The 68718-nt window shown below is 43.1% G+C and overlaps 16 non-coding genes across 16 annotated transcripts; all 16 read left to right on the forward strand.

Annotated features, from left to right (window-relative positions):
• Positions 1–533: 533 nt before the first annotated feature.
• On the forward strand, positions 534–605 carry trnag-ucc (transfer RNA glycine (anticodon UCC)). Its single transcript has one exon. It is a non-coding gene; the product is annotated as a tRNA-Gly (tRNA).
• A 2404-nt stretch (positions 606–3009) lies between these two features.
• Positions 3010–3081, forward strand: trnag-ucc (transfer RNA glycine (anticodon UCC)). The gene has a single exon. It is a non-coding gene; the product is annotated as a tRNA-Gly (tRNA).
• Positions 3082–12912: 9831 nt separating this feature from the next.
• trnag-ucc (transfer RNA glycine (anticodon UCC)) lies at positions 12913–12984 on the forward strand. Its single transcript has one exon. It is a non-coding gene; the product is annotated as a tRNA-Gly (tRNA).
• Positions 12985–15385: 2401 nt separating this feature from the next.
• trnag-ucc (transfer RNA glycine (anticodon UCC)) lies at positions 15386–15457 on the forward strand. Its single transcript has one exon. It is a non-coding gene; the product is annotated as a tRNA-Gly (tRNA).
• A 2403-nt stretch (positions 15458–17860) lies between these two features.
• trnag-ucc (transfer RNA glycine (anticodon UCC)) lies at positions 17861–17932 on the forward strand. Its single transcript has one exon. It is a non-coding gene; the product is annotated as a tRNA-Gly (tRNA).
• Positions 17933–20336: 2404 nt separating this feature from the next.
• trnag-ucc (transfer RNA glycine (anticodon UCC)) lies at positions 20337–20408 on the forward strand. The gene has a single exon. It is a non-coding gene; the product is annotated as a tRNA-Gly (tRNA).
• Positions 20409–22812: 2404 nt separating this feature from the next.
• trnag-ucc (transfer RNA glycine (anticodon UCC)) lies at positions 22813–22884 on the forward strand. Its single transcript has one exon. It is a non-coding gene; the product is annotated as a tRNA-Gly (tRNA).
• Positions 22885–25288: 2404 nt separating this feature from the next.
• trnag-ucc (transfer RNA glycine (anticodon UCC)) lies at positions 25289–25360 on the forward strand. The gene has a single exon. It is a non-coding gene; the product is annotated as a tRNA-Gly (tRNA).
• Positions 25361–27764: 2404 nt separating this feature from the next.
• trnag-ucc (transfer RNA glycine (anticodon UCC)) lies at positions 27765–27836 on the forward strand. The gene has a single exon. It is a non-coding gene; the product is annotated as a tRNA-Gly (tRNA).
• Positions 27837–30240: 2404 nt separating this feature from the next.
• On the forward strand, positions 30241–30312 carry trnag-ucc (transfer RNA glycine (anticodon UCC)). The gene has a single exon. It is a non-coding gene; the product is annotated as a tRNA-Gly (tRNA).
• Positions 30313–32716: 2404 nt separating this feature from the next.
• trnag-ucc (transfer RNA glycine (anticodon UCC)) lies at positions 32717–32788 on the forward strand. The gene has a single exon. It is a non-coding gene; the product is annotated as a tRNA-Gly (tRNA).
• Positions 32789–35192: 2404 nt separating this feature from the next.
• trnag-ucc (transfer RNA glycine (anticodon UCC)) lies at positions 35193–35264 on the forward strand. Its single transcript has one exon. It is a non-coding gene; the product is annotated as a tRNA-Gly (tRNA).
• A 2403-nt stretch (positions 35265–37667) lies between these two features.
• trnag-ucc (transfer RNA glycine (anticodon UCC)) lies at positions 37668–37739 on the forward strand. Its single transcript has one exon. It is a non-coding gene; the product is annotated as a tRNA-Gly (tRNA).
• A 2403-nt stretch (positions 37740–40142) lies between these two features.
• trnag-ucc (transfer RNA glycine (anticodon UCC)) lies at positions 40143–40214 on the forward strand. The gene has a single exon. It is a non-coding gene; the product is annotated as a tRNA-Gly (tRNA).
• A 2404-nt stretch (positions 40215–42618) lies between these two features.
• trnag-ucc (transfer RNA glycine (anticodon UCC)) lies at positions 42619–42690 on the forward strand. The gene has a single exon. It is a non-coding gene; the product is annotated as a tRNA-Gly (tRNA).
• A 7359-nt stretch (positions 42691–50049) lies between these two features.
• On the forward strand, positions 50050–50121 carry trnag-ucc (transfer RNA glycine (anticodon UCC)). The gene has a single exon. It is a non-coding gene; the product is annotated as a tRNA-Gly (tRNA).
• Positions 50122–68718: the final 18597 nt, after the last annotated feature.

Consider the following 68718-nt stretch of genomic DNA (forward strand, 5'->3'; position numbering starts at 1 on the left):
CAGTCTAACAGTTCCTTCTTTTTGCCTTTTTGTTTGTGGAAAACCCTTCAGAAATGTTAAAAGCGGAAAGTAGTACAGATGCGGTAAATCAGAAAGAAAAAGCAAAGTTGGTGGGAAAAGTGTATGAAGAGAAAGGCGAAAGTGGGTACTGCCACTGGTGGAGATGAGAGTGGTGGTGGAAAAGCAGAGCAGGTCAGACAGCATCCGAGGAGCAGGAGAATGGATGTTTGGGGCAAAAGCGTTTGTGAGAAGTTGACAAGTTTTGATTGTGTGACAGATCCCGGGTTGCGGTGAGATTTTGTTGATATTTTAGCTGTGGATTTATCTGAGATGATGATAAATGCTGGTTTGTGTGCATGAGAAAGTGTGAATGAAAAGGTATAATGAGAAGTATGGAACGAGTAAAAGTCAGTCTTTTATTAGTGGTGAATTGCAATATTTCAGCGTAAAATTTGCAAGAAGACTGAAATTTCGAATGAAGAACTATTGGTCGAATTGCACATTAGCTGATGTGTGGAGGACATGTCCCAGTTGCGATGGTGGTATAGTGGTGAGCATAGCTGCCTTCCAAGCAGTTGACCCGGGTTCGATTCCCGGCCATCGCATGCTGCGGCTTTTAAACCGCTCAACACCAAAAAGACCACTTTCCGCAGTGGGAATGAAACACTTCGATATGCACAGAAGCTTGAGTCAGCCACACGAACGGCGCCAAACCTCTGCAGTGCGGTTTCCCACCACTTTGAAATTGAGGAGGGACCCTAGAAGATTAAGGAGTCAGGGCGATACCCGTTTCAAATAAACTGGCGTCTTGACAGAAATCCTGAGTTTTTCATTTTATTTCTAGATTTCCCTCCTTTCAACATTACTCGCAGTGTTTTTGTGAAATACAGCCTAATATCAAGTGAAAACTGTCTGGGCAGTCCATTGTTTATGGGCACAGCATTACTTATGATATCAGGTCGGTTATTTTATTTTTGAATCGAAATGTACACCAATCTGATTGTGTCGTGCACAGACAGAATCTGTTTGCTGACTTCATTCACCCTGACAGACTCTTGAGTATTTCTGCGGGTTGGTTGCAATTCCCACTTGTGGTCAGTAGCGGTCACTAACTTGTGCAACAATGAAGTTCCCAGATCAGAGAGAATAAGAAAACAGACAATAATTGTTGCCCTTGTGTTGGACGGTGCAGGTCAGAAATAGGAGGAGTGGAGACCAGCTGCTTTTATATTTCCATTAATGAGCAAATGACTCGGTAAAACTCTGAGAGATGATAGAAATAACCACACGGTGAGTGAAAGTTCAATCCAAGATGAAGCTGAAAAGGAATCACACATTGTTACCTGATGAAGGAGCAGCTATTGCTTCCAAATAAAGCTGTTGGACTATACGCTGGTGTTATGTGGTTTTTAACATTGTCCACTCCAGTCCAACACCGGCTCCTCCACGTCATCATCCAAGATAGTCATCATGGAATTGTTAAGGGAAGATAGTGTCGGATGAACTTGACTGATTTGCTTTAAAGGATAAAGAAGAAGGAAGTGTTTGTGATGTAGACCAACCTGATGATAAGAAGAATACTGCATGTGTTTTGAAATAGTTGAGTTCCTCAAGGTTCAGAAACTGAACAGAAATTGCCGGAGAATCTGAGCAGTGTTGCACCTTCAGTGGGGAGAAAGCAGTGTTGCCATTTTGGGTTTGGTATGTCCCCATTTGATGAAGTTTCGCAATTCTTTGATTTTTTCCCAGGCTTCAGTATTAGTCACCTGTTTGTCTGGTGTATCTATCACTGATGTGGAATTGGTGTCGGATATCAAATTTGCAGATGATAAAACATTAGTCATTGGTTTTGGGGAAGCTGTCTGCAGACTGTGGAATGCAATTCCCAGTTTGTTTAAATGGACCATTGATTTATTAGTGAGGGACTGGGGGAGGTACTTATTGTGAAAAGCATTGAGATGGATCTTTGATTTACTGTTGCGTGGACAGGGGGATTATGGATTTAAAAGGAAATGAGGGACAATTTTTTTACACATCGAGTGCTTGGTGCGTGCAATGAACTGTCAGAGAAAGTGGTGGACGCAGGTACAGTTACAACGTTGAAAAGACGCTTGGATAAGTTCACGAATAGGAAAGGTTTAGAGAGATATGACCAAATGCTCGCAAATGGGAAATGTTCAATTGCATGCAGGTGGTTACAGTTGTGTTTGGGGAAATGGTCAGCATAAACTGGCTGGACCTAAGGATCTGTTTCCATGCTGTATGACACTCTGATTCTAAAACTTTGAAAATCAGCCTGGTTTCTCTCCCTCCCAGCTGCGACTCCACCCTCCCCCTCTTCTACAATGTAACAGAGAAAACTACAAATCGATCAAGAGAATGGAAGTGCGGATTAATACAGATTTCTCGAGAGATTTCTGCTTCGTGAACTGTTACCAGGAGTTTCCTCTTCTCCAGAATTACTGCAGCATGTACTCAGTCTAAGAGTTCCTTCTTTTTGCCTTTTTGTTTGTGGAAAACCCTTCAGAAATGTTAAAAGCGGAAAGTAGTACAGATGCGGTAAATCAGAAAGAAAAAGCAAAGTTGGTGGGAAAAGTGTATGAAGAGAAAGGCGAAAGTGGGTACTGCCACTGGTGGAGATGAGAGTGGTGGTGGAAAAGCAGAGCAGGTCAGACAGCATCCGAGGAGCAGGAGAATGGATGTTTGGGGCAAAAGCGTTTGTGAGAAGTTGACAAGTTTTGATTGTGTGACAGATCCCGGGTTGCGGTGAGATTTTGTTGATATTTTAGCTGTGGATTTATCTGAGATGATGATAAATGCTGGTTTGTGTGCATGAGAAAGTGTGAATGAAAAGGTATAATGAGAAGTATGGAACGAGTAAAAGTCAGTCTTTTATTAGTGGTGAATTGCAATATTTCAGCGTAAAATTTGCAAGAAGACTGAAATTTCGAATGAAGAACTATTGGTCGAATTGCACATTAGCTGATGTGTGGAGGACATGTCCCAGTTGCGATGGTGGTATAGTGGTGAGCATAGCTGCCTTCCAAGCAGTTGACCCGGGTTCGATTCCCGGCCATCGCATGCGGTGGCTTTTAAACCGCTCAACACCAAAAAGACCACTTTCCGCAGTGGGAATGAAACACTTCGATATGCACAGAAGCTTGAGTCAGCCACACGAACGGCGCCAAACCTCTGCAGTGCGGTTTCCCACCACTTTGAAATTGAGGAGGGACCCTAGAAGATTAAGGAGTCAGGGCGATACCCGTTTCAAATAAACTGGCGTCTTGACAGAAATCCTGAGTTTTTCATTTTATTTCTAGATTTCCCTCCTTTCAACATTACTCGCAGTGTTTTTGTGAAATACAGCCTAATATCAAGTGAAAACTGTCTGGGCAGTCCATTGTTTATGGGCACAGCATTACTTATGATATCAGGTCGGTTATTTTATTTTTGAATCGAAATGTACACCAATCTGATTGTGTCGTGCACAGACAGAATCTGTTTGCTGACTTCATTCACCCTGACAGACTCTTGAGTATTTCTGCGGGTTGGTTGCAATTCCCACTTGTGGTCAGTAGCGGTCACTAACTTGTGCAACAATGAAGTTCCCAGATCAGAGAGAATAAGAAAACAGACAATAATTGTTGCCCTTGTGTTGGACGGTGCAGGTCAGAAATAGGAGGAGTGGAGACCAGCTGCTTTTATATTTCCATTAATGAGCAAATGACTCGGTCAAACTCTGAGAGATGATAGAAATAACCACACGGTGAGTGAAAGTTCAATCCAAGATGAAGCTGAAAAGGAATCACACATTGTTACCTGATGAAGGAGCAGCTATTGCTTCCAAATAAAGCTGTTGGACTATACGCTGGTGTTATGTGGTTTTTAACATTGTCCACTCCAGTCCAACACCGGCTCCTCCACGTCATCATCCAAGATAGTCATCATGGAATTGTTAAGGGAAGATAGTGTCGGATGAACTTGACTGATTTGCTTTAAAGGATAAAGAAGAAGGAAGTGTTTGTGATGTAGACCAACCTGATGATAAGAAGAATACTGCATGTGTTTTGAAATAGTTGAGTTCCTCAAGGTTCAGAAACTGAACAGAAATTGCCGGAGAATCTGAGCAGTGTTGCACCTTCAGTGGGGAGAAAGCAGTGTTGCCATTTTGGGTTTGGTATGTCCCCATTTGATGAAGTTTCGCAATTCTTTGATTTTCCCCAGGCTTCAGTATTAGTCACCTGTTTGTCTGGTGTATCTATCACTGATGTGGAATTGGTGTCGGATATCAAATTTGCAGATGATAAAACATTAGTCATTGGTTTTGGGGAAGCTGTCTGCAGACTGTGGAATGCAATTCCCAGTTTGTTTAAATGGACCATTGATTTATTAGTGAGGGACTGGGGGAGGTACTTATTGTGAAAAGCATTGAGATGGATCTTTGATTTACTGTTGCGTGGACAGGGGGATTATGGATTTAAAAGGAAATGAGGGACAATTTTTTTACACATCGAGTGCTTGGTGCGTGCAATGAACTGTCAGAGAAAGTGGTGGACGCAGGTACAGTTACAACGTTGAAAAGACGCTTGGATAAGTTCACGAATAGGAAAGGTTTAGAGAGATATGACCAAATGCTAGCAAATGGGAAATGTTCAATTGCATGCAGGTGGTTACAGTTGTGTTTGGGGAAATGGTCAGCATAAACTGGCTGGACCTAAGGATCTGTTTCCATGCTGTATGACACTCTGATTCTAAAACTTTGAAAATCAGCCTGGTTTCTCTCCCTCCCAGCTGCGACTCCACCCTCCCCCTCTTCTACAATGTAACAGAGAAAACTACAAATCGATCAAGAGAATGGAAGTGCGGATTAATACAGATTTCTCGAGAGATTTCTGCTTCGTGAACTGTTACCAGGAGTTTCCTCTTCTCCAGAATTACTGCAGCATGTACTCAGTCTAACAGTTCCTTCTTTTTGCCTTTTTGTTTGTGGAAAACCCTTCAGAAATGTTAAAAGCGGAAAGTAGTACAGATGCGGTAAATCAGAAAGAAAAAGCAAAGTTGGTGGGAAAAGTGTATGAAGAGAAAGGCGAAAGTGGGTAGTGCCACTGGTGGAGATGAGAGTGGTGGTGGAAAAGCAGAGCAGGTCAGACAGCATCCGAGGAGCAGGAGAATGGATGTTTGGGGCAAAAGCGTTTGTGAGAAGTTGACAAGTTTTGATTGTGCGACAGATCCCGGGTTGCGGTGAGATTTTGTTGATATTTTAGCTGTGGATTTATCTGAGATGATGATAAATGCTGGTTTGTGTGCATGAGAAAGTGTGAATGAAAAGGTATAATGAGAAGTATGGAACGAGTAAAAGTCAGTCTTTTATTAGTGGTGAATTGCAATATTTCAGCGTAAAATTTGCAAGAAGACTGAAATTTCGAGTGAAGAACTATTGGTCGAATTGCACATTAGCTGATGTGTGGAGGACATGTCCCAGTTGCGATGGTGGTATAGTGGTGAGCATATCTGACTTCCAAGCCGTTGACCCGGGTTCGATTCCCGGCCATCGCATGCGGCGGCTTTTAAACCGCTCAACACCAAAAAGACCACTTTCCGCAGTGGGAATGAAACACTTCGATATGCACAGAAGCTTGAGTCAGCCACACGAACGGCGCCAAACCTCTGCAGTGCGGTTTCCCACCACTTTGAAATTGAGGAGGGACCCTAGAAGATTAAGGAGTCAGGGCGATACCCGTTTCAAATAAACTGGCGTCTTGACAGAAATCCTGAGTTTTTCATTTTATTTCTAGATTTCCCTCCTTTCAACATTACTCGCAGTGTTTTTGTGAAATACAGCCTAATATCAAGTGAAAACTGTCTGGGCAGTCAATTGTTTATGGGCACAGCATTACTTATGATATCAGGTCGGTTATTTTATTTTTGAATCGAAATGTACACCAATCTGATTGTGTCGTGCACAGACAGAATCTGTTTGCTGACTTCATTCACCCTGACAGACTCTTGAGTATTTCTGCGGGTTGGTTGCAATTCCCACTTGTGGTCAGTAGCGGTCACTAACTGTGCAACAATGAAGTTCCCAGATCAGAGAGAATAAGAAAACAGACAATAATTGTTGCCCTTGTGTTGGACGGTGCAGGTCAGAAATAGGAGGAGTGGAGACCAGCTGCTTTTATATTTCCATTAATGAGCAAATGACTCGGTCAAACTCTGAGAGATGATAGAAATAACCACACGGTGAGTGAAAGTTCAATCCAAGATGAAGCTGAAAAGGAATCACACATTGTTACCTGATGAAGGAGCAGCTATTGCTTCCAAATAAAGCTGTTGGACTATACGCTGGTGTTATGTGGTTTTTAACATTGTCCACTCCAGTCCAACACCGGCCTCTCCACGTCATCATCCAAGATAGTCATCATGGAATTGTTAAGGGAAGATAGTGTCGGATGAACTTGACTGATTTGCTTTAAAGGATAAAGAAGAAGGAAGTGTTTGTGATGTAGACCAACCTGATGATAAGAAGAATACTGCATGTGTTTTGAAATAGTTGAGTTCCTCAAGGTTCAGAAACTGAACAGAAATTGCCGGAGAATCTGAGCAGTGTTGCACCTTCAGTGGGGAGAAAGCAGTGTTGCCATTTTGGGTTTGGTATGTCCCCATTTGATGAAGTTTCGCAATTCTTTGATTTTTCCCCAGGCTTCAGTATTAGTCACCTGTTTGTCTGGTGTATCTATCACTGATGTGGAATTGGTGTCGGATATCAAATTTGCAGATGATAAAACATTAGTCATTGGTTTTGGGGAAGCTGTCTGCAGACTGTGGAATGCAATTCCCAGTTTGTTTAAATGGACCATTGATTTATTAGTGAGGGACTGGGGGAGGTACTTATTGTGAAAAGCATTGAGATGGATCTTTGATTTACTGTTGCGTGGACAGGGGGATTATGGATTTAAAAAGGAAATGAGGGACAATTTTTTTACACATCGAGTGCTTGGTGCGTGCAATGAACTGTCAGAGAAAGTGGTGGACGCAGGTACAGTTACAACGTTGAAAAGACGCTTGGATAAGTTCACGAATAGGAAAGGTTTAGAGAGATATGACCAAATGCTAGCAAATGGGAAATGTTCAATTGCATGCAGGTGGTTACAGTTGTGTTTGGGGAAATGGTCAGCATAAACTGGCTGGACCTAAGGATCTGTTTCCATGCTGTATGACACTCTGATTCTAAAACTTTGAAAATCAGCCTGGTTTCTCTCCCTCCCAGCTGCGACTCCAACCTCCCCCTCTTCTACAATGTAACAGAGAAAACTACAAATCGATCAAGAGAATGGAAGTGCGGATTAATACAGATTTCTCGAGAGATTTCTGCTTCGTGAACTGTTACCAGGAGTTTCCTCTTCTCCAGAATTACTGCAGCATGTACTCAGTCTAAGAGTTCCTTCTTTTTGCCTTTTTGTTTGTGGAAAACCCTTCAGAAATGTTAAAAGCGGAAAGTAGTACAGATGCGGTAAATCAGAAAGAAAAAGCAAAGTTGGTGGGAAAAGTGTATGAAGAGAAAGGCGAAAGTGGGTAGTGCCACTGGTGGAGATGAGAGTGGTGGTGGAAAAGCAGAGCAGGTCAGACAGCATCCGAGGAGCAGGAGAATGGATGTTTGGGGCAAAAGCGTTTGTGAGAAGTTGACAAGTTTTGATTGTGCGACAGATCCCGGGTTGCGGTGAGATTTTGTTGATATTTTAGCTGTGGATTTATCTGAGATGATGATAAATGCTGGTTTGTGTGCATGAGAAAGTGTGAATGAAAAGGTATAATGAGAAGTATGGAACGAGTAAAAGTCAGTCTTTTATTAGTGGTGAATTGCAATATTTCAGCGTAAAATTTGCAAGAAGACTGAAATTTCGAGTGAAGAACTATTGGTCGAATTGCACATTAGCTGATGTGTGGAGGACATGTCCCAGTTGCGATGGTGGTATAGTGGTGAGCATATCTGACTTCCAAGCCGTTGACCCGGGTTCGATTCCCGGCCATCGCATGCGGCGGCTTTTAAACCGCTCAACACCAAAAAGACCACTTTCCGCAGTGGGAATGAAACACTTCGATATGCACAGAAGCTTGAGTCAGCCACACGAACGGCGCCAAACCTCTGCAGTGCGGTTTCCCACCACTTTGAAATTGAGGAGGGACCCTAGAAGATTAAGGAGTCAGGGCGATACCCGTTTCAAATAAACTGGCGTCTTGACAGAAATCCTGAGTTTTTCATTTTATTTCTAGATTTCCCTCCTTTCAACATTACTCGCAGTGTTTTTGTGAAATACAGCCTAATATCAAGTGAAAACTGTCTGGGCAGTCAATTGTTTATGGGCACAGCATTACTTATGATATCAGGTCGGTTATTTTATTTTTGAATCGAAATGTACACCAATCTGATTGTGTCGTGCACAGACAGAATCTGTTTGCTGACTTCATTCACCCTGACAGACTCTTGAGTATTTCTGCGGGTTGGTTGCAATTCCCACTTGTGGTCAGTAGCGGTCACTAACTTGTGCAACAATGAAGTTCCCAGATCAGAGAGAATAAGAAAACAGACAATAATTGTTGCCCTTGTGTTGGACGGTGCAGGTCAGAAATAGGAGGAGTGGAGACCAGCTGCTTTTATATTTCCATTAATGAGCAAATGACTCGGTAAAACTCTGAGAGATGATAGAAATAACCACACGGTGAGTGAAAGTTCAATCCAAGATGAAGCTGAAAAGGAATCACACATTGTTACCTGATGAAGGAGCAGCTATTGCTTCCAAATAAAGCTGTTGGACTATACGCTGGTGTTATGTGGTTTTTAACATTGTCCACTCCAGTCCAACACCGGCTCCTCCACGTCATCATCCAAGATAGTCATCATGGAATTGTTAAGGGAAGATAGTGTCGGATGAACTTGACTGATTTGCTTTAAAGGATAAAGAAGAAGGAAGTGTTTGTGATGTAGACCAACCTGATGATAAGAAGAATACTGCATGTGTTTTGAAATAGTTGAGTTCCTCAAGGTTCAGAAACTGAACAGAAATTGCCGGAGAATCTGAGCAGTGTTGCACCTTCAGTGGGGAGAAAGCAGTGTTGCCATTTTGGGTTTGGTATGCCCCATTTGATGAAGTTTCGCAATTCTTTGATTTTTCCCCAGGCTTCAGTATTAGTCACCTGTTTGTCTGGTGTATCTATCACTGATGTGGAATTGGTGTCGGATATCAAATTTGCAGATGATAAAACATTAGTCATTGGTTTTGGGGAAGCTGTCTGCAGACTGTGGAATGCAATTCCCAGTTTGTTTAAATGTACCATTGATTTATTAGTGAGGGACTGGGGGAGGTACTTATTGTGAAAAGCATTGAGATGGATCTTTGATTTACTGTTGCGTGGACAGGGGGATTATGGATTTATAAAGGAAATGAGGGACAATTGTTTTACACATCGAGTGCTTGGTGCGTGCAATGAACTGTCAGAGAAAGTGGTGGACGCAGGTACAGTTACAACGTTGAAAAGACGCTTGGATAAGTTCACGAATAGGAAAGGTTTAGAGAGATATGACCAAATGCTCGCAAATGGGAAATGTTCAATTGCATGCAGGTGGTTACAGTTGTGTTTGGGGAAATGGTCAGCATAAACTGGCTGGACCTAAGGATCTGTTTCCATGCTGTATGACACTCTGATTCTAAAACTTTGAAAATCAGCCTGGTTTCTCTCCCTCCCAGCTGCGACTCCACCCTCCCCCTCTTCTACAATGTAACAGAGAAAACTACAAATCGATCAAGAGAATGGAAGTGCGGATTAATACAGATTTCTCGAGAGATTTCTGCTTCGTGAACTGTTACCAGGAGTTTCCTCTTCTCCAGAATTACTGCAGCATGTACTCAGTCTAAGAGTTCCTTCTTTTTGCCTTTTTGTTTGTGGAAAACCCTTCAGAAATGTTAAAAGCGGAAAGTAGTACAGATGCGGTAAATCAGAAAGAAAAAGCAAAGTTGGTGGGAAAAGTGTATGAAGAGAAAGGCGAAAGTGGGTAGTGCCACTGGTGGAGATGAGAGTGGTGGTGGAAAAGCAGAGCAGGTCAGACAGCATCCGAGGAGCAGGAGAATGGATGTTTGGGGCAAAAGCGTTTGTGAGAAGTTGACAAGTTTTGATTGTGTGACAGATCCCGGGTTGCGGTGAGATTTTGTTGATATTTTAGCTGTGGATTTATCTGAGATGATGATAAATGCTGGTTTGTGTGCATGAGAAAGTGTGAACGAAAAGGTATAATGAGAAGTATGGAACGAGTAAAAGTCAGTCTTTTATTAGTGGTGAATTGCAATATTTCAGCGTAAAATTTGCAAGAAGACTGAAATTTCGAATGAAGAACTATTGGTCGAATTGCACATTAGCTGATGTGTGGAGGACATGTCCCAGTTGCGATGGTGGTATAGTGGTGAGCATATCTGACTTCCAAGCCGTTGACCCGGGTTCGATTCCCGGCCATCGCATGCGGCGGCTTTTAAACCGCTCAACACCAAAAAGACCACTTTCCGCAGTGGGAATGAAACACTTCGATATGCACAGAAGCTTGAGTCAGCCACACGAACGGCGCCAAACCTCTGCAGTGCGGTTTCCCACCACTTTGAAATTGAGGAGGGACCCTAGAAGATTAAGGAGTCAGGGCGATACCCGTTTCAAATAAACTGGCGTCTTGACAGAAATCCTGAGTTTTTCATTTTATTTCTAGATTTCCCTCCTTTCAACATTACTCCCAGTGTTTTTGTGAAATACAGCCTAATATCAAGTGAAAACTGTCTGGGCAGTCAATTGTTTATGGGCACAGCATTACTTATGATATCAGGTCGGTTATTTTATTTTTGAATCGAAATGTACACCAATCTGATTGTGTCGTGCACAGACAGAATCTGTTTGCTGACTTCATTCACCCTGACAGACTCTTGAGTATTTCTGCGGGTTGGTTGCAATTCCCACTTGTGGTCAGTAGCGGTCACTAACTTGTGCAACAATGAAGTTCCCAGATCAGAGAGAATAAGAAAACAGACAATAATTGTTGCCCTTGTGTTGGACGGTGCAGGTCAGAAATAGGAGGAGTGGAGACCAGCTGCTTTTATATTTCCATTAATGAGCAAATGACTCGGTAAAACTCTGAGAGATGATAGAAATAACCACACGGTGAGTGAAAGTTCAATCCAAGATGAAGCTGAAAAGGAATCACACGTTGTTACCTGATGAAGGAGCAGCTATTGCTTCCAAATAAAGCTGTTGGACTATACGCTGGTGTTATGTGGTTTTTAACATTGTCCACTCCAGTCCAACACCGGCTCCTCCACGTCATCATCCAAGATAGTCATCATGGAATTGTTAAGGGAAGATAGTGTCGGATGAACTTGACTGATTTGCTTTAAAGGATAAAGAAGAAGGAAGTGTTTGTGATGTAGACCAACCTGATGATAAGAAGAATACTGCATGTGTTTTGAAATAGTTGAGTTCCTCAAGGTTCAGAAACTGAACAGAAATTGCCGGAGAATCTGAGCAGTGTTGCACCTTCAGTGGGGAGAAAGCAGTGTTGCCATTTTGGGTTTGGTATGCCCCATTTGATGAAGTTTCGCAATTCTTTGATTTTACCCCAGGCTTCAGTATTAGTCACCTGTTTGTCTGGTGTATCTATCACTGATGTGGAATTGGTGTCGGATATCAAATTTGCAGATGATAAAACATTAGTCATTGGTTTTGGGGAAGCTGTCTGCAGACTGTGGAATGCAATTCCCAGTTTGTTTAAATGGACCATTGATTTATTAGTGAGGGACTGGGGGAGGTACTTATTGTGAAAAGCATTGAGATGGATCTTTGATTTACTGTTGCGTGGACAGGGGGATTATGGATTTAAAAAGGAAATGAGGGACAATTTTTTTACACATCGAGTGCTTGGTGCGTGCAATGAACTGTCAGAGAAAGTGGTGGACGCAGGTACAGTTACAACGTTGAAAAGACGCTTGGATAAGTTCACGAATAGGAAAGGTTTAGAGAGATATGACCAAATGCTCGCAAATGGGAAATGTTCAATTGCATGCAGGTGGTTACAGTTGTGTTTGGGGAAATGGTCAGCATAAACTGGCTGGACCTAAGGATCTGTTTCCATGCTGTATGACACTCTGATTGTAAAACTTTGAAAATCAGCCTGGTTTCTCTCCCTCCCAGCTGCGACTCCACCCTCCCCCTCTTCTACAATGTAACAGAGAAAACTACAAATCGATCAAGAGAATGGAAGTGCGGATTAATACAGATTTCTCGAGAGATTTCTGCTTCGTGAACTGTTACCAGGAGTTTCCTCTTCTCCAGAATTACTGCAGCATGTACTCAGTCTAAGAGTTCCTTCTTTTTGCCTTTTTGTTTGTGGAAAACCCTTCAGAAATGTTAAAAGCGGAAAGTAGTACAGATGCGGTAAATCAGAAAGAAAAAGCAAAGTTGGTGGGAAAAGTGTATGAAGAGAAAGGCGAAAGTGGGTAGTGCCACTGGTGGAGATGAGAGTGGTGGTGGAAAAGCAGAGCAGGTCAGACAGCATCCGAGGAGCAGGAGAATGGATGTTTGGGGCAAAAGCGTTTGTGAGAAGTTGACAAGTTTTGATTGTGTGACAGATCCCGGGTTGCGGTGAGATTTTGTTGATATTTTAGCTGTGGATTTATCTGAGATGATGATAAATGCTGGTTTGTGTGCATGAGAAAGTGTGAATGAAAAGGCATAATGAGAAGTATGGAAGGAGTAAAAGTCAGTCTTTTATTAGTGGTGAATTGCAATATTTCAGCGTAAAATTTGCAAGAAGACTGAAATTTCGAATGAAGAACTATTGGTCGAATTGCACATTAGCTGATGTGTGGAGGACATGTCGCAGTTGCGATGGTGGTGTAGTGGTGAGCATAGCTGCCTTCCAAGCAGTTGACCCGGGTTCGATTCCCGGCCATCGCATGCGGCGGCTTTTAAACCGCTCAACACCAAAAAGACCACTTTCCACAGTGGAACTGAAACACTTCAATAAGCACAGAAGCTTGAGTCAGCCACACGAACGGCGCCAAACCTCTGCAGTGCGGTTTCCCACCACTTTGAAATTGAGGAGGGACCCTAGAAGATTAAGGAGTCAGGGCGATACCCGTTTCAAATAAACTGGCGTCTTGACAGAAATCCTGAGTTTTTCATTTTATTTCTAGATTTCCCTCCTTTCAACATTACTCGCAGTGTTTTTGTGAAATACAGCCTAATATCAAGTGAAAACTGTCTGGGCAGTCCATTGTTTATGGGCACAGCATTACTTATGATATCAGGTCGGTTATTTTATTTTTGAATCGAAATGTACACCAATCTGATTGTGTCGTGCACAGACAGAATCTGTTTGCTGACTTCATTCACCCTGACAGACTCTTGAGTATTTCTGCGGGTTGGTTGCAATTCCCACTTGTGGTCAGTAGCGGTCACTAACTTGTGCAACAATGAAGTTCCCAGATCAGAGAGAATAAGAAAACAGACAATAATTGTTGCCCTTGTGTTGGACGGTGCAGGTCAGAAATAGGAGGAGTGGAGACCAGCTGCTTTTATATTTCCATTAATGAGCAAATGACTCGGTAAAACTCTGAGAGATGATAGAAATAACCACACGGTGAGTGAAAGTTCAATCCAAGGTGAAGCTGAAAAGGAATCACACATTGTTACCTGATGAAGGAGCAGCTATTGCTTCCAAATAAAGCTGTTGGACTATACGCTGGTGTTATGTGGTTTTTAACATTGTCCACTCCAGTCCAACACCGGCTCCTCCACGTCATCATCCAAGATAGTCATCATGGAATTGTTAAGGGAAGATAGTGTCGGATGAACTTGACTGATTTGCTTTAAAGGATAAAGAAGAAGGAAGTGTTTGTGATGTAGACCAACCTGATGATAAGAAGAATACTGCATGTGTTTTGAAATAGTTGAGTTCCTCAAGGTTCAGAAACTGAACAGAAATTGCCGGAGAATCTGAGCAGTGTTGCACCTTCAGTGGGGAGAAAGCAGTGTTGCCATTTTGGGTTTGGTATGTCCCCATTTGATGAAGTTTCGCAATTCTTTGATTTTACCCCAGGCTTCAGTATTAGTCACCTGTTTGGTGTATCTATCACTGATGTGGAATTGGTGTCGGATATCAAATTTGCAGATGATAAAACATTAGTCATTGGTTTTGGGGAAGCTGTCTGCAGACTGTGGAATGCAATTCCCAGTTTGTTTAAATGGACCATTGATTTATTAGTGAGGGACTGGGGGAGGTACTTATTGTGAAAAGCATTGAGATGGATCTTTGATTTACTGTTGCGTGGACAGGGGGATTATGGATTTAAAAAGGAAATGAGGGACAATTTTTTTACACATCGAGTGCTTGGTGCGTGCAATGAACTGTCAGAGAAAGTGGTGGACGCAGGTACAGTTACAACGTTGAAAAGACGCTTGGATAAGTTCACGAATAGGAAAGGTTTAGAGAGATATGACCAAATGCTAGCAAATGGGAAATGTTCAATTGCATGCAGGTGGTTACAGTTGTGTTTGGGGAAATGGTCAGCATAAACTGGCTGGACCTAAGGATCTGTTTCCATGCTGTATGACACTCTGATTCTAAAACTTTGAAAATCAGCCTGGTTTCTCTCCCTCCCAGCTGCGACTCCACCCTCCCCCTCTTCTACAATGTAACAGAGAAAACTACAAATCGATCAAGAGAATGGAAGTGCGGATTAATACAGATTTCTCGAGAGATTTCTGCTTCGTGAACTGTTACCAGGAGTTTCCTCTTCTCCAGAATTACTGCAGCATGTACTCAGTCTAAGAGTTCCTTCTTTTTGCCTTTTTGTTTGTGGAAAACCCTTCAGAAATGTTAAAAGCGGAAAGTAGTACAGATGCGGTAAATCAGAAAGAAAAAGCAAAGTTGGTGGGAAAAGTGTATGAAGAGAAAGGCGAAAGTGGGTAGTGCCACTGGTGGAGATGAGAGTGGTGGTGGAAAAGCAGAGCAGGTCAGACAGCATCCGAGGAGCAGGAGAATGGATGTTTGGGGCAAAAGCGTTTGTGAGAAGTTGACAAGTTTTGATTGTGTGAGAGATCCCGGGTTGCGGTGAGATTTTGTTGATATTTTAGCTGTGGATTTATCTGAGATGATGATAAATGCTGGTTTGTGTGCATGAGAAAGTGTGAATGAAAAGGTATAATGAGAAGTATGGAACGAGTAAAAGTCAGTCTTTTATTAGTGGTGAATTGCAATATTTCAGCGTAAAATTAGCAAGAAGACTGAAATTTCGAATGAAGAACTATTGGTCGAATTGCACATTAGCTGATGTGTGGAGGACATGTCCCAGTTGCGATGGTGGTATAGTGGTGAGCATAGCTGCCTTCCAAGCCGTTGACCCGGGTTCGATTCCCGGCCATCGCATGCGGCGGCTTTTAAACCGCTCAACACCAAAAAGACCACTTTCCGCAGTGGGAATGAAACACTTCGATATGCACAGAAGCTTGAGTCAGCCACACGAACGGCGCCAAACCTCTGCAGTGCGGTTTCCCACCACTTTGAAATTGAGGAGGGACCCTAGAAGATTAAGGAGTCAGGGCGATACCCGTTTCAAATAAACTGGCGTCTTGACAGAAATCCTGAGTTTTTCATTTTATTTCTAGATTTCCCTCCTTTCAACATTACTCGCAGTGTTTTTGTGAAATACAGCCTAATATCAAGTGAAAACTGTCTGGGCAGTCCATTGTTTATGGGCACAGCATTACTTATGATATCAGGTCGGTTATTTTATTTTTGAATCGAAATGTACACCAATCTGATTGTGTCGTGCACAGACAGAATCTGTTTGCTGACTTCATTCACCCTGACAGACTCTTGAGTATTTCTGCGGGTTGGTTGCAATTCCCACTTGTGGTCAGTAGCGGTCACTAACTTGTGCAACAATGAAGTTCCCAGATCAGAGAGAATAAGAAAACAGACAATAATTGTTGCCCTTGTGTTGGACGGTGCAGGTCAGAAATAGGAGGAGTGGAGACCAGCTGCTTTTATATTTCCATTAATGAGCAAATGACTCGGTAAAACTCTGAGAGATGATAGAAATAACCACACGGTGAGTGAAAGTTCAATCCAAGATGAAGCTGAAAAGGAATCACACATTGTTACCTGATGAAGGAGCAGCTATTGCTTCCAAATAAAGCTGTTGGACTATACGCTGGTGTTATGTGGTTTTTAACATTGTCCACTCCAGTCCAACACCGGCTCCTCCACGTCATCATCCAAGATAGTCATCATGGAATTGTTAAGGGAAGATAGTGTCGGATGAACTTGACTGATTTGCTTTAAAGGATAAAGAAGAAGGAAGTGTTTGTGATGTAGACCAACCTGATGATAAGAAGAATACTGCATGTGTTTTGAAATAGTTGAGTTCCTCAAGGTTCAGAAACTGAACAGAAATTGCCGGAGAATCTGAGCAGTGTTGCACCTTCAGTGGGGAGAAAGCAGTGTTGCCATTTTGGGTTTGGTATGCCCCATTTGATGAAGTTTCGCAATTCTTTGATTTTCCCCAGGCTTCAGTATTAGTCACCTGTTTGTCTGGTGTATCTATCACTGATGTGGAATTGGTGTCGGATATCAAATTTGCAGATGATAAAACATTAGTCATTGGTTTTGGGGAAGCTGTCTGCAGACTGTGGAATGCAATTCCCAGTTTGTTTAAATGGACCATTGATTTATTAGTGAGGGACTGGGGGAGGTACTTATTGTGAAAAGCATTGAGATGGATCTTTGATTTACTGTTGCGTGGACAGGGGGATTATGGATTTAAAAAGGAAATGAGGGACAATTTTTTTACACATCGAGTGCTTGGTGCGTGCAATGAACTGTCAGAGAAAGTGGTGGACGCAGGTACAGTTACAACGTTGAAAAGACGCTTGGATAAGTTCACGAATAGGAAAGGTTTAGAGAGATATGACCAAATGCTAGCAAATGGGAAATGTTCAATTGCATGCAGGTGGTTACAGTTGTGTTTGGGGAAATGGTCAGCATAAACTGGCTGGACCTAAGGATCTGTTTCCATGCTGTATGACACTCTGATTCTAAAACTTTGAAAATCAGCCTGGTTTCTCTCCCTCCCAGCTGCGACTCCACCCTCCCCCTCTTCTACAATGTAACAGAGAAAACTACAAATCGATCAAGAGAATGGAAGTGCGGATTAATACAGATTTCTCGAGAGATTTCTGCTTCGTGAACTGTTACCAGGAGTTTCCTCTTCTCCAGAATTACTGCAGCATGTACTCAGTCTAAGAGTTCCTTCTTTTTGCCTTTTTGTTTGTGGAAAACCCTTCAGAAATGTTAAAAGCGGAAAGTAGTACAGATGCGGTAAATCAGAAAGAAAAAGCAAAGTTGGTGGGAAAAGTGTATGAAGAGAAAGGCGAAAGTGGGTAGTGCCACTGGTGGAGATGAGAGTGGTGGTGGAAAAGCAGAGCAGGTCAGACAGCATCCGAGGAGCAGGAGAATGGATGTTTGGGGCAAAAGCGTTTGTGAGAAGTTGACAAGTTTTGATTGTGTGACAGATCCCGGGTTGCGGTGAGATTTTGTTGATATTTTAGCTGTGGATTTATCTGAGATGATGATAAATGCTGGTTTGTGTGCATGAGAAAGTGTGAATGAAAAGGTATAATGAGAAGTATGGAAGGAGTAAAAGTCAGTCTTTTATTAGTGGTGAATTGCAATATTTCAGCGTAAAATTTGCAAGAAGACTGAAATTTCGAGTGAAGAACTATTGGTCGAATTGCACATTAGCTGATGTGTGGAGGACATGTCCCAGTTGCGATGGTGGTATAGTGGTGAGCATAGCTGCCTTCCAAGCAGTTGACCCGGGTTCGATTCCCGGCCATCGCATGCTGCGGCTTTTAAACCGCTCAACACCAAAAAGACCACTTTCCGCAGTGGGAATGAAACACTTCGATATGCACAGAAGCTTGAGTCAGCCACACGAACGGCGCCAAACCTCTGCAGTGCGGTTTCCCACCACTTTGAAATTGAGGAGGGACCCTAGAAGATTAAGGAGTCAGGGCGATACCCGTTTCAAATAAACTGGCGTCTTGACAGAAATCCTGAGTTTTTCATTTTATTTCTAGATTTCCCTCCTTTCAACATTACTCGCAGTGTTTTTGTGAAATACAGCCTAATATCAAGTGAAAACTGTCTGGGCAGTCCATTGTTTATGGGCACAGCATTACTTATGATATCAGGTCGGTTATTTTATTTTTGAATCGAAATGTACACCAATCTGATTGTGTCGTGCACAGACAGAATCTGTTTGCTGACTTCATTCACCCTGACAGACTCTTGAGTATTTCTGCGGGTTGGTTGCAATTCCCACTTGTGGTCAGTAGCGGTCACTAACTTGTGCAACAATGAAGTTCCCAGATCAGAGAGAATAAGAAAACAGACAATAATTGTTGCCCTTGTGTTGGACGGTGCAGGTCAGAAATAGGAGGAGTGGAGACCAGCTGCTTTTATATTTCCATTAATGAGCAAATGACTCGGTAAAACTCTGAGAGATGATAGAAATAACCACACGGTGAGTGAAAGTTCAATCCAAGATGAAGCTGAAAAGGAATCACACGTTGTTACCTGATGAAGGAGCAGCTATTGCTTCCAAATAAAGCTGTTGGACTATACGCTGGTGTTATGTGGTTTTTAACATTGTCCACTCCAGTCCAACACCGGCTCCTCCACGTCATCATCCAAGATAGTCATCATGGAATTGTTAAGGGAAGATAGTGTCGGATGAACTTGACTGATTTGCTTTAAAGGATAAAGAAGAAGGAAGTGTTTGTGATGTAGACCAACCTGATGATAAGAAGAATACTGCATGTGTTTTGAAATAGTTGAGTTCCTCAAGGTTCAGAAACTGAACAGAAATTGCCGGAGAATCTGAGCAGTGTTGCACCTTCAGTGGGGAGAAAGCAGTGTTGCCATTTTGGGTTTGGTATGCCCCATTTGATGAAGTTTCGCAATTCTTTGATTTTACCCCAGGCTTCAGTATTAGTCACCTGTTTGTCTGGTGTATCTATCACTGATGTGGAATTGGTGTCGGATATCAAATTTGCAGATGATAAAACATTAGTCATTGGTTTTGGGGAAGCTGTCTGCAGACTGTGGAATGCAATTCCCAGTTTGTTTAAATGGACCATTGATTTATTAGTGAGGGACTGGGGGAGGTACTTATTGTGAAAAGCATTGAGATGGATCTTTGATTTACTGTTGCGTGGACAGGGGGATTATGGATTTATAAAGGAAATGAGGGACAATTTTTTTACACATCGAGTGCTTGGTGCGTGCAATGAACTGTCAGAGAAAGTGGTGGACGCAGGTACAGTTACAACGTTGAAAAGACGCTTGGATAAGTTCACGAATAGGAAAGGTTTAGAGAGATATGACCAAATGCTCGCAAATGGGAAATGTTCAATTGCATGCAGGTGGTTACAGTTGTGTTTGGGGAAATGGTCAGCATAAACTGGCTGGACCTAAGGATCTGTTTCCATGCTGTATGACACTCTGATTGTAAAACTTTGAAAATCAGCCTGGTTTCTCTCCCTCCCAGCTGCGACTCCACCCTCCCCCTCTTCTACAATGTAACAGAGAAAACTACAAATCGATCAAGAGAATGGAAGTGCGGATTAATACAGATTTCTCGAGAGATTTCTGCTTCGTGAACTGTTACCAGGAGTTTCCTCTTCTCCAGAATTACTGCAGCATGTACTCAGTCTAACAGCTCCTTCTTTTTGCCTTTTTGTTTGTGGAAAACCCTTCAGAAATGTTAAAAGCGGAAAGTAGTACAGATGCGGTAAATCAGAAAGAAAAAGCAAAGTTGGTGGGAAAAGTGTATGAAGAGAAAGGCGAAAGTGGGTAGTGCCACTGGTGGAGATGAGAGTGGTGGTGGAAAAGCAGAGCAGGTCAGACAGCATCCGAGGAGCAGGAGAATGGATGTTTGGGGCAAAAGCGTTTGTGAGAAGTTGACAAGTTTTGATTGTGTGACAGATCCCGGGTTGCGGTGAGATTTTGTTGATACTTTAGCTGTGGATTTATCTGAGATGGTGATAAATGCTGGTTTGTGTGCATGAGAAAGTGTGAATGAAAAGGTATAATGAGAAGTATGGAAGGAGTAAAAGTCAGTCTTTTATTAGTGGTGAATTGCAATATTTCAGCGTAAAATTTGCAAGAAGACTGAAATTTCGAGTGAAGAACTATTGGTCGAATTGCACATTAGCTGATGTGTGGAGGACATGTTCCAGTTGCGATGGTGGTATAGTGGTGAGCATAGCTGCCTTCCAAGCAGTTGACCCGGGTTCGATTCCCGGCCATCGCATGCTGTGGCTTTTAAACCGCTCAACACCAAAAAGACCACTTTCCGCAGTGGGAACGAAACACTTCGATATGCACAGAAGCTTGAGTCAGCCACACGAACGGCGCCAAACCTCTGCAGTGCGGTTTCCCACCACTTTGAAATTGAGGAGGGACCCTAGAAGATTAAGGAGTCAGGGCGATACCCGTTTCAAATAAACTGGCGTCTTGACAGAAATCCTGAGTTTTTCATTTTATTTCTAGATTTCCCTCCTTTCAACATTACTCGCAGTGTTTTTGTGAAATACAGCCTAATATCAAGTGAAAACTGTCTGGGCAGTCCATTGTTTATGGGCACAGCATTACTTATGATATCAGGTCGGTTATTTTATTTTTGAATCGAAATGTACACCAATCTGATTGTGTCGTGCACAGACAGAATCTGTTTGCTGACTTCATTCACCCTGACAGACTCTTGAGTATTTCTGCGGGTTGGTTGCAATTCCCACTTGTGGTCAGTAGCGGTCACTAACTTGTGCAACAATGAAGTTCCCAGATCAGAGAGAATAAGAAAACAGACAATAATTGTTGCCCTTGTGTTGGACGGTGCAGGTCAGAAATAGGAGGAGTGGAGACCAGCTGCTTTTATATTTCCATTAATGAGCAAATGACTCGGTAAAACTCTGAGAGATGATAGAAATAACCACACGGTGAGTGAAAGTTCAATCCAAGATGAAGCTGAAAAGGAATCACACGTTGTTACCTGATGAAGGAGCAGCTATTGCTTCCAAATAAAGCTGTTGGACTATACGCTGGTGTTATGTGGTTTTTAACATTGTCCACTCCAGTCCAACACCGGCTCCTCCACGTCATCATCCAAGATAGTCATCATGGAATTGTTAAGGGAAGATAGTGTCGGATGAACTTGACTGATTTGCTTTAAAGGATAAAGAAGAAGGAAGTGTTTGTGATGTAGACCAACCTGATGATAAGAAGAATACTGCATGTGTTTTGAAATAGTTGAGTTCCTCAAGGTTCAGAAACTGAACAGAAATTGCCGGAGAATCTGAGCAGTGTTGCACCTTCAGTGGGGAGAAAGCAGTGTTGCCATTTTGGGTTTGGTATGCCCCATTTGATGAAGTTTCGCAATTCTTTGATTTTACCCCAGGCTTCAGTATTAGTCACCTGTTTGTCTGGTGTATCTATCACTGATGTGGAATTGGTGTCGGATATCAAATTTGCAGATGATAAAACATTAGTCATTGGTTTTGGGGAAGCTGTCTGCAGACTGTGGAATGCAATTCCCAGTTTGTTTAAATGGACCATTGATTTATTAGTGAGGGACTGGGGGAGGTACTTATTGTGAAAAGCATTGAGATGGATCTTTGATTTACTGTTGCGTGGACAGGGGGATTATGGATTTATAAAGGAAATGAGGGACAATTTTTTTACACATCGAGTGCTTGGTGCGTGCAATGAACTGTCAGAGAAAGTGGTGGACGCAGGTACAGTTACAACGTTGAAAAGACGCTTGGATAAGTTCACGAATAGGAAAGGTTTAGAGAGATATGACCAAATGCTCGCAAATGGGAAATGTTCAATTGCATGCAGGTGGTTACAGTTGTGTTTGGGGAAATGGTCAGCATAAACTGGCTGGACCTAAGGATCTGTTTCCATGCTGTATGACACTCTGATTGTAAAACTTTGAAAATCAGCCTGGTTTCTCTCCCTCCCAGCTGCGACTCCACCCTCCCCCTCTTCTACAATGTAACAGAGAAAACTACAAATCGATCAAGAGAATGGAAGTGCGGATTAATACAGATTTCTCGAGAGATTTCTGCTTCGTGAACTGTTACCAGGAGTTTCCTCTTCTCCAGAATTACTGCAGCATGTACTCAGTCTAACAGCTCCTTCTTTTTGCCTTTTTGTTTGTGGAAAACCCTTCAGAAATGTTAAAAGCGGAAAGTAGTACAGATGCGGTAAATCAGAAAGAAAAAGCAAAGTTGGTGGGAAAAGTGTATGAAGAGAAAGGCGAAAGTGGGTAGTGCCACTGGTGGAGATGAGAGTGGTGGTGGAAAAGCAGAGCAGGTCAGACAGCATCCGAGGAGCAGGAGAATGGATGTTTGGGGCAAAAGCGTTTGTGAGAAGTTGACAAGTTTTGATTGTGTGACAGATCCCGGGTTGCGGTGAGATTTTGTTGATACTTTAGCTGTGGATTTATCTGAGATGGTGATAAATGCTGGTTTGTGTGCATGAGAAAGTGTGAATGAAAAGGTATAATGAGAAGTATGGAAGGAGTAAAAGTCAGTCTTTTATTAGTGGTGAATTGCAATATTTCAGTGTAAAATTTGCAAGAAGACTGAAATTTCGAGTGAAGAACTATTGGTCGAATTGCACATTAGCTGATGTGTGGAGGACATGTCCCAGTTGCGATGGTGGTATAGTGGTGAGCATAGCTGCCTTCCAAGCAGTTGACCCGGGTTCGATTCCCGGCCATCGCATGCTGTGGCTTTTAAACCGCTCAACACCAAAAAGACCACTTTCCGCAGTGGGAATGAAACACTTCGATATGCACAGAAGCTTGAGTCAGCCACACGAACGGCGCCAAACCTCTGCAGTGCGGTTTCCCACCACTTTGAAATTGAGGAGGGACCCTAGAAGATTAAGGAGTCAGGGCGATACCCGTTTCAAATAAACTGGCGTCTTGACAGAAATCCTGAGTTTTTCATTTTATTTCTAGATTTCCCTCCTTTCAACATTACTCGCAGTGTTTTTGTGAAATACAGCCTAATATCAAGTGAAAACTGTCTGGGCAGTCCATTGTTTATGGGCACAGCATTACTTATGATATCAGGTCGGTTATTTTATTTTTGAATCGAAATGTACACCAATCTGATTGTGTCGTGCACAGACAGAATCTGTTTGCTGACTTCATTCACCCTGACAGACTCTTGAGTATTTCTGCGGGTTGGTTGCAATTCCCACTTGTGGTCAGTAGCGGTCACTAACTTGTGCAACAATGAAGTTCCCAGATCAGAGAGAATAAGAAAACAGACAATAATTGTTGCCCTTGTGTTGGACGGTGCAGGTCAGAAATAGGAGGAGTGGAGACCAGCTGCTTTTATATTTCCATTAATGAGCAAATGACTCGGTAAAACTCTGAGAGATGATAGAAATAACCACACGGTGAGTGAAAGTTCAATCCAAGATGAAGCTGAAAAGGAATCACACGTTGTTACCTGATGAAGGAGCAGCTATTGCTTCCAAATAAAGCTGTTGGACTATACGCTGGTGTTATGTGGTTTTTAACATTGTCCACTCCAGTCCAACACCGGCTCCTCCACGTCATCATCCAAGATAGTCATCATGGAATTGTTAAGGGAAGATAGTGTCGGATGAACTTGACTGATTTGCTTTAAAGGATAAAGAAGAAGGAAGTGTTTGTGATGTAGACCAACCTGATGATAAGAAGAATACTGCATGTGTTTTGAAATAGTTGAGTTCCTCAAGGTTCAGAAACTGAACAGAAATTGCCGGAGAATCTGAGCAGTGTTGCACCTTCAGTGGGGAGAAAGCAGTGTTGCCATTTTGGGTTTGGTATGCCCCATTTGATGAAGTTTCGCAATTCTTTGATTTTACCCCAGGCTTCAGTATTAGTCACCTGTTTGTCTGGTGTATCTATCACTGATGTGGAATTGGTGTCGGATATCAAATTTGCAGATGATAAAACATTAGTCATTGGTTTTGGGGAAGCTGTCTGCAGACTGTGGAATGCAATTCCCAGTTTGTTTAAATGGACCATTGATTTATTAGTGAGGGACTGGGGGAGGTACTTATTGTGAAAAGCATTGAGATGGATCTTTGATTTACTGTTGCGTGGACAGGGGGATTATGGATTTATAAAGGAAATGAGGGACAATTTTTTTACACATCGAGTGCTTGGTGCGTGCAATGAACTGTCAGAGAAAGTGGTGGACGCAGGTACAGTTACAACGTTGAAAAGACGCTTGGATAAGTTCACGAATAGGAAAGGTTTAGAGAGATATGACCAAATGCTCGCAAATGGGAAATGTTCAATTGCATGCAGGTGGTTACAGTTGTGTTTGGGGAAATGGTCAGCATAAACTGGCTGGACCTAAGGATCTGTTTCCATGCTGTATGACACTCTGATTGTAAAACTTTGAAAATAAGCCTGGTTTCTCTCCCTCCCAGCTGCGACTCCACCCTCCCCCTCTTCTACAATGTAACAGAGAAAACTACAAATCGATCAAGAGAATGGAAGTGCGGATTAATACAGATTTCTCGAGAGATTTCTGCTTCGTGAACTGTTACCAGGAGTTTCCTCTTCTCCAGAATTACTGCAGCATGTACTCAGTCTAAGAGTTCCTTCTTTTTGCCTTTTTGTTTGTGGAAAACCCTTCAGAAATGTTAAAAGCGGAAAGTAGTACAGATGCGGTAAATCAGAAAGAAAAAGCAAAGTTGGTGGGAAAAGTGTATGAAGAGAAAGGCGAAAGTGGGTAGTGCCACTGGTGGAGATGAGAGTGGTGGTGGAAAAGCAGAGCAGGTCAGACAGCATCCGAGGAGCAGGAGAATGGATGTTTGGGGCAAAAGCGTTTGTGAGAAGTTGACAAGTTTTGATTGTGTGACAGATCCCGGGTTGCGGTGAGATTTTGTTGATATTTTAGCTGTGGATTTATCTGAGATGATGATAAATGCTGGTTTGTGTGCATGAGAAAGTGTGAATGAAAAGGTATAATGAGAAGTATGGAAGGAGTAAAAGTCAGTCTTTTATTAGTGGTGAATTGCAATATTTCAGCGTAAAATTTGCAAGAAGACTGAAATTTCGAGTGAAGAACTATTGGTCGAATTGCACATTAGCTGATGTGTGGAGGACATGTCCCAGTTGCGATGGTGGTATAGTGGTGAGCATAGCTGCCTTCCAAGCAGTTGACCCGGGTTCGATTCCCGGCCATCGCATGCTGTGGCTTTTAAACCGCTCAACACCAAAAAGACCACTTTCCGCAGTGGGAATGAAACACTTCGATATGCACAGAAGCTTGAGTCAGCCACACGAACGGCGCCAAACCTCTGCAGTGCGGTTTCCCACCACTTTGAAATTGAGGAGGGACCCTAGAAGATTAAGGAGTCAGGGCGATACCCGTTTCAAATAAACTGGCGTCTTGACAGAAATCCTGAGTTTTTCATTTTATTTCTAGATTTCCCTCCTTTCAACATTACTCGCAGTGTTTTTGTGAAATACAGCCTAATATCAAGTGAAAACTGTCTGGGCAGTCCATTGTTTATGGGCACAGCATTACTTATGATATCAGGTCGGTTATTTTATTTTTGAATCGAAATGTACACCAATCTGATTGTGTCGTGCACAGACAGAATCTGTTTGCTGACTTCATTCACCCTGACAGACTCTTGAGTATTTCTGCGGGTTGGTTGCAATTCCCACTTGTGGTCAGTAGCGGTCACTAACTTGTGCAACAATGAAGTTCCCAGATCAGAGAGAATAAGAAAACAGACAATAATTGTTGCCCTTGTGTTGGACGGTGCAGGTCAGAAATAGGAGGAGTGGAGACCAGCTGCTTTTATATTTCCATTAATGAGCAAATGACTCGGTAAAACTCTGAGAGATGATAGAAATAACCACACGGTGAGTGAAAGTTCAATCCAAGATGAAGCTGAAAAGGAATCACACGTTGTTACCTGATGAAGGAGCAGCTATTGCTTCCAAATAAAGCTGTTGGACTATACGCTGGTGTTATGTGGTTTTTAACATTGTCCACTCCAGTCCAACACCGGCTCCTCCACGTCATCATCCAAGATAGTCATCATGGAATTGTTAAGGGAAGATAGTGTCGGATGAACTTGACTGATTTGCTTTAAAGGATAAAGAAGAAGGAAGTGTTTGTGATGTAGACCAACCTGATGATAAGAAGAATACTGCATGTGTTTTGAAATAGTTGAGTTCCTCAAGGTTCAGAAACTGAACAGAAATTGCCGGAGAATCTGAGCAGTGTTGCACCTTCAGTGGGGAGAAAGCAGTGTTGCCATTTTGGGTTTGGTATGCCCCATTTGATGAAGTTTCGCAATTCTTTGATTTTACCCCAGGCTTCAGTATTAGTCACCTGTTTGTCTGGTGTATCTATCACTGATGTGGAATTGGTGTCGGATATCAAATTTGCAGATGATAAAACATTAGTCATTGGTTTTGGGGAAGCTGTCTGCAGACTGTGGAATGCAATTCCCAGTTTGTTTAAATGGACCATTGATTTATTAGTGAGGGACTGGGGGAGGTACTTATTGTGAAAAGCATTGAGATGGATCTTTGATTTACTGTTGCGTGGACAGGGGGATTATGGATTTATAAAGGAAATGAGGGACAATTTTTTTACACATCGAGTGCTTGGTGCGTGCAATGAACTGTCAGAGAAAGTGGTGGACGCAGGTACAGTTACAACGTTGAAAAGACGCTTGGATAAGTTCACGAATAGGAAAGGTTTAGAGAGATATGACCAAATGCTCGCAAATGGGAAATGTTCAATTGCATGCAGGTGGTTACAGTTGTGTTTGGGGAAATGGTCAGCATAAACTGGCTGGACCTAAGGATCTGTTTCCATGCTGTATGACACTCTGATTGTAAAACTTTGAAAATCAGCCTGGTTTCTCTCCCTCCCAGCTGCGACTCCACCCTCCCCCTCTTCTACAATGTAACAGAGAAAACTACAAATCGATCAAGAGAATGGAAGTGCGGATTAATACAGATTTCTCGAGAGATTTCTGCTTCGTGAACTGTTACCAGGAGTTTCCTCTTCTCCAGAATTACTGCAGCATGTACTCAGTCTAACAGCTCCTTCTTTTTGCCTTTTTGTTTGTGGAAAACCCTTCAGAAATGTTAAAAGCGGAAAGTAGTACAGATGCGGTAAATCAGAAAGAAAAAGCAAAGTTGGTGGGAAAAGTGTATGAAGAGAAAGGCGAAAGTGGGTAGTGCCACTGGTGGAGATGAGAGTGGTGGTGGAAAAGCAGAGCAGGTCAGACAGCATCCGAGGAGCAGGAGAATGGATGTTTGGGGCAAAAGCGTTTGTGAGAAGTTGACAAGTTTTGATTGTGTGACAGATCCCGGGTTGCGGTGAGATTTTGTTGATACTTTAGCTGTGGATTTATCTGAGATGGTGATAAATGCTGGTTTGTGTGCATGAGAAAGTGTGAATGAAAAGGTATAATGAGAAGTATGGAAGGAGTAAAAGTCAGTCTTTTATTAGTGGTGAATTGCAATATTTCAGCGTAAAATTTGCAAGAAGACTGAAATTTCGAGTGAAGAACTATTGGTCGAATTGCACATTAGCTGATGTGTGGAGGACATGTCCCAGTTGCGATGGTGGTATAGTGGTGAGCATAGCTGCCTTCCAAGCAGTTGACCCGGGTTCGATTCCCGGCCATCGCATGCTGTGGCTTTTAAACCGCTCAACACCAAAAAGACCACTTTCCGCAGTGGGAATGAAACACTTCGATATGCACAGAAGCTTGAGTCAGCCACACGAACGGCGCCAAACCTCTGCAGTGCGGTTTCCCACCACTTTGAAATTGAGGAGGGACCCTAGAAGATTAAGGAGTCAGGGCGATACCCGTTTCAAATAAACTGGCGTCTTGACAGAAATCCTGAGTTTTTCATTTTATTTCTAGATTTCCCTCCTTTCAACATTACTCGCAGTGTTTTTGTGAAATACAGCCTAATATCAAGTGAAAACTGTCTGGGCAGTCCATTGTTTATGGGCACAGCATTACTTATGATATCAGGTCGGTTATTTTATTTTTGAATCGAAATGTACACCAATCTGATTGTGTCGTGCACAGACAGAATCTGTTTGCTGACTTCATTCACCCTGACAGACTCTTGAGTATTTCTGCGGGTTGGTTGCAATTCCCACTTGTGGTCAGTAGCGGTCACTAACTTGTGCAACAATGAAGTTCCCAGATCAGAGAGAATAAGAAAACAGACAATAATTGTTGCCCTTGTGTTGGACGGTGCAGGTCAGAAATAGGAGGAGTGGAGACCAGCTGCTTTTATATTTCCATTAATGAGCAAATGACTCGGTAAAACTCTGAGAGATGATAGAAATAACCACACGGTGAGTGAAAGTTCAATCCAAGATGAAGCTGAAAAGGAATCACACGTTGTTACCTGATGAAGGAGCAGCTATTGCTTCCAAATAAAGCTGTTGGACTATACGCTGGTGTTATGTGGTTTTTAACATTGTCCACTCCAGTCCAACACCGGCTCCTCCACGTCATCATCCAAGATAGTCATCATGGAATTGTTAAGGGAAGATAGTGTCGGATGAACTTGACTGATTTGCTTTAAAGGATAAAGAAGAAGGAAGTGTTTGTGATGTAGACCAACCTGATGATAAGAAGAATACTGCATGTGTTTTGAAATAGTTGAGTTCCTCAAGGTTCAGAAACTGAACAGAAATTGCCGGAGAATCTGAGCAGTGTTGCACCTTCAGTGGGGAGAAAGCAGTGTTGCCATTTTGGGTTTGGTATGCCCCATTTGATGAAGTTTCGCAATTCTTTGATTTTACCCCAGGCTTCAGTATTAGTCACCTGTTTGTCTGGTGTATCTATCACTGATGTGGAATTGGTGTCGGATATCAAATTTGCAGATGATAAAACATTAGTCATTGGTTTTGGGGAAGCTGTCTGCAGACTGTGGAATGCAATTCCCAGTTTGTTTAAATGGACCATTGATTTATTAGTGAGGGACTGGGGGAGGTACTTATTGTGAAAAGCATTGAGATGGATCTTTGATTTACTGTTGCGTGGACAGGGGGATTATGGATTTATAAAGGAAATGAGGGACAATTTTTTTACACATCGAGTGCTTGGTGCGTGCAATGAACTGTCAGAGAAAGTGGTGGACGCAGGTACAGTTACAACGTTGAAAAGACGCTTGGATAAGTTCACGAATAGGAAAGGTTTAGAGAGATATGACCAAATGCTCGCAAATGGGAAATGTTCAATTGCATGCAGGTGGTTACAGTTGTGTTTGGGGAAATGGTCAGCATAAACTGGCTGGACCTAAGGATCTGTTTCCATGCTGTATGACACTCTGATTCTAAAACTTTGAAAATCAGCCTGGTTTCTCTCCCTCCCAGCTGCGACTCCACCCTCCCCCTCTTCTACAATGTAACAGAGAAAACTACAAATCGATCAAGAGAATGGAAGTGCGGATTAATACAGATTTCTCGAGAGATTTCTGCTTCGTGAACTGTTACCAGGAGTTTCCTCTTCTCCAGAATTACTGCAGCATGTACTCAGTCTAAGAGTTCCTTCTTTTTGCCTTTTTGTTTGTGGAAAACCCTTCAGAAATGTTAAAAGCGGAAAGTAGTACAGATGCGGTAAATCAGAAAGAAAAAGCAAAGTTGGTGGGAAAAGTGTATGAAGAGAAAGGCGAAAGTGGGTAGTGCCACTGGTGGAGATGAGAGTGGTGGTGGAAAAGCAGAGCAGGTCAGACAGCATCCGAGGAGCAGGAGAATGGATGTTTGGGGCAAAAGCGTTTGTGAGAAGTTGACAAGTTTTGATTGTGTGACAGATCCCGGGTTGCGGTGAGATTTTGTTGATATTTTAGCTGTGGATTTATCTGAGATGATGATAAATGCTGGTTTGTGTGCATGAGAAAGTGTGAATGAAAAGGTATAATGAGAAGTATGGAACGAGTAAAAGTCAGTCTTTTATTAGTGGTGAATTGCAATATTTCAGCGTAAAATTTGCAAGAAGACTGAAATTTCGAGTGAAGAACTATTGGTCGAATTGCACATTAGCTGATGTGTGGAGGACATGTCCCAGTTGCGATGGTGGTATAGTGGTGAGCATAGCTGCCTTCCAAGCAGTTGACCCGGGTTCGATTCCCGGCCATCGCATGCTGTGGCTTTTAAACCGCTCAACACCAAAAAGACCACTTTCCGCAGTGGGAATGAAACACTTCGATATGCACAGAAGCTTGAGTCAGCCACACGAACGGCGCCAAACCTCTGCAGTGCGGTTTCCCACCACTTTGAAATTGAGGAGGGACCCTAGAAGATTAAGGAGTCAGGGCGATACCCGTTTCAAATAAACTGGCGTCTTGACAGAAATCCTGAGTTTTTCATTTTATTTCTAGATTTCCCTCCTTTCAACATTACTCGCAGTGTTTTTGTGAAATACAGCCTAATATCAAGTGAAAACTGTCTGGGCAGTCCATTGTTTATGGGCACAGCATTACTTATGATATCAGGTCGGTTATTTTATTTTTGAATCGAAATGTACACCAATCTGATTGTGTCGTGCACAGACAGAATCTGTTTGCTGACTTCATTCACCCTGACAGACTCTTGAGTATTTCTGCGGGTTGGTTGCAATTCCCACTTGTGGTCAGTAGCGGTCACTAACTTGTGCAACAATGAAGTTCCCAGATCAGAGAGAATAAGAAAACAGACAATAATTGTTGCCCTTGTGTTGGACGGTGCAGGTCAGAAATAGGAGGAGTGGAGACCAGCTGCTTTTATATTTCCATTAATGAGCAAATGACTCGGTAAAACTCTGAGAGATGATAGAAATAACCACACGGTGAGTGAAAGTTCAATCCAAGATGAAGCTGAAAAGGAATCACACATTGTTACCTGATGAAGGAGCAGCTATTGCTTCCAAATAAAGCTGTTGGACTATACGCTGGTGTTATGTGGTTTTTAACATTGTCCACTCCAGTCCAACACCGGCTCCTCCACGTCATCATCCAAGATAGTCATCATGGAATTGTTAAGGGAAGATAGTGTCGGATGAACTTGACTGATTTGCTTTAAAGGATAAAGAAGAAGGAAGTGTTTGTGATGTAGACCAACCTGATGATAAGAAGAATACTGCATGTGTTTTGAAATAGTTGAGTTCCTCAAGGTTCAGAAACTGAACAGAAATTGCCGGAGAATCTGAGCAGTGTTGCACCTTCAGTGGGGAGAAAGCAGTGTTGCCATTTTGGGTTTGGTATGCCCCATTTGATGAAGTTTCGCAATTCTTTGATTTTACCCCAGGCTTCAGTATTAGTCACCTGTTTGTCTGGTGTATCTATCACTGATGTGGAATTGGTGTCGGATATCAAATTTGCAGATGATAAAACATTAGTCATTGGTTTTGGGGAAGCTGTCTGCAGACTGTGGAATGCAATTCCCAGTTTGTTTAAATGGACCATTGATTTATTAGTGAGGGACTGGGGGAGGTACTTATTGTGAAAAGCATTGAGATGGATCTTTGATTTACTGTTGCGTGGACAGGGGGATTATGGATTTATAAAGGAAATGAGGGACAATTTTTTTACACATCGAGTGCTTGGTGCGTGCAATGAACTGTCAGAGAAAGTGGTGGACGCAGGTACAGTTACAACGTTGAAAAGACGCTTGGATAAGTTCACGAATAGGAAAGGTTTAGAGAGATATGACCAAATGCTCGCAAATGGGAAATGTTCAATTGCATGCAGGTGGTTACAGTTGTGTTTGGGGAAATGGTCAGCATAAACTGGCTGGACCTAAGGATCTGTTTCCATGCTGTATGACACTCTGATTCTAAAACTTTGAAAATCAGCCTGGTTTCTCTCCCTCCCAGCTGCGACTCCACCCTCCCCCTCTTCTACAATGTAACAGAGAAAACTACAAATCGATCAAGAGAATGGAAGTGCGGATTAATACAGATTTCTCGAGAGATTTCTGCTTCGTGAACTGTTACCAGGAGTTTCCTCTTCTCCAGAATTACTGCAGCATGTACTCAGTCTAAGAGTTCCTTCTTTTTGCCTTTTTGTTTGTGGAAAACCCTTCAGAAATGTTAAAAGCGGAAAGTAGTACAGATGCGGTAAATCAGAAAGAAAAAGCAAAGTTGGTGGGAAAAGTGTATGAAGAGAAAGGCGAAAGTGGGTAGTGCCACTGGTGGAGATGAGAGTGGTGGTGGAAAAGCAGAGCAGGTCAGACAGCATCCGAGGAGCAGGAGAATGGATGTTTGGGGCAAAAGCGTTTGTGAGAAGTTGACAAGTTTTGATTGTGTGACAGATCCCGGGTTGCGGTGAGATTTTGTTGATATTTTAGCTGTGGATTTATCTGAGATGATGATAAATGCTGGTTTGTGTGCATGAGAAAGTGTGAATGAAAAGGTATAATGAGAAGTATGGAAGGAGTAAAAGTCAGTCTTTTATTAGTGGTGAATTGCAATATTTCAGCGTAAAATTTGCAAGAAGACTGAAATTTCGAATGAAGAACTATTGGTCGAATTGCACATTAGCTGATGTGTGGAGGACATGTCCCAGTTGCGATGGTGGTATAGTGGTGAGCATAGCTGCCTTCCAAGCAGTTGACCCGGGTTCGATTCCCGGCCATCGCATGCTGTGGCTTTTAAACCGCTCAACACCAAAAAGACCACTTTCCGCAGTGGGAATGAAACACTTCGATATGCACAGAAGCTTGAGTCAGCCACACGAACGGCGCCAAACCTCTGCAGTGCGGTTTCCCACCACTTTGAAATTGAGGAGGGACCCTAGAAGATTAAGGAGTCAGGGCGATACCCGTTTCAAATAAACTGGCGTCTTGACAGAAATCCTGAGTTTTTCATTTTATTTCTAGATTTCCCTCCTTTCAACATTACTCGCAGTGTTTTTGTGAAATACAGCCTAATATCAAGTGAAAACTGTCTGGGCAGTCCATTGTTTATGGGCACAGCATTACTTATGATATCAGGTCGGTTATTTTATTTTTGAATCGAAATGTACACCAATCTGATTGTGTCGTGCACAGACAGAATCTGTTTGCTGACTTCATTCACCCTGACAGACTCTTGAGTATTTCTGCGGGTTGGTTGCAATTCCCACTTGTGGTCAGTAGCGGTCACTAACTTGTGCAACAATGAAGTTCCCAGATCAGAGAGAATAAGAAAACAGACAATAATTGTTGCCCTTGTGTTGGACGGTGCAGGTCAGAAATAGGAGGAGTGGAGACCAGCTGCTTTTATATTTCCATTAATGAGCAAATGACTCGGTAAAACTCTGAGAGATGATAGAAATAACCACACGGTGAGTGAAAGTTCAATCCAAGATGAAGCTGAAAAGGAATCACACGTTGTTACCTGATGAAGGAGCAGCTATTGCTTCCAAATAAAGCTGTTGGACTATACGCTGGTGTTATGTGGTTTTTAACATTGTCCACTCCAGTCCAACACCGGCTCCTCCACGTCATCATCCAAGATAGTCATCATGGAATTGTTAAGGGAAGATAGTGTCGGATGAACTTGACTGATTTGCTTTAAAGGATAAAGAAGAAGGAAGTGTTTGTGATGTAGACCAACCTGATGATAAGAAGAATACTGCATGTGTTTTGAAATAGTTGAGTTCCTCAAGGTTCAGAAACTGAACAGAAATTGCCGGAGAATCTGAGCAGTGTTGCACCTTCAGTGGGGAGAAAGCAGTGTTGCCATTTTGGGTTTGGTATGCCCCATTTGATGAAGTTTCGCAATTCTTTGATTTTACCCCAGGCTTCAGTATTAGTCACCTGTTTGTCTGGTGTATCTATCACTGATGTGGAATTGGTGTCGGATATCAAATTTGCAGATGATAAAACATTAGTCATTGGTTTTGGGGAAGCTGTCTGCAGACTGTGGAATGCAATTCCCAGTTTGTTTAAATGGACCATTGATTTATTAGTGAGGGACTGGGGGAGGTACTTATTGTGAAAAGCATTGAGATGGATCTTTGATTTACTGTTGCGTGGACAGGGGGATTATGGATTTATAAAGGAAATGAGGGACAATTTTTTTACACATCGAGTGCTTGGTGCGTGCAATGAACTGTCAGAGAAAGTGGTGGACGCAGGTACAGTTACAACGTTGAAAAGACGCTTGGATAAGTTCACGAATAGGAAAGGTTTAGAGAGATATGACCAAATGCTCGCAAATGGGAAATGTTCAATTGCATGCAGGTGGTTACAGTTGTGTTTGGGGAAATGGTCAGCATAAACTGGCTGGACCTAAGGATCTGTTTCCATGCTGTATGACACTCTGATTCTAAAACTTTGAAAATCAGCCTGGTTTCTCTCCCTCCCAGCTGCGACTCCACCCTCCCCCTCTTCTACAATGTAACAGAGAAAACTACAAATCGATCAAGAGAATGGAAGTGCGGATTAATACAGATTTCTCGAGAGATTTCTGCTTCGTGAACTGTTACCAGGAGTTTCCTCTTCTCCAGAATTACTGCAGCATGTACTCAGTCTAACAGCTCCTTCTTTTTGCCTTTTTGTTTGTGGAAAACCCTTCAGAAATGTTAAAAGCGGAAAGTAGTACAGATGCGGTAAATCAGAAAGAAAAAGCAAAGTTGGTGGGAAAAGTGTATGAAGAGAAAGGCGAAAGTGGGTAGTGCCACTGGTGGAGATGAGAGTGGTGGTGGAAAAGCAGAGCAGGTCAGACAGCATCCGAGGAGCAGGAGAATGGATGTTTGGGGCAAAAGCGTTTGTGAGAAGTTGACAAGTTTTGATTGTGTGACAGATCCCGGGTTGCGGTGAGATTTTGTTGATACTTTAGCTGTGGATTTATCTGAGATGGTGATAAATGCTGGTTTGTGTGCATGAGAAAGTGTGAATGAAAAGGTATAATGAGAAGTATGGAACGAGTAAAAGTCAGTCTTTTATTAGTGGTGAATTGCAATATTTCAGCGTAAAATTTGCAAGAAGACTGAAATTTCGAATGAAGAACTATTGGTCGAATTGCACATTAGCTGATGTGTGGAGGACATGTCCCAGTTGCGATGGTGGTATAGTGGTGAGCATAGCTGCCTTCCAAGCAGTTGACCCGGGTTCGATTCCCGGCCATCGCATGCTGTGGCTTTTAAACCGCTCAACACCAAAAAGACCACTTTCCGCAGTGGGAACGAAACACTTCGATATGCACAGAAGCTTGAGTCAGCCACACGAACGGCGCCAAACCTCTGCAGTGCGGTTTCCCACCACTTTGAAATTGAGGAGGGACCCTAGAAGATTAAGGAGTCAGGGCGATACCCGTTTCAAATAAACTGGCGTCTTGACAGAAATCCTGAGTTTTTCATTTTATTTCTAGATTTCCCTCCTTTCAACATTACTCGCAGTGTTTTTGTGAAATACAGCCTAATATCAAGTGAAAACTGTCTGGGCAGTCATTGTTTATGGGCACAGCATTACTTATGATATCAGGTCGGTTATTTTATTTTTGAATCGAAATGTACACCAATCTGATTGTGTCGTGCACAGACAGAATCTGTTTGCTGACTTCATTCACCCTGACAGACTCTTGAGTATTTCTGCGGGTTGGTTGCAATTCCCACTTGTGGTCAGTAGCGGTCACTAACTTGTGCAACAATGAAGTTCCCAGATCAGAGAGAATAAGAAAACAGACAATAATTGTTGCCCTTGTGTTGGACGGTGCAGGTCAGAAATAGGAGGAGTGGAGACCAGCTGCTTTTATATTTCCATTAATGAGCAAATGACTCGGTAAAACTCTGAGAGATGATAGAAATAACCACACGGTGAGTGAAAGTTCAATCCAAGATGAAGCTGAAAAGGAATCACACATTGTTACCTGATGAAGGAGCAGCTATTGCTTCCAAATAAAGCTGTTGGACTATACGCTGGTGTTATGTGGTTTTTAACATTGTCCACTCCAGTCCAACACCGGCTCCTCCACGTCATCATCCAAGATAGTCATCATGGAATTGTTAAGGGAAGATAGTGTCGGATGAACTTGACTGATTTGCTTTAAAGGATAAAGAAGAAGGAAGTGTTTGTGATGTAGACCAACCTGATGATAAGAAGAATACTGCATGTGTTTTGAAATAGTTGAGTTCCTCAAGGTTCAGAAACTGAACAGAAATTGCCGGAGAATCTGAGCAGTGTTGCACCTTCAGTGGGGAGAAAGCAGTGTTGCCATTTTGGGTTTGGTATGCCCCATTTGATGAAGTTTCGCAATTCTTTGATTTTACCCCAGGCTTCAGTATTAGTCACCTGTTTGTCTGGTGTATCTATCACTGATGTGGAATTGGTGTCGGATATCAAATTTGCAGATGATAAAACATTAGTCATTGGTTTTGGGGAAGCTGTCTGCAGACTGTGGAATGCAATTCCCAGTTTGTTTAAATGGACCATTGATTTATTAGTGAGGGACTGGGGGAGGTACTTATTGTGAAAAGCATTGAGATGGATCTTTGATTTACTGTTGCGTGGACAGGGGGATTATGGATTTATAAAGGAAATGAGGGACAATTTTTTTACACATCGAGTGCTTGGTGCGTGCAATGAACTGTCAGAGAAAGTGGTGGACGCAGGTACAGTTACAACGTTGAAAAGACGCTTGGATAAGTTCACGAATAGGAAAGGTTTAGAGAGATATGACCAAATGCTCGCAAATGGGAAATGTTCAATTGCATGCAGGTGGTTACAGTTGTGTTTGGGGAAATGGTCAGCATAAACTGGCTGGACCTAAGGATCTGTTTCCATGCTGTATGACACTCTGATTCTAAAACTTTGAAAATCAGCCTGGTTTCTCTCCCTCCCAGCTGCGACTCCACCCTCCCCCTCTTCTACAATGTAACAGAGAAAACTACAAATCGATCAAGAGAATGGAAGTGCGGATTAATACAGATTTCTCGAGAGATTTCTGCTTCGTGAACTGTTACCAGGAGTTTCCTCTTCTCCAGAATTACTGCAGCATGTACTCAGTCTAAGAGTTCCTTCTTTTTGCCTTTTTGTTTGTGGAAAACCCTTCAGAAATGTTAAAAGCGGAAAGTAGTACAGATGCGGTAAATCAGAAAGAAAAAGCAAAGTTGGTGGGAAAAGTGTATGAAGAAAAAGGCGAAAGTGGGTAGTGCCACTGGTGGAGATGAGAGTGGTGGTGGAAAAGCAGAGCAGGTCAGACAGCATCCGAGGAGCAGGAGAATGGATGTTTGGGGCAAAAGCGTTTGTGAGAAGTTGACAAGTTTTGATTGTGTGACAGATCCCGGGTTGCGGTGAGATTTTGTTGATATTTTAGCTGTGGATTTATCTGAGATGATGATAAATGCTGGTTTGTGTGCATGAGAAAGTGTGAATGAAAAGGTATAATGAGAAGTATGGAAGGAGTAAAAGTCAGTCTTTTATTAGTGGTGAATTGCAATATTTCAGCGTAAAATTTGCAAGAAGACTGAAATTTCGAATGAAGAACTATTGGTCGAATTGCACATTAGCTGATGTGTGGAGGACATGTCCCAGTTGCGATGGTGGTATAGTGGTGAGCATAGCTGCCTTCCAAGCAGTTGACCCGGGTTCGATTCCCGGCCATCGCATGCTGTGGCTTTTAAACCGCTCAACACCAAAAGACCACTTTCCGCAGTGGGAATGAAACACTTCGATATGCACAGAAGCTTGAGTCAGCCACACGAACGGCGCCAAACCTCTGCAGTGCGGTTTCCCACCACTTTGAAATTGAGGAGGGACCCTAGAAGATTAAGGAGTCAGGGCGATACCCGTTTCAAATAAACTGGCGTCTTGACAGAAATCCTGAGTTTTTCATTTTATTTCTAGATTTCCCTCCTTTCAACATTACTCCCAGTGTTTTTGTGAAATACAGCCTAATATCAAGTGAAAACTGTCTGGGCAGTCCATTGTTTATGGGCACAGCATTACTTATGATATCAGGTCGGTTATTTTATTTTTGAATCGAAATGTACACCAATCTGATTGTGTCGTGCACAGACAGAATCTGTTTGCTGACTTCATTCACCCTGACAGACTCTTGAGTATTTCTGCGGGTTGGTTGCAATTCCCACTTGTGGTCAGTAGCGGTCACTAACTTGTGCAACAATGAAGTTCCCAGATCAGAGAGAATAAGAAAACAGACAATAATTGTTGCCCTTGTGTTGGACGGTGCAGGTCAGAAATAGGAGGAGTGGAGACCAGCTGCTTTTATATTTCCATTAATGAGCAAATGACTCGGTAAGACTCTGAGAGATGATAGAAATAACCACACGGTGAGTGAAAGTTCAATCCAAGATGAAGCTGAAAAGGAATCACACATTGTTACCTGATGAAGGAGCAGCTATTGCTTCCAAATAAAGCTGTTGGACTATACGCTGGTGTTATGTGGTTTTTAACATTGTCCACTCCAGTCCAACACCGGCTCCTCCACGTCATCATCCAAGATAGTCATCATGGAATTGTTAAGGGAAGATAGTGTCGGATGAACTTGACTGATTTGCTTTAAAGGATAAAGAAGAAGGAAGTGTTTGTGATGTAGACCAACCTGATGATAAGAAGAATACTGCATGTGTTTTGAAATAGTTGAGTTCCTCAAGGTTCAGAAACTGAACAGAAATTGCCGGAGAATCTGAGCAGTGTTGCACCTTCAGTGGGGAGAAAGCAGTGTTGCCATTTTGGGTTTGGTATGCCCCATTTGATGAAGTTTCGCAATTCTTTGATTTTTCCCCAGGCTTCAGTATTAGTCACCTGTTTGTCTGGTGTATCTATCACTGATGTGGAATTGGTGTCGGATATCAAATTTGCAGATGATAAAACATTAGTCATTGGTTTTGGGGAAGCTGTCTGCAGACTGTGGAATGCAATTCCCAGTTTGTTTAAATGGACCATTGATTTATTAGTGAGGGACTGGGGGAGGTACTTATTGTGAAAAGCATTGAGATGGATCTTTGATTTACTGTTGCGTGGACAGGGGGATTATGGATTTAAAAAGGAAATGAGGGACAATTTTTTTACACATCGAGTGCTTGGTGCGTGCAATGAACTGTCAGAGAAAGTGGTGGACGCAGGTACAGTTACAACGTTGAAAAGACGCTTGGATAAGTTCACGAATAGGAAAGGTTTAGAGAGATATGACCAAATGCTAGCAAATGGGAAATGTTCAATTGCATGCAGGTGGTTACAGTTGTGTTTGGGGAAATGGTCAGCATAAACTGGCTGGACCTAAGGATCTGTTTCCATGCTGTATGACACTCTGATTCTAAAACTTTGAAAATCAGCCTGGTTTCTCTCCCTCCCAGCTGCGACTCCACCCTCCCCCTCTTCTACAATGTAACAGAGAAAACTACAAATCGATCAAGAGAATGGAAGTGCGGATTAATACAGATTTCTCGAGAGATTTCTGCTTCGTGAACTGTTACCAGGAGTTTCCTCTTCTCCAGAATTACTGCAGCATGTACTCAGTCTAAGAGTTCCTTCTTTTTGCCTTTTTGTTTGTGGAAAACCCTTCAGAAATGTTAAAAGCGGAAAGTAGTACAGATGCGGTAAATCAGAAAGAAAAAGCAAAGTTGGTGGGAAAAGTGTATGAAGAGAAAGGCGAAAGTGGGTAGTGCCACTGGTGGAGATGAGAGTGGTGGTGGAAAAGCAGAGCAGGTCAGACAGCATCCGAGGAGCAGGAGAATGGATGTTTGGGGCAAAAGCGTTTGTGAGAAGTTGACAAGTTTTGATTGTGTGACAGATCCCGGGTTGCGGTGAGATTTTGTTGATATTTTAGCTGTGGATTTATCTGAGATGATGATAAATGCTGGTTTGTGTGCATGAGAAAGTGTGAATGAAAAGGTATAATGAGAAGTATGGAAGGAGTAAAAGTCAGTCTTTTATTAGTGGTGAATTGCAATATTTCAGCGTAAAATTTGCAAGAAGACTGAAATTTCGAGTGAAGAACTATTGGTCGAATTGCACATTAGCTGATGTGTGGAGGCCTTGTCTCAGTTGCGATGGTGGTATAGTGGTGAGCATAGCTGCCTTCCAAGCAGTTGACCCGGGTTCGATTCCCGGCCATCGCATGCTGTGGCTTTTAAACCGCTCAACACCAAAAAGACCACTTTCCGCAGTGGGAATGAAACACTTCGATATGCACAGAAGCTTGAGTCAGCCACACGAACGGCGCCAAACCTCTGCAGTGCGGTTTCCCACCACTTTGAAATTGAGGAGGGACCCTAGAAGATTAAGGAGTCAGGGCGATACCCGTTTCAAATAAACTGGCGTCTTGACAGAAATCCTGAGTTTTTCATTTTATTTCTAGATTTCACTCCTTTCAACATTACTCGCAGTGTTTTTGTGAAATACAGCCTAATATCAAGTGAAAACTGTCTGGGCAGTCCATTGTTTATGGGCACAGCATTACTTATGATATCAGGTCGGTTATTTTATTTTTGAATCGAAATGTACACCAATCTGATTGTGTCGTGCACAGACAGAATCTGTTTGCTGACTTCATTCACCCTGACAGACTCTTGAGTATTTCTGCGGGTTGGTTGCAATTCCCACTTGTGGTCAGTAGCGGTCACTAACTTGTGCAACAATGAAGTTCCCAGATCAGAGAGAATAAGAAAACAGACAATAATTGTTGCCCTTGTGTTGGACGGTGCAGGTCAGAAATAGGAGGAGTGGAGACCAGCTGCTTTTATATTTCCATTAATGAGCAAATGACTCGGTAAAACTCTGAGAGATGATAGAAATAACCACACGGTGAGTGAAAGTTCAATCCAAGATGAAGCTGAAAAGGAATCACACGTTGTTACCTGATGAAGGAGCAGCTATTGCTTCCAAATAAAGCTGTTGGACTATACGCTGGTGTTATGTGGTTTTTAACATTGTCCACTCCAGTCCAACACCGGCTCCTCCACGTCATCATCCAAGATAGTCATCATGGAATTGTTAAGGGAAGATAGTGTCGGATGAACTTGACTGATTTGCTTTAAAGGATAAAGAAGAAGGAAGTGTTTGTGATGTAGACCAACCTGATGATAAGAAGAATACTGCATGTGTTTTGAAATAGTTGAGTTCCTCAAGGTTCAGAAACTGAACAGAAATTGCCGGAGAATCTGAGCAGTGTTGCACCTTCAGTGGGGAGAAAGCAGTGTTGCCATTTTGGGTTTGGTATGCCCCATTTGATGAAGTTTCGCAATTCTTTGATTTTTCCCCAGGCTTCAGTATTAGTCACCTGTTTGTCTGGTGTATCTATCACTGATGTGGAATTGGTGTCGGATATCAAATTTGCAGATGATAAAACATTAGTCATTGGTTTTGGGGAAGCTGTCTGCAGACTGTGGAATGCAATTCCCAGTTTGTTTAAATGGACCATTGATTTATTAGTGAGGGACTGGGGGAGGTACTTATTGTGAAAAGCATTGAGATGGATCTTTGATTTACTGTTGCGTGGACAGGGGGATTATGGATTTAAAAAGGAAATGAGGGACAATTTTTTTACACATCGAGTGCTTGGTGCGTGCAATGAACTGTCAGAGAAAGTGGTGGACGCAGGTACAGTTACAACGTTGAAAAGACGCTTGGATAAGTTCACGAATAGGAAAGGTTTAGAGAGATATGACCAAATGCTCGCAAATGGGAAATGTTCAATTGCATGCAGGTGGTTACAGTTGTGTTTGGGGAAATGGTCAGCATAAACTGGCTGGACCTAAGGATCTGTTTCCATGCTGTATGACACTCTGATTCTAAAACTTTGAAAATCAGCCTGGTTTCTCTCCCTCCCAGCTGCGACTCCACCCTCCCCCTCTTCTACAATGTAACAGAGAAAACTACAAATCGATCAAGAGAATGGAAGTGCGGATTAATACAGATTTCTCGAGAGATTTCTGCTTCGTGAACTGTTACCAGGAGTTTCCTCTTCTCCAGAATTACTGCAGCATGTACTCAGTCTAACAGCTCCTTCTTTTTGCCTTTTTGTTTGTGGAAAACCCTTCAGAAATGTTAAAAGCGGAAAGTAGTACAGATGCGGTAAATCAGAAAGAAAAAGCAAAGTTGGTGGGAAAAGTGTATGAAGAGAAAGGCGAAAGTGGGTAGTGCCACTGGTGGAGATGAGAGTGGTGGTGGAAAAGCAGAGCAGGTCAGACAGCATCCGAGGAGCAGGAGAATGGATGTTTGGGGCAAAAGCGTTTGTGAGAAGTTGACAAGTTTTGATTGTGTGACAGATCCCGGGTTGCGGTGAGATTTTGTTGATATTTTAGCTGTGGATTTATCTGAGATGATGATAAATGCTGGTTTGTGTGCATGAGAAAGTGTGAATGAAAAGGTATAATGAGAAGTATGGAAGGAGTAAAAGTCAGTCTTTTATTAGTGGTGAATTGCAATATTTCAGCGTAAAATTTGCAAGAAGACTGAAATTTCGAATGAAGAACTATTGGTCGAATTGCACATTAGCTGATGTGTGGAGGACATGTCCCAGTTGCGATGGTGGTATAGTGGTGAGCATAGCTGCCTTCCAAGCAGTTGACCCGGGTTCGATTCCCGGCCATCGCATGCTGTGGCTTTTAAACCGCTCAACACCAAAAAGACCACTTTCCGCAGTGGGAATGAAACACTTCGATATGCACAGAAGCTTGAGTCAGCCACACGAACGGCGCCAAACCTCTGCAGTGCGGTTTCCCACCACTTTGAAATTGAGGAGGGACCCTAGAAGATTAAGGAGTCAGGGCGATACCCGTTTCAAATAAACTGGCGTCTTGACAGAAATCCTGAGTTTTTCATTTTATTTCTAGATTTCACTCCTTTCAACATTACTCGCAGTGTTTTTGTGAAATACAGCCTAATATCAAGTGAAAACTGTCTGGGCAGTCCATTGTTTATGGGCACAGCATTACTTATGATATCAGGTCGGTTATTTTATTTTTGAATCGAAATGTACACCAATCTGATTGTGTCGTGCACAGACAGAATCTGTTTGCTGACTTCATTCACCCTGACAGACTCTTGAGTATTTCTGCGGGTTGGTTGCAATTCCCACTTGTGGTCAGTAGCGGTCACTAACTTGTGCAACAATGAAGTTCCCAGATCAGAGAGAATAAGAAAACAGACAATAATTGTTGCCCTTGTGTTGGACGGTGCAGGTCAGAAATAGGAGGAGTGGAGACCAGCTGCTTTTATATTTCCATTAATGAGCAAATGACTCGGTCAAACTCTGAGAGATGATAGAAATAACCACACGGTGAGTGAAAGTTCAATCCAAGATGAAGCTGAAAAGGAATCACACATTGTTACCTGATGAAGGAGCAGCTATTGCTTCCAAATAAAGCTGTTGGACTATACGCTGGTGTTATGTGGTTTTTAACATTGTCCACTCCAGTCCAACACCGGCCTCTCCACGTCATCATCCAAGATAGTCATCATGGAATTGTTAAGGGAAGATAGTGTCGGATGAACTTGACTGATTTGCTTTAAAGGATAAAGAAGAAGGAAGTGTTTGTGATGTAGACCAACCTGATGATAAGAAGAATACTGCATGTGTTTTGAAATAGTTGAGTTCCTCAAGGTTCAGAAACTGAACAGAAATTGCCGGAGAATCTGAGCAGTGTTGCACCTTCAGTGGGGAGAAAGCAGTGTTGCCATTTTGGGTTTGGTATGTCCCCATTTGATGAAGTTTCGCAATTCTTTGATTTTTCCCCAGGCTTCAGTATTAGTCACCTGTTTGTCTGGTGTATCTATCACTGATGTGGAATTGGTGTCGGATATCAAATTTGCAGATGATAAAACATTAGTCATTGGTTTTGGGGAAGCTGTCTGCAGACTGTGGAATGCAATTCCCAGTTTGTTTAAATGGACCATTGATTTATTAGTGAGGGACTGGGGGAGGTACTTATTGTGAAAAGCATTGAGATGGATCTTTGATTTACTGTTGCGTGGACAGGGGGATTATGGATTTAAAAAGGAAATGAGGGACAATTTTTTTACACATCGAGTGCTTGGTGCGTGCAATGAACTGTCAGAGAAAGTGGTGGACGCAGGTACAGTTACAACGTTGAAAAGACGCTTGGATAAGTTCACGAATAGGAAAGGTTTAGAGAGATATGACCAAATGCTAGCAAATGGGAAATGTTCAATTGCATGCAGGTGGTTACAGTTGTGTTTGGGGAAATGGTCAGCATAAACTGGCTGGACCTAAGGATCTGTTTCCATGCTGTATGACACTCTGATTCTAAAACTTTGAAAATCAGCCTGGTTTCTCTCCCTCCCAGCTGCGACTCCACCCTCCCCCTCTTCTACAATGTAACAGAGAAAACTACAAATCGATCAAGAGAATGGAAGTGCGGATTAATACAGATTTCTCGAGAGATTTCTGCTTCGTGAACTGTTACCAGGAGTTTCCTCTTCTCCAGAATTACTGCAGCATGTACTCAGTCTAAGAGTTCCTTCTTTTTGCCTTTTTGTTTGTGGAAAACCCTTCAGAAATGTTAAAAGCGGAAAGTAGTACAGATGCGGTAAATCAGAAAGAAAAAGCAAAGTTGGTGGGAAAAGTGTATGAAGAGAAAGGCGAAAGTGGGTACTGCCACTGGTGGAGATGAGAGTGGTGGTGGAAAAGCAGAGCAGGTCAGACAGCATCCGAGGAGCAGGAGAATGGATGTTTGGGGCAAAAGCGTTTGTGAGAAGTTGACAAGTTTTGATTGTGCGACAGATCCCGGGTTGCGGTGAGATTTTGTTGATATTTTAGCTGTGGATTTATCTGAGATGATGATAAATGCTGGTTTGTGTGCATGAGAAAGTGTGAATGAAAAGGTATAATGAGAAGTATGGAACGAGTAAAAGTCAGTCTTTTATTAGTGGTGAATTGCAATATTTCAGCGTAAAATTTGCAAGAAGACTGAAATTTCGAATGAAGAACTATTGGTCGAATTGCACATTAGCTGATGTGTGGAGGACATGTCCCAGTTGCGATGGTGGTACAGTGGTGAGCATATCTGACTTCCAAGCCGTTGACCCGGGTTCGATTCCCGGCCATCGCATGCGGCGGCTTTTAAAACCGCTCAACACCAAAAAGACCACTTTCCGCAGTGGGAATGAAACACTTCGATATGCACAGAAGCTTGAGTCAGCCACACGAACGGCGCCAAACCTCTGCAGTGCGGTTTCCCACCACTTTGAAATTGAGGAGGGACCCTAGAAGATTAAGGAGTCAGGGCGATACCCGTTTCAAATAAACTGGCGTCTTGACAGAAATCCTGAGTTTTTCATTTTATTTCTAGATTTCCCTCCTTTCAACATTACTCGCAGTGTTTTTGTGAAATACAGCCTAATATCAAGTGAAAACTGTCTGGGCAGTCAATTGTTTATGGGCACAGCATTACTTATGATATCAGGTCGGTTATTTTATTTTTGAATCGAAATGTACACCAATCTGATTGTGTCGTGCACAGACAGAATCTGTTTGCTGACTTCATTCACCCTGACAGACTCTTGAGTATTTCTGCGGGTTGGTTGCAATTCCCACTTGTGGTCAGTAGCGGTCACTAACTTGTGCAACAATGAAGTTCCCAGATCAGAGAGAATAAGAAAACAGACAATAATTGTTGCCCTTGTGTTGGACGGTGCAGGTCAGAAATAGGAGGAGTGGAGACCAGCTGCTTTTATATTTCCATTAATGAGCAAATGACTCGGTAAAACTCTGAGAGATGATAGAAATAACCACACGGTGAGTGAAAGTTCAATCCAAGATGAAGCTGAAAAGGAATCACACGTTGTTACCTGATGAAGGAGCAGCTATTGCTTCCAAATAAAGCTGTTGGACTATACGCTGGTGTTATGTGGTTTTTAACATTGTCCACTCCAGTCCAACACCGGCTCCTCCACGTCATCATCCAAGATAGTCATCATGGAATTGTTAAGGGAAGATAGTGTCGGATGAACTTGACTGATTTGCTTTAAAGGATAAAGAAGAAGGAAGTGTTTGTGATGTAGACCAACCTGATGATAAGAAGAATACTGCATGTGTTTTGAAATAGTTGAGTTCCTCAAGGTTCAGAAACTGAACAGAAATTGCCGGAGAATCTGAGCAGTGTTGCACCTTCAGTGGGGAGAAAGCAGTGTTGCCATTTTGGGTTTGGTATGCCCCATTTGATGAAGTTTCGCAATTCTTTGATTTTTCCCCAGGCTTCAGTATTAGTCACCTGTTTGTCTGGTGTATCTATCACTGATGTGGAATTGGTGTCGGATATCAAATTTGCAGATGATAAAACATTAGTCATTGGTTTTGGGGAAGCTGTCTGCAGACTGTGGAATGCAATTCCCAGTTTGTTTAAATGGACCATTGATTTATTAGTGAGGGACTGGGGGAGGTACTTATTGTGAAAAGCATTGAGATGGATCTTTGATTTACTGTTGCGTGGACAGGGGGATTATGGATTTAAAAAGGAAATGAGGGACAATTTTTTTACACATCGAGTGCTTGGTGCGTGCAATGAACTGTCAGAGAAAGTGGTGGACGCAGGTACAGTTACAACGTTGAAAAGACGCTTGGATAAGTTCACGAATAGGAAAGGTTTAGAGAGATATGACCAAATGCTAGCAAATGGGAAATGTTCAATTGCATGCAGGTGGTTACAGTTGTGTTTGGGGAAATGGTCAGCATAAACTGGCTGGACCTAAGGATCTGTTTCCATGCTGTATGACACTCTGATTGTAAAACTTTGAAAATCAGCCTGGTTTCTCTCCCTCCCAGCTGCGACTCCACCCTCCCCCTCTTCTACAATGTAACAGAGAAAACTACAAATCGATCAAGAGAATGGAAGTGCGGATTAATACAGATTTCTCGAGAGATTTCTGCTTCGTGAACTGTTACCAGGAGTTTCCTCTTCTCCAGAATTACTGCAGCATGTACTCAGTCTAACAGTTCCTTCTTTTTGCCTTTTTGTTTGTGGAAAACCCTTCAGAAATGTTAAAAGCGGAAAGTAGTACAGATGCGGTAAATCAGAAAGAAAAAGCAAAGTTGGTGGGAAAAGTGTATGAAGAGAAAGGCGAAAGTGGGTACTGCCACTGGTGGAGATGAGAGTGGTGGTGGAAAAGCAGAGCAGGTCAGACAGCATCCGAGGAGCAGGAGAATGGATGTTTGGGGCAAAAGCGTTGTGAGAAGTTGACAAGTTTTGATTGTGTGACAGATCCCGGGTTGCGGTGAGATTTTGTTGATATTTTAGCTGTGGATTTATCTGAGATGATGATAAATGCTGGTTTGTGTGCATGAGAAAGTGTGAACGAAAAGGTATAATGAGAAGTATGGAACGAGTAAAAGTCAGTCTTTTATTAGTGGTGAATTGCAATATTTCAGCGTAAAATTTGCAAGAAGACTGAAATTTCGAATGAAGAACTATTGGTCGAATTGCACATTAGCTGATGTGTGGAGGACATGTCCCAGTTGCGATGGTGGTATAGTGGTGAGCATATCTGACTTCCAAGCCGTTGACCCGGGTTCGATTCCCGGCCATCGCATGCGGTGGCTTTTAAACCGCTCAACACCAAAAAGACCACTTTCCGCAGTGGGAATGAAACACTTCGATATGCACAGAAGCTTGAGTCAGCCACACGAACGGCGCCAAACCTCTGCAGTGCGGTTTCCCACCACTTTGAAATTGAGGAGGGACCCTAGAAGATTAAGGAGTCAGGGCGATACCCGTTTCAAATAAACTGGCGTCTTGACAGAAATCCTGAGTTTTTCATTTTATTTCTAGATTTCCCTCCTTTCAACATTACTCGCAGTGTTTTTGTGAAATACAGCCTAATATCAAGTGAAAACTGTCTGGGCAGTCAATTGTTTATGGGCACAGCATTACTTATGATATCAGGTCGGTTATTTTATTTTTGAATCGAAATGTACACCAATCTGATTGTGTCGTGCACAGACAGAATCTGTTTGCTGACTTCATTCACCCTGACAGACTCTTGAGTATTTCTGCGGGTTGGTTGCAATTCCCACTTGTGGTCAGTAGCGGTCACTAACTTGTGCAACAATGAAGTTCCCAGATCAGAGAGAATAAGAAAACAGACAATAATTGTTGCCCTTGTGTTGGACGGTGCAGGTCAGAAATAGGAGGAGTGGAGACCAGCTGCTTTTATATTTCCATTAATGAGCAAATGACTCGGTAAAAACTCTGAGAGATGATAGAAATAACCACACGGTGAGTGAAAGTTCAATCCAAGATGAAGCTGAAAAGGAATCACACATTGTTACCTGATGAAGGAGCAGCTATTGCTTCCAAATAAAGCTGTTGGACTATACGCTGGTGTTATGTGGTTTTTAACATTGTCCACTCCAGTCCAACACCGGCTCCTCCACGTCATCATCCAAGATAGTCATCATGGAATTGTTAAGGGAAGATAGTGTCGGATGAACTTGACTGATTTGCTTTAAAGGATAAAGAAGAAGGAAGTGTTTGTGATGTAGACCAACCTGATGATAAGAAGAATACTGCATGTGTTTTGAAATAGTTGAGTTCCTCAAGGTTCAGAAACTGAACAGAAATTGCCGGAGAATCTGAGCAGTGTTGCACCTTCAGTGGGGAGAAAGCAGTGTTGCCATTTTGGGTTTGGTATGTCCCCATTTGATGAAGTTTCGCAATTCTTTGATTTTTCCCCAGGCTTCAGTATTAGTCACCTGTTTGTCTGGTGTATCTATCACTGATGTGGAATTGGTGTCGGATATCAAATTTGCAGATGATAAAACATTAGTCATTGGTTTTGGGGAAGCTGTCTGCAGACTGTGGAATGCAATTCCCAGTTTGTTTAAATGGACCATTGATTTATTAGTGAGGGACTGGGGGAGGTACTTATTGTGAAAAGCATTGAGATGGATCTTTGATTTACTGTTGCGTGGACAGGGGGATTATGGATTTAAAAAGGAAATGAGGGACAATTTTTTTACACATCGAGTGCTTGGTGCGTGCAATGAACTGTCAGAGAAAGTGGTGGACGCAGGTACAGTTACAACGTTGAAAAGACGCTTGGATAAGTTCACGAATAGGAAAGGTTTAGAGAGATATGACCAAATGCTAGCAAATGGGAAATGTTCAATTGCATGCAGGTGGTTACAGTTGTGTTTGGGGAAATGGTCAGCATAAACTGGCTGGACCTAAGGATCTGTTTCCATGCTGTATGACACTCTGATTCTAAAACTTTGAAAATCAGCCTGGTTTCTCTCCCTCCCAGCTGCGACTCCACCCTCCCCCTCTTCTACAATGTAACAGAGAAAACTACAAATCGATCAAGAGAATGGAAGTGCGGATTAATACAGATTTCTCGAGAGATTTCTGCTTCGTGAACTGTTACCAGGAGTTTCCTCTTCTCCAGAATTACTGCAGCATGTACTCAGTCTAACAGTTCCTTCTTTTTGCCTTTTTGTTTGTGGAAAACCCTTCAGAAATGTTAAAAGCGGAAAGTAGTACAGATGCGGTAAATCAGAAAGAAAAAGCAAAGTTGGTGGGAAAAGTGTATGAAGAGAAAGGCGAAAGTGGGTACTGCCACTGGTGGAGATGAGAGTGGTGGTGGAAAAGCAGAGCAGGTCAGACAGCATCCGAGGAGCAGGAGAATGGATGTTTGGGGCAAAAGCGTTTGTGAGAAGTTGACAAGTTTTGATTGTGTGACAGATCCCGGGTTGCGGTGAGATTTTGTTGATATTTTAGCTGTGGATTTATCTGAGATGATGATAAATGCTGGTTTGTGTGCATGAGAAAGTGTGAATGAAAAGGTATAATGAGAAGTATGGAACGAGTAAAAGTCAGTCTTTTATTAGTGGTGAATTGCAATATTTCAGCGTAAAATTTGCAAGAAGACTGAAATTTCGAATGAAGAACTATTGGTCGAATTGCACATTAGCTGATGTGTGGAGGACATGTCCCAGTTGCGATGGTGGTATAGTGGTGAGCATAGCTGCCTTCCAAGCAGTTGACCCGGGTTCGATTCCCGGCCATCGCATGCTGCGGCTTTTAAACCGCTCAACACCAAAAAGACCACTTTCCGCAGTGGGAATGAAACACTTCGATATGCACAGAAGCTTGAGTCAGCCACACGAACGGCGCCAAACCTCTGCAGTGCGGTTTCCCACCACTTTGAAATTGAGGAGGGACCCTAGAAGATTAAGGAGTCAGGGCGATACCCGTTTCAAATAAACTGGCGTCTTGACAGAAATCCTGAGTTTTTCATTTTATTTCTAGATTTCCCTCCTTTCAACATTACTCGCAGTGTTTTTGTGAAATACAGCCTAATATCAAGTGAAAACTGTCTGGGCAGTCCATTGTTTATGGGCACAGCATTACTTATGATATCAGGTCGGTTATTTTATTTTTGAATCGAAATGTACACCAATCTGATTGTGTCGTGCACAGACAGAATCTGTTTGCTGACTTCATTCACCCTGACAGACTCTTGAGTATTTCTGCGGGTTGGTTGCAATTCCCACTTGTGGTCAGTAGCGGTCACTAACTTGTGCAACAATGAAGTTCCCAGATCAGAGAGAATAAGAAAACAGACAATAATTGTTGCCCTTGTGTTGGACGGTGCAGGTCAGAAATAGGAGGAGTGGAGACCAGCTGCTTTTGTATTTGCATTAATGAGCAAATGACTCGGTAAAACTCTGAGAGATGATAGAAATAACCACACGGTGAGTGAAAGTTCAATCCACGATGAATTTGGAAAAAAACGCACATTGTTACCTGAAGAAGGAGCAACTATTGCTTCCAAATAAAGCTGTTGGACTATAAGCTGGTGTTATGTGGTTTTTAACATTGTCCACTACAGTCCAACACCAGCTCCTCCACGCCATCATCCAAGATAGTCATCATGGAATTGTTAAGGGTAGGCAGTGTCGGATGAACTTGACTGATTTTCTTTAAAGGATAAAGAATGAAGGAGGTGTTTGTGATGTAGACCAACCTGATGGTAAGAAGAATGCTGCATGTGTTTTGAAAAACTTCAGTTCCTCAAGGTTCAGAAACTGAACAGAAATTGCCGGAGAATCTGCGCAGTGTTGCACCTTCAGTGGGGAGAAAGCAGAGTTGACATTTTGAGTTTGGTACGTCCCCATTTGATGAAGTTTCGCAATTCTTTGATTTTTCCTCAGGCTTCAGTATTAGTCGCCTGTTTATCTGGTGTATCTATCACTGATGTGGAATTGGTGTCGGATATCAAATTTGCAGATGATAAAACATTAGTCATTGGTTTTGGGAAGCTGTCTGCAGACTGTGGGGAGATTTACATCAGCTGGTGAGCTGCACAGAAAAGCTGTGAAAAAGGATTCGATCTGGAGAAGGTTGGGATTCAGTGAACGATCACTGGTTCCACATCTATCATCCTCTCTTCAGACTGGTCAACATGAACCGGCAGAGATCTTAACTGTCCCCGAAATCTTAGAACAAAGAACATTGAAAAATACAGCACAGTATAGTCTCTTCGGCCTTCGATGTTGCGCCGACCAAAGCCTACCTAACCTACACTAGGCCCAATAACCTCCATATGCTTATCCAATGCCCGCTTGAATGACCATAAAGAGGGAAAGTCCACCACTGCTACTGGCAGGACATTCCATGAACTCACAACCCGCTGAGTAAAGAATCTACCCCTAACATCTGTCCTATACCTACCTCCCCTTAATTTAAAGCTGTGTCCCCTAGTAACAGCTGACTCCATTAGCGGAAAAAGGTTCTCAGTGTCAACCCTATCTAAATCCCTAATCATCTTGTACACCTCCAACAAATCTCCCCTAAACCTTCTTTTCTCCAACGAGAACAGCCCCAAGTGCCTCAGCCTTTCCTCATATGATCTTCCTACCATGCCAGGCAACATCCTGGTAAACCTCCTCTGCACTCGTTCCAATGCCTCCACATTCTTCCTATAGTTTGGCGACCAAAACTGCACATAATACTCCAGATGAGGCCGCACCAGAGTCTTATACAACTGCAATATGACCTCAGGACTCCAGAACTCAATTCCTCTACCAATAAAGCCCAGTACACAATATGCCTTCTTCACAGCATTATTTACCTGGGTGGCAACTTTCAGAGATCTGTGTACATGGACACCAAGACCCCTCTGCTCATCCACACTACCAAGTAGCCTACCATTAGCCCAGTAATCCAACTTCTTGTTACTCCTACCAAAGTGAATGACTTCACACTTAGCTACATTGAACTCCATTTGCCACCTTTCTGCCCAGCTCTGCAACTTATCTATATCCCGCTGTAACCTGGCACATCTTTCTTCGCTGTCCACAACTCCACCGACTTTTGTGTCATCCGCAAACTTGCTCACCCAGCTTTCAAGCCCCTCCTCTAGATCATTTATAAAGATGACAAACAGCAATGGTCCCAAAACAGATCCTTGTGGTACACCGCTAGTAACTGCACTCCAAGGTGAACTTATTCCATCAACTACTACCCTCTGTCTCCTTCCAGCCAGCCAATTCCTAATCCAAACCTCTAATGCAACCTCAATGCCATACCTCCGTAGTTTTTGCATTAGTCTCCCATGGGGTATCTTATCGAACGCCTTGCTAAAATCCATATACACCACATCTACTGCTTTACCCTCGTCCACCTCCTTAGCCACCTTCTCAAAGAACTCAATAAGGTTTGTGAGGCACGACCTGCCCTTCACAAAACCATGCTGACTATCCTTGATCACATTATTCCTATCCAGATGTTCATAAATCCTATCCCTTACAATTCTCTCTAAGACTTTGACCACAACAGAGGTAAGACTCACTGGCCTATAGTTACTCGGGCTATCCCTACTCCCCTTCTTGTACAAGGGAACCACATTCGCTATCCTCCAGTCTTCTGGCACTATTCCCGTAGATAATGACGACATAAAAATCAAGGCCAATGGTTCTGCTATCTCCTCCCTAGCTTCCCAGAGGATCCTAGGATAAATGCCATCAGGCCCAGGGGACTTATCTATTTTCATCCTTTCCGGTGTTCCCCAGACCTCTTCCCTACATACCTCAAGGCCATCCATTCTAATCACTTGTGACTCAATATTCACATCAGCAATAGTGTCCTGTTCCTAAGTGAATACTGACGAAAAGTATTGATTTAGTGTCTCTCCAATCTCCTCCGCCCTCCACGCACAACTTCCCACTACTATCCTTGACTGGACCGATACCTACCCTAGTATTCCTTTTATTCCTGACATACCTATAGAAAGCCTTTGGGTTTTCCCTAATCCTACCAACTAAGGAGTTTTCATGTCCCCTTCTCGCTGCTCTTAGCTCTCTCTTTAGATCCTTCCTGGCTACCTTATAACTCTCAATCACCCCAACTGAACCTACACGCCTCATCTTTACATAGGCCGCCCTCTTCCCTTTTGCAAGGGATTCCAATTCCTTATTAAACCACGGCTCCCTCACAGTTCCAACCTCCCTCTTGTTTATATGAAAGTAAATGTAAGTTTCAACAATTCTGTTACTGTACTCAATTTCAGCCAATACATGTCCTCACACTCAGGCCATTCACTTGCTCCAATGTAGAGGCAAAACAAAAAGAAAGAGAAAAGGTGGTTGGAACTGAATACTCAAATTCATCTCAAAATGGCAGAGGTGGAGATGAAAGTAGGAGTAGCGATGAGGACAGTGATGGACAGCAATCCCATTGTAGTCAAAGGCCTGGTAGGGAACTGTTCATATAGGTCCAAGCATTGCCAAAGTTTGACCAACAGAATGTAGAAGCCTTTTTCATTTCATTTAAGACAGTGGCTAAACAAAAATTATAGCCAGTGATTATGAGAGTATCTTTCTTTGATTCAAAGTTAGTGAGATATTTGCATCACTGTCAGAGGAGGTATCTGGGAGTATGAGGAGATGAAATGTGCTATCGTAAGCGCATATGAGCTCGTACCAGAAGCCAAGGGACAATGTAGTGGTTCTCTTCGCCGAGCTGGAAGTTTTTGTTGCAAACGTTTCGGTCCCTGGCTAGGAGACATCATCAGTGCTCTGGAGCCTCCTGCGAAGTGCTTCTTTGATGTTTCTTCCGGCATTTATAGTAGTCTGTCCTTGCCACTTCCGGGTGTCAGTTTCAGCTGTCTGCTGTAGTGATTGGTATATTGGGTTCAGGTCGATGTGTCTGTTGATGGAGTTTGTGGATGAATGCCATGCCTCTAGGAATTCCCTGGCTGTTCTCTGTCTGGCTTGCCCTATGATAGTAGTGTTTTCCCAGTCGAATTCATGTTGCTTGTTGTCTGAATGTGTGGCTGCTAGGGATAGCTGGTCGTGTCGTTTCGTGGCTAGTTGGTGTTCATGTATGCGGATTGTTAGCTGTCTTCCTGTTTGTCCTATATAGTGTTTTGTGCAGTCCTTGCATGGTATTTTATAAACTACATTAGTTTTGCTTATGTTGGGTATTGGCTCCTTTGTTCTAGTAAGTTGTTGTCTGAGCGTGGCTGTTGGTTTGTGTGCCATTATGAGTCCTAGGGGTCGCAGTAGTCTGGCTGTCAGTTCTGAAACGCTCCTGATGTATGATAGTGTGGCTAGTCCTTTTGGTTGTGGCATGTCCTCGTTCCGTGGTCTATCGCTTAGGCATCTGTTGATAAAGTTGCGCGGGTATCCGTTTTTGGCGAATACCTTGTATAGGTGTTCCTCTTCCTCTTTTCGCAGTTCTGGTGTACTGCAGTGTGTTGTAGCTCTTTTGAACAGTGTCCTGATGCAGCTTCGTTTGTGTGTGTTGGGGTGGTTACTTTCATAGTTTAGGACTTGGTCTGTGTGTGTTGTTTTCCTGTGTACCCTTGTGGTGTATTCTCCGTTCGGTGTTCTCTGTACTATCACGTCTAGGAATGGGAGTTGGCTATCCTTTTCTACTTCTCTCGTGAATCAGATTCCTGTGAATGTGGCGTTGATCGTCTGGTGTGTTTTTTCTATTTCCGTGTTTTTGATGATTACGAAAGTGTCATCGACATATCTGACCCAGAGTTTGGCTTGAATTTGTGGTAGGGCTGTTTGTTCTAACCTTTGCATAACTGCCTCTGCTATGAGTCCCGAGATTGGTGATCCCATGGGTGTTCCGTTGATTTGTTCGTATATCTGATTGTTGAATGTAAAGTGTGTAGTGAGGCATAAGTCCAGTAGTTTAAGTATGCCGTCTTTGTTGATAGGTTCCGCCTCCTGGTTTCTGTTATGTATGTCCAGTAGGTTGGCTATTGTTTCTCTGGCTAGGGTTTTGTCAATCGAAGTGAACAGTGCTGTCATGTCGAATGAGATCATGGTTTCTTCTTTGTCTGTGTGTGTATTCCTGATGGCGTCCAAGAATTCCTGTGTTGATTGTATGGAGTGTTTGGATCCGCTGACCAGGTGTTTCAGTTTCTGTTGTTAGTTCTTTGGCCAGTTTGTATGCTGGTGTCCCTGGTAGTGATACTATGGGTCTGAGTGGGATGTCTGGTTTGTGTACTTTGGGTAGTCCATAGAATCTGGGGGTGTTGTTGCTTTCCGGTTTCATTCTTCGTAGGTCCGCTTTGGTTATCTGTCCGTTTTTTTTTATAGATTCCTTAGAGTGTTATTTATTCTATTGGTGAGTTGTGGCGTGGGGTCCGAATCCTTCATTTGGTAGGTGTTGGTGTCTGCTAGTCGGTGTTGTGCTTTTTTGATGTAGTCTGATTTATCTAGGATGACAGTCATTCTGCCTTTATCTGCTGGTAGTATGATTATGTTCTTATCATTTCTTAGTGCTTTCAGTGCTTCCCTCTCCTTGGTGTTGAGGTTATGTGTTTGTCTTTTTCTTATCATCATAGGTACGACCGTTTGTCTCACTGTTTGTTGTGTCTCTTCAGTCAGTCCATTGTTCCTGAGTGTGCATTCTAGTGCTGCTAGGAAGTCTGCTGTCTTGGCGTCCCTGTGGTTGTAGTTGAGTCCCTTGGTCAGTATAGTTCTTTCCATGTCAGTGAGCTGTTTGTGGGAGAAGTTTTTAACCCAGGTGTGTGTTGTAGTGTCCTCTTTTTTGTGTGTTAGTTTGGCCAGCTTTTCTTTTAATGCCGTTTTTTTGCGATGTGTTGTCCTGTTCTGTCCTATAGTGACAGCATGTTCTATGGCCCGGGTCCATTCATGATTAGCGGTCTTTGAAATTAACGACTTTTGGCGCGCTATTTCTTGTTTGTATTTGTGCAGTCGGTTGTGAGCGTCTGAGATCATTACCTGGATCATCCTGAGTCCGTTCTGCTTGGCTGTTTCCCTGCACAAATACAAACAAGAAATTGCGCGCCAAAAGTCCATGCAAGGACTGCACAAAACACTATATAGGACAAACAGGAAGACAGCTAACAATCCGCATACATGAACATCAACTAGCCATGAAACGACACGACCAGCTATCCCTAGCAGCCACACACTCAGACAACAAGCAACATGAATTCGACTGGGAAAACACTACTATCATAGGGCAAGCCAGACAGAGAACAGCCAGGGAATTCCTAGAGGCATGGCATTCATCCACAAACTCCATCAACAGACACATCGACCTGGACCCAATATACCAATCACTACAGCGGACAGCTGAAACTGACACCCGGAAGCGGCAAGGACAGACCACTATAAATGCCGGAAGAAACATCAAAGAAGCGCTTCGCAGGAGGCTCCAGAGCACTGATGATGTCTCCTAGCCAGGGGACGAAACGTTTGCAACATAAACTTCCAGATCGGCAAACAGAACCACTGCAACAAGCACCCGAGCTACAAATCTTCGGACAAACTAAGGACGGACCCTGGTCAAACACACATTGGGTTTGAAAATGTGAAGCAAAGTAATTTCGATAGATCGATAAAGGCATTGAAATAGATCAAGGTATGATGCTCTTTGATGATTAGTTTGGAGGAGTTCAAATGTGGAAGAGCAAAGAATTCAGACTTCAAGATTAGGAACAGAAATGCCTATGAGTTAGTTCATAAATCAAAGTTGGTTTCTAATATCAATTTCAATCTTTGAGGGATAGAAATTGGGGAAAAGAGAAGTTTTCAGGTAGTGAGGTAAAGGGGGATCACGTTGAAGATACTTTATCACAGGGTGAAAACGTACCATGAGGGGAAACTGAAGTAAAAAATCTCAGGTGTTTTCATTGAAGTTGTAGTGTTGATAGTTTAGAAAAAGCACTGAGAATGCAGAGAGGAAACAGAATAAGCCAGCGAGTTTTGTTGAAGTGGTAAAGGAAAGCACAGTGGAAGCTAAAATGCTGCAAAAGAATGTACAGCCTGGTCAGGGGTTGGTTGAGAAGAATGTGCCAGATCTCTAAAGAATTTACTGGCATGGATAAAGTTTACTCCAATGTGCCAGAGGAGTATGTAAAGAAATTAAGATTTTAAGAGATACAGGAGCAAGTTGATCTTTGATGAGAGATGAGATATATACTTCAGAAAGAGTATTGCTAGAGAAGGTGGCAGTATGTGGAATTCATGGTGAGAAGAGCAGTGTTCCATGATATAAAGTGGGGGTGCAGGATCTGGTGAAAAATGGTGTCGAAGTGGTAGGGGTAATAGAGAGATTCTCAGTTCCAGAAATACAATTTATCTTTGGTGATGACATAGGTGCATCAAGGGGCAGGCTGGGAGAGTGATGCCTACTGTGGTTGAAAAGCTATTGGAAAATCAGGCAACTAGGTTTTACAGGAAGTATGTCCAGGTTTTTGTTTCTCTGGGAAAAGGTCACAAAGCCACAGGAGGAGAAATCAAAGAAAAGAGATAAGTTCAATTATCAGAAACTATGTTTGATCAAATAGTTGGGGGTGGGGTGGGGTGGGGGATGGCAGGGGAAAAACAAGAACAGGTGGCGAATGAATTGGATATTTTTAGGTCAGAAAAATTAGCTGAGTTCCAGTGGAAAGATGAAAAACTAAAGCAGCTGTATCCAAAATCAATATAGAAGAAGAATCTGAGTGTATCCCAGACTGTTCATTTCCTCAGAGGAGAAAGTGAGGACTGCAGCTGCTGGAGATCAGAGCTGAAAATGTGGTGCTGGAAAAGCACAGCAGGTCAGGCAGCATCCAAGGAGCAGGAGAATCGACATTTCGGGCGTGAGCCTGAACCAACCACTTTATTCCTGAAGCAGGGCTCATGCCTGAAACGTCGATTCTCCTGCTCCTTGTTCATTTCCTCACCAAGATGTCATTTATCAGAAAGTGAGAGCAGATGAAAAATGGGCAGAAGTTCATCAGATCGTATGGAAAGGAAATGTTGCAGGTAGCAATGAATTACCAGCAGGAGGTCATTTGGGAGTAAGAAAAACTCAGTTCAAAAAGCAAACTTTTATTTTGGTCTGGACTGCGCAAGGATGTGCTTGCATTTGCCAGACACATCATACATTTCAGGCAATTGGGTAATCTCAGGCAGTGATAAAATCAACACTTTTAACACCCATTGCAGCATTTGAAGAGCCTTTTACAAGAGTTTTAATTGATTGTGTAGGACCCCTACCTTAAACAAAAAGTGGGAATCAATACTTGTTAACCATAATTGACGTATCTACTAAAATTCCAGAGGCCACAGTATCATGGCTAAAAAGATTGTAGAAGGGCTACTCAATTTTTTTTAATCAAATACAGACTACCCACAGAGATACAATCAGATTAAGGTAAAATTTTACATCAAAGATATTCAAGGAAATATTCAACAATAGTAGTTCTAAGACAATTCAAATCCACTGCATACCATCCAGAATTGCAGGAAGCATTGAATGGTGGCATCAAAATTTAAAGACCATGTTCAGGGGTTATAGTCAAGGTCCTCCAGAGGATTGGGATAAAGGAATTCCATTTGTACTCTGTGTAATTAAGTATGCACCTAATGAATCAAGTAAATTCAGTTTATTTGAATTACTTTTCGGGCATGAGTTGATAATTAATTAAGGAGAAATTGGTGAGTCTGAGTTCAGAGACCAGATATTTGGATTATGTGTAAAATTTTAGGGAGCGATTAAATAGCATGGGTGAGTTGGTTAGACATTATTTGAAAGTAGCACAGCATGTAATGAAACAGGAGGCAGTCAAAATAATTTAGTCCTGGGCTCTAGTGGCACAGGGGGCAGTGTCTCTGCTTCTGGGTCACAAGGCTCATGTTTGAATGTCACCCCAGAAGGCGTGTTGTAGGATTTTCAAGCAGGTTGATAAAACATGAATAAAACACCCTGCTAAGCCTCATTTTGGCTGCTGGGTCCCCAAATGGACAAGCCTATTCTACGTGATCACTTTCTCCTCATTCTGCTCAGCCCTTAGCCTGTTCCCATTTCCGATGTAAAGTTCTTGTTTGAGATCAGAAGCTTTTTTCCAGGTCAAAAATTCTATGCAAGTACCTGCATCCATTTCCACTCTTGAAGATACCAAATTTTCTCTCCTGTTCAAACCTTTAGCCATGGTGGTGTTACACCTTCCCAAATAATAATACTCTGGAACAAAAAATTGGAGTGTTTTTGAATACATTAAATTGCCCATTAAACCTTTCTCTGTGTCAATACAATTGCTGTTAGCTTGGGAACTGTACATTTACAATTTGCCAGCATTTGGCCCATATCTTTGTAAACCTTTCTCAACCATGTCCTTGTCCAAATGTCTTTTAAATGTTATAATTGTACCCACCTCTACATACAGTATCCTGTGTGAAAAAGTTGCCTCTCAGGTCCCTTTTAAACCTATGCCCTCTAGGTTTGGAAACCACCAACCTGGGGTAAAGACCTTTGCTATTAACCTTAGCCATCCCCTTCATGATTTGATAAACCTCTATAAGGTCACCCCTTGCACCCCAGGAAAAGAAATCACAGCCTAACCAGCCTGTTGTTATAACTCAAATATTCTCATCTTTGTAACATCCCAGTAAGTCTTTTTTGCACTCTTCCAAGTTAATAACATTCTTCCTCTAGCAGGGCGACCTAAATTATAGGCAGTAGTCCACACATGGCTTTGGTCCTGACCAATTAAGGCAAGTGTTCCAAACACTTCCTTCAGCACTCTGTCTTCCATTTTCAACGAACTTAGAACATAGAACAATACAACGCAGAACAGGCCCTTCAGCCCTCGATGTTGTGCTGATCTGTGAACTAAGTTAAGCCCATCCTCCTACACTATCCCATCATTATCCATTATTTGGAGATGCTGGTGTTGGACTGGAGTGTCCAAAGTTAACAATCACAAAACACCAGGTCATAATCCAACAGGTTTAATTGGAAAGCTAATGTGCTTCCAGTTACACCTGTTGGACTATGACCTGGTGTTGTGTGATTTTCAACTCCATCATTATCCATGCGTTTATCCAAGGATTGTTTAAATCACCCTAATGTGGCTGAGCTAACTACATTCTGGATTAGTGGGACTGGAAAAGCACAGCACTTCAGGCGGCATCCGTGGAGTAGTAAAAGCGACATTTCGGGCAAAAGCCATTGGCAGGCAGGGCATTCCACACCCTTATCACTCTCTGAGTAAAGAACCTGTCTCTGACATCAGTCTTAAGCCCCTCAATTTGTTGCTATGCCCCTCGTACAAACTGGTGTCATCATCCTAGGAAAACGACTTTCACTATCTACCCATCAAATCTTCTGATCATCTTGTATGCCTCTACCAAATCCTCTCTTAGCTTTCTTCTTTCCAATGAGAACTGACCCAAGTCTCTCAGCCTTTACTCATAAGAGCATCCCTCCAAACCAGGCAACATCCTGGTAAATCTCCTCTGCACCCTTTCCAATGCTTCCACATCCTTCCTGTAATGGGGCGACCAGAACTGTACACAATATTCCAAGTACCGCCGCACCAGCATTTTGTATAGTACGTGCACGTCAAGGTCTCTGCTTGTCAGCAATCCCCAGGGCCCTACCATTTGCCGTGTAAGTCCTCTCCTTTTTTTTATATAGTGTGAGGCAATGCCAGTATACTGCATCAGCACAACTTTAGCAGCTGCAATGACAGACATTAAACTGTACATGAGGCATCTGATGGAGATTGGCTTCCCAGGTCACACAGTATCTAATCTCACTGGCTCCAACCCCCCACCTCCCCCTGCTGCCATCTAAGTGCGTCTGGTCTCACTGGCTCCAACTTCCCACCCACCGCACAGGGTCACATAACGTCTGATCTCACACCTTCGCCAGGTCGTAGAGTCATAGAGATTTATAGCCACCGAAACAGACCCTTTCTATCAAACTCGTCCATGCTGACCAGATTAATCTGGTCCCATTTGCCAGCATTTGACCTATATCCCTCTAAATCCTTTCTATTCATATACCCATCCAGATTACTTTTAAATGTTTTTCATTGTACCAGCCTCCACCACTTCCTCTGGCAGCTCATTACAGATCTCAATAAAAACATGGAATCAAGATGAACCAACTCCACTTACTATTGTAGATTTATAGAACAAAATAGGGAGGTTACAATTTAAAAGTAGCTGCTTAATTGTCCCTTTGCTGGGAGCTGCACACTCTCTGATCTCTCTATCTCCATTCTCCCTGGGTCACACACTGCCTGCTCAGTGATAGGAGCTCCATGCTCCTCAAGACGGGAGTTTCTATATTTTTCCCCCATGTGGAAACTGCAGTTGGACTTCCCGGAACAATCTGTGCTTGTAGTAACACTACAGTATGACTACATATCCTCACTATAATCTTCCACTAGCAGAAAGAACACCAATCCCATTTCTCACCGTCTTCACAAACCAACCAGCAACTTCCCTCCGACTGCAGCCAACACCAGCTTCCGGGTGCATGAAACGGCTACATTGTTATGGGGCGGGGCTTAGATCCTGGTCTGTCCGATTCGATCGCGAGGCTGTCATTTTTCCGGTTCTAGCCAATGGGAGGCTGGAGAGGACCAGTCTACTGACGTTCTTATGATCCGATTGGTCAGCTTTGTTGGAATGGATTAGTGGTGCTGGAAGAGCACAGCAGTTCAGGCAGTATCTAAAGTGCAGCGAAATCGACGTTTCAGGCAAAAGTCCTTCATCAGGAATAAAGGCAGAGAGCCTGAAGCGTGGAGAGATAAGCCAGAGGCGTGTGGGGGTGGGGAGAAAGTAGCATAGAGTACAATGGATGGGCGGGGGGGGGGGAATGAAGGTGATAGGTCAGGGAGGAGACGGTGGAGTGGATAGGTGGAAAAGGAGGTAGGCAGGAGGACAAGCCTGGACAATCATGGGGACAGTGCTGAGCTGGAAGTTTCGAACTAGGGTGAGGTGGGGGAAGGGGAAATGAGGAAACTGTTGAAGTCCACATTGATGCCTGAGTTTGAAGTGTTTCGAGGCGGAAGATGAGGCATTCTTCCTCCAGGCATCTGGTGGCGAGGGAGCGGCGGTGAAGGAGGCCCAGGACTTCCATGTCCTCGGCAGAGTGGCAGGAGGAGTTGAAATGTTGGGCCACGGGCCGGTGTGGTTGATTGGTGCGGGTGTCCCGGAGATGTTCCCTAAAGCGCTCTGGTAGGAGACGCCCAGTCTCCCCAATGTATCGGAGACCGCATCGGGAACAACGGATACAATAAATGATATTAGTGGATGTGCAGGTAGAACTTTGATGGATGTGGAAGGCTCCTTTAGGGCCTTGGATAGAGGTGAGGTAGAAGGTTCCTGCGGTGGCAGGGGAAAGTGCCAGGAGGGGAGGGTGGGTTGTAGGGAGGCGTGGACCTTACCAGGTAGTCACGGAGGGACCGGTCTTTGCGGAAGGCGGAAAGGGGTGGGGAGGGAAATATATCCCTGGTGGTGGGGTCTGTTTGGAGGTGGCAGAAACGTCAGCAGATTATTTGGTTTATGCGAAGGTTTGTAGGGTGGAAGGTGAGCACCGGGGCGTTCTGTCCTTGTTACGGTTGGTGAAAAACCAACACATTCCAGTCGGTGGGTTTGTAAAAAATGTCAGTGTCAAGTCGGTCGTCATTAATGCAGATGGAGAGGTCCAGGAAGGGGAGGGAGGTGTCGGAGATGGTCCAGGTAAATTTAAGGTCAGGGTGGAATGTGTTGGTGAAGTTGACGAATTGCTCAACCTCCTTGCGGGAGCACGAGGTGGCGCTAATGCAGTCATCAATGTAGCGGAGGAAGAGGTGGGGAGTGGTGCTGGTGTAATTACGGAAGATCAACTGTTCTATGTAGCCAACAAAGAGACAGGCATAACTGGGGCCCATACGTGTACCCAGGGCTACGCCTTTGGTCTGGAGGAAGTGGGAGGATTCGAAGGAGAAATTGTTAAGGGTGAGGACCAGTTCGGCCAAACGAATGAGAGTGGTGGAAGGGTACTGTTGGGGACATCTGGAGAGGAAAATTCGGAGGGCTTGGAGGCTCTGGTCATGGCGGATGGAGGTGTAGAGGGATTGGATATCCATGGTGAAGATGAGGCATTGGGGGCTGGGGAAACGGAAGTCTTAGAGGAGGTGGAGGGCATGGTTGGTGTCTCGAATGTATGTGGGGAGTTCCTGGACTAGGGAATATAGGACAGTGTCGAGGTAGGTAGAGATGAGTTCAGTGGAGCAGGAGCATGCTGAGACAATGGGTCGGCCAGGGTGGTCAGGCTTGTGGATCTTGGGAAGGAGTTAGAACCGGGCAGTGCGGGGTTCCTGGACTATGAGTTTGGAAGCTGTGGGTGGCAGACCTCCTGAGTTGATGAGGTGCTGTATGGTCTGGGAGATGATGGTTTGGTGATGGGGGGTTGGGTCATTGTCGAGGGGGCAGTAGGAAGAGGTGCCCTCGAGTTGGCGTTTGGCTTCAGCGGTGTAGAGGTCAGTGTCCCAGACTACCCTTTATCCACTGGCTTGATAGTGAGGTTGGGATTGGAGCAGAGGGATTGGAGGGCTGCGCGTTGTGAGGGTGAGAGGTTGGAGTAGGGGAGGGGGGTAGACAGGTTGAGGCGGTTAATGTCCGGGCGGCAGTTGGAAATGAGGAGGTCGAGGACAGGGAATAGGCCAGCGCGGGGTGTCCAGGTGGATGCAGTATGTTGGAGGTGGGCGAAGGGGTCCTCGAAAGGTGGTCGGGAATCCTGTTTGTGAAGGTAAGCTCGGAGGCAAAGGCGACAGAAGAATTTTCGACGTCATGGCGTGGATTAAATTCATTGATGCGTGGACGGAGGGGAGTCCTTTGCTGAGGACTGATCGTTCATCCTCAGTGAGGGGGAGGTTTGTGGGGATAGTGAAAACTCAGCAGGGCTGGGAGCTGGGATCTGGTGTGGGTGTGGAGCTGGGAGTGGGGGCGGAACCTGTAACTGGAGTGGGTGTGATTGTGGGGGGATGGGGGTGGAGTCATGAGCGGGGGTAGTGTTCCCCTCAGGGTTCTGGTGGGTGGGGATAGTGACAGTGGGATCCGTGGGGGGCGTGTCAGCAGAATGCAGGTGAGTGGCGCTGGTGGGGGCATAAGTAGTGTCACGTGTGATGCATGAGGAATTGTGAGGGGCGGAAGTGACATCAAGTGACATCATCAATCAGCGTGCGGGTGGTAGCTGCATCAGCTGGATGGTTAATGGCGTCTGAGTCATTTCTGAGGCCGGGGAATCTGCTGGAATGTTTGAGGAGCACTGGTTATGGAGGTGGGTAGATATAAGTTTGTTGTACTTACAGTTTTTGATGTTTGAAATGGAATTGAAATACTGTTTGTTGAGAATATGAATTCTCCTGAGGATGTAGTACAGAGTGGGTCCTTTGCAATTCTGAGAGAGTGTGGCCCTCAGCTGAGGCAGGGCTGACTGTAGAGAGGTTAGGTGCCGGCGCATTGCTGCGAGCGTGGAGCGGAGGATCTTGAAGGAGAGCTGTTGCGGGTGTTTTTGAATCTGTAGTCTGTACCGTTTGTCCTGTTCGGGTCTGAACACTGCTGGTTTAAAGGTGGTCCGGAGTCCGTGTGGGATGAGTGGGAATGGGGCAGGGATTGGTTTGAGGTTGGAATAAGGGAAGTGGGTGTGTTCATGGAAAAAGTTCAGAAGAAGGATCACTGCATGGGCATGATGATACTTTCCAGCAATTTCTTACTTTTCTTCTGATTTCCAAGGTCCACAGTTCCTTTAGTTGAGAATTCAGTGTAATCCAGAGAATGGAGGTGGAACCTAGAGAGAGAGAGAGAGAGAGAGAAAGGACAAAGAGATTGACTTCGTAGTTAGAAAGTGGGAGATGGAGTCATGGAATTTCTTTTTACAGCACAGAAAAGTGACCATTGCCCAATCACATTTGTGCCAGTTACCTAATATCCGTCTATTCCTAATCCCATTTTCCAGTACTTGACCCATAGCTTTCTATATTTAATCTCTAAATGTTTCTCAAATGGTTTTGATGGTTCCCGTCTTAAGACCACCCTGCATTTATATATCACCCCCTTTTTTTTTGCCACTGTCAGAGTGAACACAACCTCTGACAATTCTGTTTTTTTACCCCAACACTATCACCTGACAGCGATTGTGCTTATTTTTCCCCAGCACCCATGTCATGTGTGTGCAGGTGTTGGTCACAGTGAAAACAACTAGTCTGTACTTTATTTAAATTCCACCACCAGGAAGAAAGGAAACACCTGAGTGGCCAGTCACAAGCAGTGCCCTTCTCAAAGGGCAATGCAGCATGATCAAACAGTGAAGGGGAGGGCACAGAATCTCCACGTTGAGTTACCAAGATAGAACATTGACTGATCGGGCCACAGCCGGTGGGAGGGCTTCACCCGCTAACATTAAAGGTCAATATTACATTTGAGTACTTAATTACTTAATGCACATGTATGCTACTTTTTCTGTGATTCATGTACAACAACAGCCAGATCCCTCTCCTGCTGAATTCTGCAGTCTGTCTCCTTCCACTGCTTTCTATTATTCCTGTCAATAAGATACCACTATGCTGTGGCCACATTATACTTTTTCTTCCCATTTGCTCAACCGAATCCAGTAGTTTAATGCAATTTGTAAATATTTGAGATCACAGCATTGATCCCTGTGGCATTCCACTAGTTACCAGTTTGAAATGGAACTGTTTATTCTGAGTCTCTGCTTCCTGTTAGTCAGGCTTTCATCTTCTATCCTGCTTCTATATCATCACTGCAATTATAAGGATGATGTGATTGCACTGGAGGGGCTGCAGAGGAGATTCGCCAGGATGGTTCTGGGATGGAGTATTTCAGCAATGAAGAGAGATTGGATAAGCTCAGCTTGTTTTCTTCGGAGCAGAGAGGGGCGTATTCAAAGAGGTATAAAATATTTTGAAGGGCATAGATAGCAGCTGTTCACTTCAGATGAAGGGTCAATAACAAGGAGATATAACTTTAAAGTGAAAGGCAGGAGGTTTAAGAGGGGATTTGCCGAAAACATGTTCAACCAAAGGAAGTTGGGCTCTGGATCTCACTGTCGGGGGAGAGTCTTTGAGATGGAAAACCTCAAAATGTTTTTTAAAGCACTTTGATGAGCATTCAGACATCATAATATTCAAAGCTGTGGGCCTAGTGCTGTAATGTAGGATTGGTGTAAGTAATACTGTATTTTTGGAAAGTACAGACTTGATGGGCCAAAGGGCCTCTTCAGTACAGCATGATTCTATCATCCTGTATGAGAACACTTTGATATCCATTGAGGAATAGTCAGAATTCACAGACTCTGTTCAAGGCACAGGTGGGAATGCATCACACAGGAGATCGACAAAGAAACTTCAGAACGAACCTGGATGGTCTAAAATGCCACCTCATTATCACATCTAAATATGCTTTAACAAACGCTTATTTAATGATAGATTCCAGATTTGCAGCTGAACCCTTCACATTTAAAATGCCAGTTTGTGATACAATTTGAGCAGTGGTTCAGGAACAGAGAGTCTTGAAGAATTGCATTCACAGATTTTAAAAGAAAACAGGATATGTTGAGACAATTCTTTAATGAGGACAGTATAGTTAATCTTTTCAAATTATTGGTTTAGACCTGACAAACACACTGCATCTAATTGTAGGTCTCACGCTTCAGGAACTAGAAAAGATGCAGAGCCGAATTACCAAAACAATGCCACAGACAAGACATATTACAAGGTGGACGACAGCACCTCAGCTAGTGACTCAGCATCACATTCTGAAAAAGAATTAACAATGGGCAAAAAGTGCTGATACTGCCAGCAACATTGAGGCAGAAGGCAGAGAGTGGGATAGGGGTCTTTTTCAGGTGGCAGTTGGTTACTAGTTGAATTTCGCATGTGTCAGTTTAGGACAACAACTGTTCATGTTATACATTAATGATCTGGATGAAGGGATTGAGGGCACTGTTGCTAGTTTGCAGGTGAAATAAAAATAAGTGATTGAGAACTTTGAATCTGTACTGATTGGAGGTTAGAAGGATGAGAGAAGATTTCATTGAAACTTACTGAATACTGAGAGGCCTAGACAGAGTGGATGTGAAGCAGACCTTTCCACTGTTGACTAGGATCTGGGGCACCCAGCCTCAGAGTGAAGGGAACGACTCTTTAGAAATGAAACAATGAGGAATTTCTTCAACCAGAGGGTGGTAAATCTGAGGAATTCACTGCTGCAGAGGGCTATGGAGGCCAAATCATTAAGGGATATGTAATACTCAGATAGGTAAGACCTTGATTGGTAAGGGGATTGAGGATTATGGAGAGAAGGCAGGAGAATGGGGTTAAAAACCATATCAGCTGTGGGATATGGTAAATTAATGTTGCTTCTGCAATTCTAATACATTATATAAAAAATAACTGAACGCACATCAGTGTGTAATTGTTTTAGCCAGGAGCTGAGTCAACAAGAATGGGAGTTATGTGGAGGAAAATGCATAATTGTTTTTTTTGTGTTAGCTAAAAATGTATGCAAGAAAGAAAAGGGACTACACAACAATGGTAACCCCAATTAAAGGGGCTTCGTGATAAGATGCTGTGAAGACAGACAGTTAAAACTCAATATGCCTGTATAAACAATAGGTATAAACATCTGTTTCCCACTTTTACAGAAACACAGGAACAAACCCCAATTAACGAGTCTTAATGATAAGATGCTGAGAGGGGCGGCACAGATGGAGGGAGTAATTAATGGTAAGGCCAGGATGTGCCCACAGCAGGAAGAGGTCAAATGGCCTTGAGAACAGGATGAGCATGTTTTTTCACAGACAAGACCGGATAAGACACGAGATAAACCAGGAGTAATGGGTACCGGTCTTAGGAGTGGAGGATGTAAACAGGGGGAAGCAATGAAATAAGAAAAAATATGTAGGAACCAAATTATATAAATATCGGTATTTGTTGAATTCAGTGTGTTTTTGTCCCTGCCTTGTGGACATCACATACCCACTTGCAAGTGTGAAATAAAGGGCACTACTGATTCAGATCTTGTCTCGGACTGAAATTATTGCAGTGAGTGAGCTTTGTGTCTCACATCAGCCATTGATTGAATGGCAAAGCAGACTCAGTGAGCTGCTCCATATGTTATGGTCTGTCCACAAACCCACAAACAACAAAAAATACTTCACTGATGCGACGAGTCAGTGATAAGAAGTTGATTTGTTCACCTAAACAATGAAATGGTGATTGGACAAAGGAGTTGAAAGTGAAATCAATTTCCGTAATAAGGAACAATGTGCTTCCACTGGTAAACAAAAATACTGGAAATATCGAAAAACAGAATTATGATCCTCTAATTGA

This window comes from Hemiscyllium ocellatum, unplaced genomic scaffold (assembly GCF_020745735.1).
Source record: "Hemiscyllium ocellatum isolate sHemOce1 unplaced genomic scaffold, sHemOce1.pat.X.cur. scaffold_1594_pat_ctg1, whole genome shotgun sequence".
NCBI classification, from domain to species: Eukaryota; Metazoa; Chordata; class Chondrichthyes; order Orectolobiformes; family Hemiscylliidae; genus Hemiscyllium; species Hemiscyllium ocellatum.